Source organism: Xyrauchen texanus, chromosome 25 (genome assembly GCF_025860055.1).
Source record: "Xyrauchen texanus isolate HMW12.3.18 chromosome 25, RBS_HiC_50CHRs, whole genome shotgun sequence".
NCBI classification, from domain to species: domain Eukaryota; kingdom Metazoa; phylum Chordata; class Actinopteri; order Cypriniformes; family Catostomidae; genus Xyrauchen; species Xyrauchen texanus.
Window position 1 is genome coordinate 32,485,755 of NC_068300.1, and position 66,883 is coordinate 32,552,637.

At 38.7% G+C, this 66,883-nt stretch overlaps 1 protein-coding gene across 1 annotated transcript; it reads left to right on the forward strand.

Moving 5' to 3' along the window:
* Positions 1–14,789: 14,789 nt before the first annotated feature.
* On the forward strand, positions 14,790–59,317 carry LOC127618830 (voltage-dependent L-type calcium channel subunit beta-3-like). The gene is made up of 14 exons (XM_052091472.1): positions 14,790–14,870; positions 17,228–17,320; positions 38,768–38,887; positions 39,326–39,448; positions 39,802–39,920; positions 41,643–41,719; positions 43,291–43,310; positions 44,891–44,971; positions 45,066–45,124; positions 45,205–45,305; positions 45,406–45,557; positions 47,137–47,232; positions 48,929–49,099; positions 58,789–59,317. Exons 1-14 carry the CDS (start codon positions 14,790–14,792, stop codon positions 59,155–59,157), a joined length of 1,662 nt encoding a protein of 553 aa, XP_051947432.1. The 3' UTR covers positions 59,158–59,317.
* Positions 59,318–66,883: the final 7,566 nt, after the last annotated feature.

The following is a 66,883-nucleotide window of genomic DNA, read 5'->3' on the forward strand; positions in this document are numbered from 1 at the left end:
TAAGAACAGCACTTCAATGGTGATATGAGTCATAAGCATATAAATGTTCTAAAGATGCCAGATTAATTACTTGCAAGTTAAAGCACACATGATATTTATTTTATTTTATTTCAGACTCAAAAAAAAGGTCCATAAGAAACACACAAAGAAGACAGACAAGATAATTGAATGATTTGACATGTAAATCGTGGATTCACATTGATTCACACAGTGAATCACGTACAGTGATAACAGCATTTATTTGCATGCAATGTCTGTGTTGTTTTAGCACTTCAGGAATCAGGCAAATCAGGTAACAGTGCAAAGACACAAAAAATGAATGCAGTTATTTGTACAGCACAATTCTTGATCTTGTGTGTTGGTTTTGAGTGCTACAGTAGGCCTATAGGTTGAGGAGGATGCAGCAGACTACTGCGGACTGGCATACTTTACTGGGACTGTACAGCATCACCCCACCACTGCAATGACCGGTTATAACACTCTTCTTCTTTTTCTTTTCTCCCCTTATCTCCCCAATTTGAAATGCCCAATTCCCAATGTGCGCTAAGTCCTCGTGGCGGCATAGTGACTCGCCTCAATCCTGTGGCGGAGGACGAATCTCAGAATCTCACGTGCATCTTATGACATGGCTTGTTGAGCGCGTTACCGCAGAGGCCTAGCGTGTGTGGAGGCATCACCCTATTCTCCACGGCATCCATGCACAACTCACCACGTGCCCCACCGAGAGCGAGAACCACATAATGAGCAGGTTAACCCAACGTGACTCTTCCCACCCAAGCAATTGGTTACTTAGGAAGCCTGGCTGGAGTCACTCAGCACGCTCTGGATATGAACTTGCGACTCCAGATGTGGTAGTCAGCATCTTTACTTGCTGAGCTACCCATACCCCTGGTTATAACACTCTTTAACATCTTTTGCTAATGATTTGATAAATTACTGCTGCCATGATCAATATAAATTCCATTTATTACCTGCTTTCTGTGGACAATCTGTGGGCAAAAGCCTGTTTCACTACTGATGACCATTCAAAAGTACATATTCTTTTTTAAAGCAACATATAAATCGCAGATATTTTATCACATCATAGTTGATTTTGGGATCATGTCATTTTCCTGTGACTCCAGAGGGATGAATTACATAGCAATTATGGCTCACGTGATTGGCTCAAAAATATTGTGTCCGGAAAAGGGGCGAGGCCAGAAATCTCCAAATGAGCGGACCTCTACTCTGTGTCTAATATCATCGTGAATATAATGAAGCGTGCCCCTTTCCTCAGCCGTTACGAGTAAATATTCACTCATTTACACTTAGCTTAATACTTAGAGTTGTATAATTACAGTACAGGTACATAACATGAATTATTTGTTTGTTTAAATTATTAATTAGTTTGTTTAAATAAGTTTATTATTGGTAATTTATCTTAATAGGCCATAATGATACAATGAAAAATTAATGGCCATAGAAATAAATACAATAAATTAAAAGTCCTCCTGCTTTGCACAGGTTTTGGCTATTTCCCCAAAGAGCGAATCTTTAATTAAGCTGACAACTCTCGTTAAGCTGTAGCATAATATTTTTTTTTATTAGTAGTCTATGTAAAATAAGAGGTCTGGTGAATGCGAGTGTATCAGATGTTCTAATTAACAGCTCTCCTATAGAGTTATTGAATGTTACATTCAAATGGAGGCTAAAGAGTAGACAAGCACAGAAGAGAAACTTCTTGTTCAAGAACCATTTCTGAGGTTGTTGCAGCTACTGAATTATGAAACATATGACAGTTCACCTGTCATCCCAATGTTGTTGCATCCTGAGATGGTCTGAGATCATATTCAGCATTCTCATAGACGACACTATTCCTGCAAATTGTTCCCAGATTACGGACAGAGAAGAAATAGTGAGAACTCATCATATGTGCGTGTTTCGCGAGACACAGCGCAAGCGCCAATAAACCTCTGAACACACAGCGAATCAGAGATGTGCATCAAAGGCTTGTCTTTTGTCTGTTTTTCAAAATATAAACAAGTGTGCTTCTTCAAACGCGAGTATTTGTGTCTAATGGTGTTTCTTGTCATTTGTCACTCTGAGACGTCTTACAGGTCACCTGCTACAGTTGCGGGTAGATGACGAGCAAAATTACCCCGCTAATTTCATACCCTGCCATGTCATCCACACTCCCATGAAAAATAATAAATTATAGTAAAAAAATGAAGTTAGACAAAGCATGGATAAATGATCTTGGTGCTTGGTGCACAGTGCAAAGAACATGAGGGACTCTGTTAGAATATTCCTGCAGTTTTGATTGGGTGGACCAGCCGTCAATCTGGGTGACAGAACTAAGTGCCCTTGAGCAAAGATGGCATTATACAGGTTGCGTGCTTCTGGGAGTGCATGCGCCAGCTGAGCCACTACCATTGATGAATGGGAATTCTAACATGTAACTGTCTCTGGTTATTATAGACTTCATTAAATAGAATTACAGCTGTCAATCATTTTTTTTTATTGAATTAATTACATTATATGCTGATGAATTAATTGCATATATAAGTATTTTCTAAGAAGGCCCTCTAATAGCAGTGATTCAATATTATAATGATTTAATTATTATAAAGAGATACATTTAAATTAGTATAAATTTAATATATAATTATTATAATTCATGTCATTTCCCCCCCTCCCCTTTTCTCCCCAAATTGGAATGCCCAATTCCCAATGTGCTCGAAGTCTTCATGGTGGTGTAGTGACTCGCCTCAATCCGGGTGTTGGAGGACAAATTTCAGTTGTCTCCGCATCTGAGACCGTCAACCCATGCATCTTATCATGTGGCTTGTTGAGTGGCATCCTTGCACAACTCACCACTTGCCCCACCGAGAGCGAGAACCACATTATAGTGACCACAAGGAGGTTACCCCATGTGACTCTACCTTCGATAGCAACTGGGCCAATTTGAATGCTTAGGAGACCTGGATGGATTCACTCAGCATGCCCTGGATTTGAACTTGCGGCTCAGTGTCACTGTCTTTACTTGCTGAGCTACCCAGGCCCCCCAATAATTCATATAATTTAAATACATTACATTATTGTGGCAGATGGAAAAGCATTGATAAGACAATACAAACACTGTCTTTAGCTGGCAGTATATTTTTTATTTCCAATTTTTTGAACATACTGTAAGCCTATCATTGGGCTGGAGGGGCGGTTCAAGAGTCTGTGTATATTAGGGGCTTAACCCAGACATCTGTTGATTCTTTGATGAAATATCAGAATCTAGTAATGTATTATACTATAATAATAATATAATTAAAATATTACTGAAACTACTAAACTAAACTAAAATGTCCCGCTAATTTTTGTCTGATACTTACTGTCTCTGTTACGGATGTAACCCGATCTCTCAAACGGGTGAATATTCGCAAAGCTGCGGGTCCAGGTGGCATTCCGGGCTGCAGGGGCAGAGCCAGGAGTTTTTCAAAGGGGTGGCCAGGCAGGGGCATGCGATCAGTCTGTGGTAGCACAGAAATGTTCGGGCAGCATTTTTATATGGGGGTGGAGACAATGACACCCGGGACGGAGAGGTTTGGTGACCTTGGTGTGCGCCCATGTTAAGTTTGCCACAAAATTACTAAAAAATTACTAAAACAGCAATTGTGAGTGGGGTCCATGGTGGTCACCCCTAGCTCCGCCACTGTCGGGCTGCACTCTCAGAGCATGCGTGGATCAACTAGCATGTATTTTAATGGACATTTTCAATCTCTCCCTCTCCCTGTGGTTCCTATATGCTTTAAGACATCCACCATTGTATCCATACCAAAACAGTCAAAGATAACTTGTCTAAATGACTGGCGTCCTGTTGCATCACTGCCTGGTACGGCAACAGCACCGCCCTCATCCGCAAAGCCCTGCAAAGGGTGATGTGAACTGCCAGACACATCATTGGAGGTAAGCTTCTCTCCCTCCAGGACATCTATATCAGGTGGTGTGTGAAAAAAGCTTGGAGGATCATCAGAGACTCCAGCCACCCGAGCCATGGGCTGTTCTCAATGCTACCATCAGGCAGGCGGTATCGCAGCATCAGGACCCGCACCAGCTGACTTCATGACAGCTTCTTCCCGCAAGCAATCAGACTTTTGAACTCTTGATCTCTCACGATACATATATCAGCACTGCACTTTATTAACATCAGACTGGACTCACATTTTAAACTTCTCTTAATAACACACTGGCAGCTGACTATCAACCGACAGCTTGAATGTCAGTACAACACTATACAACCTTACTGGACATTTATATTATATCATATTGTATGTATTGTATACTGTACATTGTATATTAATATTTGTATATTTTGTTCAGCAATTATGTGTATATTAGTTTTGTATATTGTGTTGTGTAAATCTGGTGTTTATTGTAAATTGGTATATGCCTCATCATTGTCATGACTGCTATGTTGCTTGGAACTGTACCCAAGACTTTCACCCACTGTTGCACTTGTGTATATGGTTGAGTGACAATAAAGGGATTTTATTTGATTTTGAAGATACGTTCAAATATCAGAAATTGCATGCTTTTAACACTATATACTTTAAAACGTGATTTAAAAAAAAAAACACTATATTGTTCCTATCGGCTTTCCATATTTTACACATAATGTTTGCAATTTACCATTTTACATTTATTTATTTAGTTTAGAAGTTTATATAACAGTCAAAGACTACTGCAGAATTAGCTAGAGCTAAATTTAATCTGTAGTCCCTGGGCAGAAAAAATAAATTCTAAAAGCATAATTAAAACAGTAGTCATTAGACAGCAGACAAAAATATTACACCCAAAGTAAAAATACAGTTCTAACAACAATAATAATTAACATTACATGATTAAATACATAAAATACTATATTAAAAACTGTTCAAGATTATGATTACAGATTACCAGATTACAAATAATTCAATGTTCGCAAATTTGGCTTGTCTTTAACCATATTTTCAGGTGTAACTTGAATTGTAGGACATTGTCTTATGCTGGTTTGTAACTTATTCCAAATATTGACTGCTTTTATTGAGAAAGCTGAACGAAAAAAGTCTGAGGCTCTGTATTGCACTTCACCATCTCCTCTTAAGGAGCAAGGTTGTTCATAATTTTGTACGTTAGACAACAAATATTAAAATTAACAAAGTTATCAAAATTAAAATATATCCATCCATCCATCCATCCATCTTCAACCGCTTATCCGAAGTCGGGTCGCGGGGGCAGCTGCTCCAGCAGGGGGCCCCAAACTTCCCTATCCTGAGCCACATTAACCAGCTCTGACTGGGCGACCCCGAGGCGTTCCCAGGCCAGTGTGGAGATGTAATCTCTCCACCTAGTCCTGGGTCTTCCCCGAGGCCTAGGGAGGCGGCCAGGGGGCATCCTTACCAGATGCCCAAACCACCTCAACTGACTCCTTTCAACGCAAAGGAGCAGCGGCTCTACTCCGAGCTCCTCACGGATGACTGAGCTCCTCACCCTATCTCTAAGGGAGAAGCCCGCCACCCTTCTGAGGAAGCCCATTTCGGCCGCTTGTACTCGCGACCTAGTTCTTTCGGTCATGACCCAACCTTCATGACCATAGGTGAGGGTAGGAACAAAAATTGACCGGTAGATCGAGAGCTTTGCCTTTCGGCTCAGCTCTCTTTTACGTGACTAACGGTGCGATAGAGCGAGTGCAATACCGCCTCTACTGCCCCGACTCTCCGGCCAACCTCCCACTCCATTGTCCCTCACTCGTGAACAAGACCCCGAGGTACTTGAACTCCTTCACTTGGGGCAAAACCTCATTCCCTACCTGGAGTACACACTCCATCGGTTTCCTGCTGAGAACCATGGCCTCAGATTTAGAGGTGCTAATCCTCATCCCAGCTGCTTCACACTTCGACTGCCAAGCTGATCCAGTGAGAGCTGAAGGTCACGGACCGATGATGACATGAAGACAACATCATCTGCAAAAAGCAGCGATGAGATCCCCAGCCCACCGAACCGCACACCTTCCCCACCCGACTACGCCTCGATATCCTGTCCATGAATATCACAAACAGGATTGGTGACAAAGCGCAGCCTTGGCGGAGACCAACCCCACATGGAATGAACTCGACTTTGTGCCGAGGACCCGGACACAGCCCTCGCTTTGGGCGTACAGGGATTGGATCACCCTAAGAAGGGACCCCCCACCCCGTACTCCCGCAGCACCTCCCACAGTCTCTCCGGGGGACCCGGTCATACGCCTTCTCCAGATCCACAAAACACATGTAGACCGGATGGGCATACTCCCAGGCCCCCTCCAGGATCCTTGTGAGAGTAAAGATCTGGTCCGTCGTTCCACGGCCAGGGCGAAACCGCATTGTTCCTCTTCAATCTGAGGTTCGACAATCGGCCGAACCCTCCTCTCCAGCACCTTGGAGTAAACTGTACCAGGGAGGCTGAGAAGTGTGATACCCCTGTAGTTGGCACACACTCTCTGATCCCCTTTTTGAAGAGGGAACCACCACCCCGTTCTGCCACTCCTTAGGCACTGTCCCAGATTTCCACGCAATGTTGAAGAGGCGTGTCATCCATGACACCCCTCCACATCCAGAGCTTTCAGCATTTCTGGTCGGATCTCATCAATCCCGGGGCTTTGCCACTGCGGAGTTGTTTGACTACCTCAGTGACCTCCCCAGGGAAATAGAATCTGATCCCCATCATCCTCCGGCTCTGCCTCTACCATAGAGGGCGTGTTGGGATTTAGGAGTTCTTCAAAGTGTTCCATCCACGCCCAATAACCTCCTCGGTTGAGGTCAACAGCGTCCCATCTTTGCTGTATACAGCTTGAATGGTTCCCGTTTCCCCTCCTAAGGTGGCGGACGGTTTTCCAGAAGCACTTTGGTGCGGACCGAAAGTCCTTCTCCATGGCTTCTCCGAACTTTTCCCCCACCCACTGCTTTGCCTCCCTCACGGCCGGGAGGGAGTTTGTATACTCCCTCAAGTATATAAAAATATATATACTTTGTAATTATATGACAATTATGATATGTTTTAGTTTTTTTATCAAATATTTTTAGTGCCCATTTGTATAAACTGTGTAAAGGTCTAAGGGTTTTTTTCCTGCTTGTGAACACGATGTGATACAGTAAGAGAAATGAGAAAAAAATAATTGAATGTGAAAATAGCAGCATCTATTGAAAGTTGATTTTCTTATATTAAATGTACACTAACCATTTTTTGGAATATGATTTGAGTATGAGTCTAAATGAGTCAAATCTGAGTCTAAAATAATTCCAAGGTATTTAAAATCTGATACAATTTATAATTTTTCACTATTAACTAAAATATTGTGTTGGACTTCTACCTTTTTTTCTTAGTAAAAAACATACATGCTGTTTTCTCAATATTTAAAAAGGAGTGTTTTAAAGATGCACTCAGTAATTTTTTCCTCATTAATTAAGTTTAACTCCTAAAGACATGACATTGCAATATATGTAGGAAATCATGAGCACTCACATTAAAATGAAGACTCCAGTCATATCAGTAACCTTATAAAAGCTGTTTTATTCTACATGGAGAGGGTCCACACATGGGGGCTGCCATGTTAGAATCATATTTTAGCCGAATACTACTCACTTAATCTCAGTAACCGTCCTGTTATTTGACACTTTCACTCACTGATTAAAGTAATCATGACTGACTGTGAATACTAGATTTCTATAAATGATATCTGAAACTGAAAACGTCAAGGTTACGTATGTAACCTCCGTTCCCCGATGGAGGGAACGAGACGTTGTGTCAGAGAAGCGACACTAGGGGTCTCTCTTGAGCACCGATATTCACCTCTGGACTATGAAAAAAGGCCAATGAGAGTTGGCAACCAGTATTTGCATATCCCGCCCCCGGACATACGGGTATTTAAGCGGCGCAAATACAGGAGTTCATTCAGGATTTTTCTGAGGAGCCGGAAATGGTTCGGCCACAACAGTGGCTCGGCTCAGCGACGTGGCAGGGGAGACACAACGTCTCGTTCCCTCCATCGGGGAATGGAGGTTCATACGTAACCTAGACGTTCCCCTTCTGTCGCTCTCTCCACGTTGTGTCAGAGAAGCGACACTAGGGGTCCACTTATAAAAGTGCCATGCGCTGAGCCGTGTACGTGAACTGCTGATACAGGAGCGAGCAGGTATTCTTACGTGCAGACCGACCAACTGTATCAGGCTGCACGTACGCTTCCCCAATGCCCCATTTAAGCCATCAGGATTCCTTATCGTTACCCTGGAGGGGGAACAAGGTGCTGGCCGCCAACCTGGGAACGGGCCAAGCCTGGCCGGGCCTCTTTTCTCTCTATGTTTCTCGCATAGAGCAACTAAGGCCGGGGCCCTTACACGCATTGAGGGAAGGGGGTCTTAGCCCTTATTCAGGGTGGAGAAGACCCTGCGGAGGCCACGCCTACCCGAGAGGGGAGGCAAATTTAAGTGGCAAAATCATCAGAGGCCTGCTTAGGGCCTATGTGGAAAAGTCGGTGCAGTGGTGGATCCAGCCTCATAGAGGGGGGAACATACAGCACGGCAACCGAGGCAGCCATGACTGCCTAAGGAAAACACGGGAGTCAGCTCGCCAGAGGGGACAGAACCATGGTGTTACACACGGGGAGTCCGAAGGAGGCCTTACCTGTGGAGCACCTATACCAGTACAGGGTAGCTTGCGGTACCCACAGTGGCTTGAGTCAGTGAGTTCCTCCGCTGATCTGCGACCCACGAGGGCTAGGGAGGAATCCCCTGGTTAGGGGGAAGGGCGCTAGGTGCAAGCGATTCACCTGGTCAGATCGTGGGCGTGCCACCGAGTTCTACGGGCTCGGTACCTGAGAAAACACGGGACGATACTGACTCAACTCGGAGATTGTAGAATCTCGCAAAAGTGTTAGGTGTTGCCCAGCCCGCTGCTCTACAAATGTCTGCTAGGGCAGTGCCCCTAGCCAGTGCCCATGAGGACGCAACACTACTGGTGGAGTGAGCTCGGACCCGCAAGGGGGGGCACGGCCTGGGTGTGATAAGCCAGGGAAATGGCGTTGACAACCCAGTGGGCGAGTCTCTGCTTGGAGACAGCGTTCCCTTTCTGCTGTCCCCCAAAACAGACAAAGTGCTGCTCAGAGCGTCTGGTGCTCTGTGTGCGGTCCAGATAAATACGTAAAGCACGTACTGGACACAGCAGTGAAAGGGCTGGGTCTGCCTCCTCCTGGGGCAGCGCTTGCAGGTTCACCACCTGATCCCTGAAGGGCATGGTAGGAACCTTGGGCACATAGCCCGGTCGTGGTCTTAGGATCACGAAAGTATCTGCCGGACCGAACTCCAGGCAAGCGTCGCTAACAGAGAACGCATGCAGGTCCCCGACCCTCTTGATGGAAGCAAGCGCGATCATCAGGGCAGTCTTGAGAGAGAGCACCCTGAGTCCAGCTGAGTCAAGCGGCTCGAAGGGGGGTCTCTGGAGTCCTGTAAGGACGACCGAGAGATCCCAGGAGGGGAACAGGTTAGGCCAGGAGGGAGTTATCCTCCAGGCACCTTTTAGGAACCTGACGATTAAGTCGTGCTTACCAAAAGACTTGCCGTCTACCGTGTCGTGGTGGGCCGCGATAGCGGCAACATACACCTTGAGGGTGGAGGGGGACAGCCTCCTCTCCAGCCTCTCCTGAAGAAACACGAGCACTGACCTAACTGCGCACTTCTGCGGGTTCGCGAACACCAGTCCGCGAACAGACGTCACTTTAGAGCGTAGAGATGCCTGGTAGAGGGGGCTCTGGCTTGATTGATTGTATCTATGACGGTCGGTGGTAGGCCGGCTAGATCTTCCGCATCCCTTCCAAGGGCCAGACGTGGGGGTTCCAGAGGTCTGGGTGCGGGTGCCAGAGCGTGCCCTGTCCCTGAGAAAGAAGGTCCTTCCTCAGGGGAATTCGCCAGGGAGGGGCTGTCGTGAGGAGCGTGAGGTCCGAAAACCAAGTCCGGGTGGGCCAGTAAGGGGCTACCAGAATGGCTTGCTCCTCGTCCTCCCTGACCTTGCATAGCACCTGTGCAAGAAGGCTCACTGGGGGAAATGCGTACTTGCGCAGCCCCGCCGGCCAGCTGTGTGCCAACGCGTCTGCCCCGAGGGGAGCCTCTGTCCGGGCATACCAGAGTGGGCAGTGGGAGGTTTCTTGGGAGGCAAACAGGTCTACCTGAGCCTTGCCGAACCGGTCCCAAATCAGCTGGACCGACTGGGGGTGGAGCCTCCACTCTCTGCCAGGCAAGCTTTGTCTTGACAGCACGTCCGCTATCACATTGAGGTTGCCGGGGATGTGAATGGCGCGCAGTGACTCCAGTCACTGCTGACTCCAAAGGAGGAGACGACGGGCGAGCTGTGACATGTGGAGGGAGCGTACTCCGCCTTGGCGGTTTATGTAGGCTACGACCGTGGTGCTGTCTGTCCTGACTAGGACGTGTTTGTTCCGAATTAACGGAATAAACTTCTGCAGGGCCAGAAAAAACAGCCAGCAGCTCTAGGCAGTTGATGTGCCAGCGCAGCGGGCCTCGGTTCCACCGGCCTGCGGCTGCGCGCCCGTTGCACACTGTGCCCCAACCCAGTTTGGAGGCGTCGGTTGTGACCAGAACGCGTCGGGACACCTGCTGCAAGGGTACTCCTGCCCTTAGAAAGCAGAGGTCTGTCCAGGTTTGAAGGTTTGGCGGCAGGCAGAAGTAACTTTTATGTTGTGCGTGCAGCGCCATGCTTGTCTCGACTCGAGTCGAGCCAATGCTGAAGTGGTCTCATATGCATCAACCCCAGCGCACGGCCGCCGTGGAGGATGCCATATGCCCCAGGAGCTGTTGGAAACGTTTTAGCGGAACCACGCTGCCTGGCTTGAAGGAAGCGAGGCATTTCAGCACTGACTGAGCACGCCGTTGGAGAGACGTGCTGTCATTTGGACTGAGTCTAACTCCAGACCGAGAAAAGAGATGCTCTGGACCGGGGAGAGCTTGCTCTTTTCCCAGTTGACCTGAAGCCCCAAACGGCTGAGGTGGCTGAGCACCTGGTCTCTGTGTGCGCATAGTAACTCTCGGGAGTGCGCCAGTATGAGCCAGTCGTCGAGGTAATTGAGTATGCGTATGCCGGCTTCTCGGAGCGGGGCAAGAGCTGCCTCTGTGACTTTCATGAAGACGCGAGGGGACAGAGACAGGCCAAAGGGGAGGACTTTGTACTGATACACCTGGCCGTCAAATGCAAACCTTAGGAAGGGTCGATGTCGAGGGCGAATTGAGACGTGGAAGTACGCGTCCTTCAGGTCTACCGCTGCGAACCAATCTAGATGCCGGATGCCAGATAGAATTTATTTCTGGGTGAGCATTTTGAACGGGAGTTTGGACAAGGTCCGATTGAAAACTCGCAGGTCCAAGATCGGTCGTAAGCCGCCGCCGCCTTTCTTGGGTACAACGAAGTAAGGGCTGTAGAAACCCTTCTTCATTTCGGTTGGAGGGACAGGCTCTATCGCGTCCTTTAATAGAAGGGAGGCAATTTCTTAACGCAGGGAATGGGCATGTTGGCCGTGTACTGCGGAAAAATGTACGCCCACGAAGGGGGGTGGAGACCTGGCAAACTGAATTGCGTAACCGAGTCGAATGGTCCGGTGCAGCCAGCGTGGACGGGTTGGGCAGTGAAAGCCACGCCTCTAAACTCCGTGCTAGGGGCACCAAGGGGACGAAGTTTTTGGGCGTATCCAGCGGGCTTCGCGAGCGGTGCGGAACAGGTAACGTGGCGTCGGGAGGCAACGTGGCGTCCCGAGGCTCTGGTGCTGAGAATAAACTCAAAGCACTTACCTTGCTCCGCACATCCGGCAGGGGGCGGGTTCGTGACTGAGGAGGAGGTCTGATGTTGGCGTCCTCTGGACTCGTCTGAACCGGCCGGCCGGGGAACAGTCGTGGGGCTGAAGGCGGGGACACCGCGTCCATGGAGCCGGGACTGTTGAGGCCTGAAAGCAGAGTGCCGTGAGAACGGCATTTGCGGGCCAGGTGACCCCAGAGCCAACAAGGAAATAGCTCTATAGAGTCAAGAACAGGACCACCCAAGTGCAGATTTGAAGTGCCCTGGCCCGGTGGACTTGCAGGAGGGGGCCATGGCATGCAGGGGGGAGCGGTCTGGGACCGTTCTACCACCGAGGGTAGCGAAGCGGAGGAGCGAGGAAGCTGGGCTTGCTCAGCTCGTCATGCACATCCGGGAAGGAATCCGGGGGGGGAGGCACATGCCCGCGGAACCAATTAATCCCAGGGAAGCATAGCGGACCTTCTTGCGTCAGGCTCAGACTGGGCAGAGACCCGAAGGTGGCGGCCCAGACGAGTTATCTGCATTCGGCGCCGCTGTTACGCTCTCCGATGCAGCGGTGATGTCATCATCCAATGCCGGGGAGCTTGAGGGACCGGACGGTAGGCTGTTAAGCGGACTGCACTAATCCCAAGCTCGGGGGAAACAGGCAAGCGTGCCGGGGAGGCAGGAGGTTTTCGAGGGGATTTACCCGGCGAAAGCGTCCCGTTATTCTCCCCAGATCGTTCTCCATCGCCACGGCGCCTGCCTCAATCCCGTAGGAAGGAGGCGAGGCCGGGGCGGCTGAAATGGCTCTCTCTCACTACAAGAGAAAGCAGAGATCGCAACGCTGCCGCGGTTATGTTCTCACACTGAAAACATAACCCATTGTAGAGAATGCTCATCCCGAGCTCGGATGGAAACAAGCAAGCGTGCCGGGAGGCGGGGGTTTCGAGGGGTTCACCCGGTGAAACGGAGCCCGTCACTGTCCCCAGATCGTTTTCATCGCCCGCGGCGCCTGCCTCAATCCCGTAGGAAGGAGGCGAGGCGTGGGGGGCGGCTGAAATGGCTCTCTCTCACTACAAGAGAAAGCAGAGATCGCTAGCGCTGCCGCGGTTATGTTCTCACACTGAAAACATAACCCATTGGAGAGAATGCTCATCCCGAGCTCGGACGGAAACAAGCAAGCGTGCCGGGAGGCGGGGGGTTTCGAGGGGTTCACCCGGCGAAACGGAGCCCGTCACTGTCCCCAGATCGTTTTCATCGCCACGGCGCCTGCCTCAATCCCGTAGGAAGGAGGCGAGCGCGGGGCGGCTGAAGCGGCTTTTTCTCACTACAAGAAAAAGCCTACGACACGCAATGCTGTCATGGCTATGTTCTCGTACTGAAAACATAGACCATTCATAAAAACGCTGCCTGCGTGTGATCGCAACCCAGGAATGCAAGGCAGTTTTTATGGCCGTCAGAGGTGGGGAGAATCAACGCATCCAGAAACTACACAGAGGCGGAAAATCGTCTTTAAAAAGACGCGTCCTGAGGAGGACGTTCAACGCCGCTGTGTTTTGCTCTTTTAGAGCGAAATTCACTCTTTTAGAATAACTCTTTCGAGTTGTCTGCGGTGTCGAAGCGCCCAGGGGCAAGAATGCACAGCCGTGCACAAATGAGAAAGCCGCTGTTGTGCGCCGTCAGATCCAACAGCATGCAGAGCGTCAGAGGATTAAACAGGAACTTGGTGTGTAACTGCATGCACGACCATCGGCTCCGAAGAACTTTTCTGAATGAACTCCTGTATTTGCGCCGCTTAAATACCCGTATGTCTGGGGACGGGACATGCAAATACTGGTTGCCAACTCTCATTGGCCTTTTTTCATAGTCCAGAGGTGAATATCGGCACTCAAGAGAGACCCCTAGTGTCGCTTCTCTGACACAACGTGGAGAGAGCGACAGAAGGGGAACTATTGATTTTAAATGATGCTGCAGCCAAACCACTAGGTGTCAGTGTAAGTCCAAGATGACACAAAGACAAAAGTGACTTAAAGTTTTCAAATAGCAGATCGAGCACATCTGTATATATTACTCTTTGTTTTCAGGGTTATATATCTTTATATTTGGTACTTTCTGCATTCGGACGGACCAACTTAACACAGTTTCTCACCAAGAAAATAATGTTGACCAGACACAAAAAGAGCCGCAATCGCATCGCGACGAGCGCTCTTCTTGCAACACGTGCACAAATATAGACAGACATGATTTAGGTGTTATCGATACAATAGAAATACAGGTATTATTATTATTTATATATTGTGACAACCCCTGCTACAATGTATTACTTACAATATTAAAATATATTAAATATTGTTAAAATATTATATGTTTTATTATCGACTTTTTACCAACGCACTGGTACTTCTGACATCACTACAAGATGATACAAACTTTTGGGGCTTTACTGAAAACATTGTGGCTTAAGCCCCAGTAAAATAAAAAAAAATAAAAATAAAATAAAAAAAAAAATATATATATATATATATATATATATATATATATATATATATATATATATATATATATATATATATATATATATATATATATATGTATTAAAAAAGTATTATTTAAATAGGTAAAATGTATTGAAACTAATGATGTTTTGGGTGGTAAAATTGTATAGCTGGAAGACTATGGACAAAGCCATTGCACTGGAAATTGAGAGAGAGAGAGAGAGAGAGAGAGAGAGAGAGAGAGAGAGAGAGAGAGAGAGAGAGAGAGAGAGAGGAAAACAGACGTTGCATTTGGACACCTGTATTTACTATCTGGATTTATGATTCTCCGCGCGTCGGAATAGATCTAATGATCTTGACGTCTACAGCTCAAACAGACATGCTTCAGTGTTCGATCGTGATCCCCTCCTCTTCCTCGGCAGGCATATGTATTTCACATCCGTGCACCCGCCTCTCTGCGCTCTCTAATAGATGGTGCAAGTAAAGATGTCCAAATCTTCCGCAGACCCTCTGTCTGGTGTCGAAAGCGCTTCTCAGACGCACTATTTTCAGGTAAGACTTGGTTGGGATTTGTATATCATCTCGGAAATGGTTTATGTCTTGCTACTTGTTGTTGGAGCAGTCGTGTGTTAAAGCAGAGCGTTACAGCTACACAATCTGGTTTTGTAATATTGCCTTAATCGCGCTTGTGATCGGCCACGCGCAGTTGCTTTGCTAATGAGTCGAGATGATGATAAGATGTTATGTTCTTCCACCATCCGTGAAACTCCTGATTCCTGTTTCCCCCTCCGCCCTGAGAATTCCCACCGCATCCAAGGCCTCAAGGCATCTATAGGCTTAGTGTACATTTAACAGTAGAAATAATGACTTTCTCTCAGTTTATAATTAGTGGATTGGATCAACTGGGCTAAAATCTCTCATAATTCCCTCATGGTGAAGCATCAATCACGGGCGCTTATTGGAATCACCTGTAGCCAACCAAAGTGCCGTGGTCACCAGCCTTATGCATGCATATTGTAGGTCTAATACCACAAATAAAAGATTTGCCTCTAAACAAGAAAAGTAGCCTGTATGTGGATGTTTTCAAGACAAAACAAATAAATTATTTTGTATGTGGGTACATCAAAATATAGGCTAAATTTGGGCATTAGAACAGTTAGGACACTACACACAGTCCATATTCTTAAAGGAACAGTTCACCCAAAAATTAAATTCTCTCATCATTTACTCACCCTCATGCCATCCCAGATGTGAATGACTTTCTTTCTTCTTTTGGGTAGGGATGCACCAGCTGTGTGTGAGGTCTCCCTTAAGTTAGGACGTAAAGTTCACACTAAGGGCTAAGTAACTACTAGTTAGTCTGTGCTTAATTTGGTTGCATCACCTGTATTAAGGCAAAACTTGACTAGTATGTCGTAAGCTCTTCGTTAAGTAATGCATTGAAATACGATATGTAATAAAACAAGATTTCATTAATGATATATTTAGCAAAGTAAATTACAATATTCAATAACTGTATCTAAAATGAATAAGGGGCAATAAATAAATAATTACTTTGGGTAAAATAGACGTTTATTAATTTTAATATCTTAAATATATCGTTACGTCCTACCTAAGTTAAATGGTGCAACGCTCAAATATTTAGTAGTCTGTAAATTGTGACTTAGTGCCCATTTCGCCACAACTAGGCTTAGTTGTAACTTAGGTGTAGTTGGTGCAACCAGTCCCTGAACACAAACAAAGAGTTTTAGAAGAATATCTCAGCTCTGTAGGTCCATACAATGTAAGTGAATGGTGGCCAGAACTTTGAAAGTCCAAAAAGCACATAAAGGCAGCATAAAAGTCTCCAGTGGATAAATCATGTCTTCAGAAGCAATGTGATAGATGTGGGAGAGAAACATATCAACTCCAGGTGTGGTAGTCAGCGTCTTTACTCGCTGAGCTACCCAGGCCCCCATATTTAAGTCCTTTTTACTATAAATTCTCCTTCATGCCAAGTAGGTGGCGATATGCAAAAAGATTGTGAATCGCCCAAAGCAAAAGAAGAAGAATGTTAAATGTGAAAGTTGAAGTAAAGGGGTGCTTCTCAATACTCATTCTTTTGAAACTCTGTCTTGCCTAACTACCTTGAAAGAGTGAACTCTGAAGACATGAGGACGTAAAGCGCATCCATGCGTGTTTTGAGATGTGATGCGATATGTAGATTCAACAACCTCTTAACTATTTTCTTTTTTTTGGAGGTGGGTGATGACGTCAAAAAAGTCCACAAGAATCTAAGAATGCAAAACGAACAGAGATTGAGAAACAGCCGAGATGTAGAGTGAAAAAAGCAAAAAATATTGATATGTTTCCCACCCACACCTAATTACTTTTATGCTGCCTTTATGTGCTTTTTGGAGCTTCAAAGTTCTGGCCACCGTTTAATTGTATTGTATGAATCTACAGGGCTGAAATAGTCTTCTAAAAATCTTATTTTGCGTTCAGCAGAAGAAAGAAAGTCATACATATCTGGAATGGCATGAGGGTGAGTAAATGATAAGAGAAATTACATTTTTGGGTAAACTATCCAAGTCAGGTTTTATCCTAAATTGGAGGAAACATTTCATATTTCCATGTTGCACGGCATGACACTTCTACCATAAGTACTAGTACTAGACTTACTAGAGATTACCAGCACTCTCATCTAGTCAGAGAGCTTCCCCTATACTATAATATGAACACTATTTCTGCAGCTCCAGAAATGGTTACATATGGTACCATAGCCTAGTTTTCCAATCTAAGGCAACAATACCTGTTTTTTTAAGTGCAGTCTGCAACAAAAAGCATCCTATTCTTAAGGCAACTTGTGTTTGTTGCAATGCAACTGTAACCAGGTGACTGTTTGTTTTGATTTGGACATCTCCATCTAGTTACCACGAAAGTTGCCGAAGCGCAAGGGTCGTTTTAAACGCTCAGATGGCAGCACCTCCTCTGACACCACCTCCAGCTTCATCAAACGACAGGTAAGCCTCAATAGCCATATGTCTTATAATTATATATTGTTTCTGTAACTATGATTTGTGTATTCAGATGTTTGGAGTGGTCACTTGATGTCCATCATTTCTTCAATAGTTACTTAGAGGTTAGAGGTTGTTGTGTAGTTTGACCAGGTTAGGTGACTCGCTAAAAACTGAAATGGCCAGGTGTCTTTTTCTCTACTCATGGGTCTTATTTTGTATTGATTTACAGCAAATGTCATATCACTTTTGCAATTTATTATTCTCCAGCAAATAATACTTTAATTGGACATCACTTGCAAATGGTGTGTTTATATAAAACTCATTTATCCTAAGTTCGTGTTTCTAATCTAATGAACTTCAGATGTATTTATGGGTTTGTTTTAAACATTTAAAAATGACAGATTACTGAAATAACAATTGTATTAAATACATGCTGTCGATTCAGTATTGTTAAGCAAGATTATGCTTTATTGTACCGTACTATACATTTTTCAAATACTTTTTAGAGTGTGTAAGTGTGTTTGCATATTCTGTGGGGTAAATGTGGTGTATTTCATAGGTTTCATAAAATCTGTGATTTTTATCAAAATCAGAATTCATGAATAGTGCAAGTATATTGAATTTACAGGAATTTGACTTGCTCCAAATGGCATGGTAAACATGCCATACCTTGCCAAACCTATGATGTAACATCATAAAAAATGTACTTTTATTTATATTTTATTTTTAATAAAAGACAACCTTAGTTATTCTGATATTATGAAAGGTTGTTGCCAGGTTACAACACTAATATGCCACTTATCTTATTCATGCTGCAATTCAAGATATGGCCTCTAGATGGAAGCAGTTGCCTAACTTCACTGCAGCATCTGCATGCGTGAAAATCCCCACTTCTTTTATTTTTTTCTTTTTTTTAATTAATGTTTTCAGGTCAGTCAAGCCAGGAGTAGGAGGGAGATTTGGTGTTATTTAACAAAATCTTTTGAACTGGTGACAAAAACACCAAAATGGAAAAAATAGGTTATGACAAGCACTCTTGAAGCTGTATTTCTCCATGGCACGGTACATCATCTATTTCAACCTCGTAACATCAATTAATTTCCTCTGTAATGAGTGACCCAAATTCTTCAGTTTGTTCTGCTCATACCATATATGCTCATTTGTCCTTATATTCAGCCTGTGAAATGTGATACCCTTAGATACTCTAAATTATTTGAATGTATCAGGAAACTAGCAAAGACATGTTCACATACAAGCACACTGAAGTTTAAAGGGCATTAAAGGGACAGTTCACCTAAAAATAAAAAACTCACCCTAATGTTGTTTCAAGCATGTATGACCTTTTCTTCCATGGAACACAAAAGGAGATGTTAGGCAGAATGACAGCCTCAGTCACCATTCACTTTCAATGTATGGAAAAAGATTGAATGAAAGTGAATGGTGACTGAGGCTGTCATTCTGCCTAACATCTCCTTTTGTGTTCCATGGAAGAAAGAAAGTCACTAGGTAAGGAACAACATCTGGTTGAGTTCATAATGACTGAATTTTCCTTTTTGGGTGAACTATGCCTTTTATGGAACCACTAAATGTCTGACATGCAGGTAGAGTTTTATTTGCTAACCCTATAATGAGATAGAGAGAGAGAGAGAGTGTGTGTGTGTGTGTGTGTGTGTGTGTGTGTGTGTGTGTGTGTGTGTGTGTGTGTGTGTGTGTGTGTGTGTGTGTGTGTGTTGAAAGAACAGATGACAATGAGTGGGTCATGGAAGTTTCAATTTTCTCCCAGAATATAACAGTTCCTAAAATATTAATAGAGCTCATTTGGTGTGGAGCTTGCTAATGGATGTTAAATCCTCTCACTCTCTGTTTGTTCATAATATTTCACCTGTGCCATGAGGGTGGACCTGTACTTTAGCATCTGTCATGTACATTATGGAATCTTTACATTTATGTAGGCTATAGAGGCATTTTATAAATAAGTGCGCCACTAGTGTCGCCAAATGGAATTGCAAAAATGATTGTTTTCAGAACAGTTTTTTGGTTGCAAATGGTCGACAAACAGATAGTCCGGACACAAACTCATTGCTTGAGTCATTGTTACTGTGTCGGGCTGGTTGGGACGCTCAAACAAACAGAGCAATGTTTTGAAAGTGCCACAGTGTTACACTTTTCAGGGGACTCAACCTATGGATAGGTCACTTGTAGTCGTCTGTGCATTAGAGCTGGGTGAGAGGATGATGTAATCAGATATTAATGATATCTGATACCATTTTTAGATGCTGATTGATGATCAACTATATCTGGAAAAAACAAACCATGGAGCTGGGAAGTCACAAAATATATATAAAATAGTAGCCAAATAGTGACCAAGCACTTACGTTTTTAGATACTAATGAAAAATATGAAATGGAATAAAACAGTTGGTTGTGTCCATTTTTACTGGGAACATGCTATCTGAATAGCATTAAACATTTTCCACTTATAACCTATACTCTAGATTCAGACATGGCTTGTAAAAAATACACTATGACTGAGCAACTAGATAAAAACAGTACGTATATTTGATATTTCATTATTAAGAAAATACTGTCGGGAAAAGGCATTATTATGAAACAGTATTAAAGCGAAAATAATTGAGAGTAACTTCAAAAGCTTTTCAAAACACATTCTGCTATTCATCATGCACTCCGTAAAGAAATGTTTTTAATTTGCAGGCCATGGAATTAAAGTTTTCTTTAAGTAAAATGATGGCGTGCGCATTCCCCATTAAACAACTTTACAATCTGCTTAGTGAAAAGGCAGTTTAAGAAACAAAGATTATTATAAGTGATTCAATCATAAAATAATACAAAGCAAATGCAAAACAAACCCAAATCCAATAAGGACACTGTGGAAATATTAGGCAGCATTAATTGTGGAACATAAGGGAATTTATTAGGCTTTCACCTAATAGGACAACTGGTGTTTCCTGTTAATTTAAGCACAGACTAAATGAAGTAAACAAATAGTTTATTATTGTCTTTTGATCTTAATTTGAATTGTTAATTTTCCACATGTTGACATAGATGGAAGATAGCTTGAATTATTTGGATGTACATGAATGTCTTTTACGATTTTATTACCCACTTCATTATTTTAATTGCTTATTTGGTTCGTTTGAAATGCAAAATTAATTTAGAAAAATCTTTGATTTACTTTTTTTGGTGTTTTAATAAATTGTTTACATTTTTAAAGTAAAAACGACTGGTGGAAGTGAAATTCGTGCAAAAATATGTAACGATCCATCGGCGGTGTGGGCAGGGCATTGACGAAGTAATCATATAATTGCAATTAATTTATTTTATAACAATATAGTGATCCCTAAAAATACACTCAGCCCTACTGTGATTATTAAAAGCACACTAAGTGATTTCTTTGCGTATGTTGCACTGACTGATATGGCAGTCATGTGTTAGTCAACTGATACTGACACCTAGTGCGCATGTGTATGCAACACCAAGTAAAAGTGTGCATTTACAGATAACCCCCAGATAAAGGAATGTACTGTACTTCTAACTTAACATACAAAATTAAAATCAGAATTTCAAATATTCAACGAATTTCAAATGAAAATGTGCATGTTAAGCATTGACTCATCTTCAATAGTGCCCAAGACATGATGACATTGCTGATGTGGTTATTTTTAAATGTTTCGATTGGCCTATCCAGTTCAACCCTCTAGAGGTGGCGTGGTTGGGTTGTTCATTCGAAACATGGCAGAAAAGAGCAGCACATTGCAGAGAAGATTTTATTCACATCTAAACATCTTAAAAGTGTAGTGTGATGCATCTTCAGTTTCTGAAGTGTCAGAGATTAAATTGTTGACAAAACCAAAGTGGTTTGTAAGTTGTGTCATAAACAGCTTTTATATCATTCCACAACATCTAACTTAAGACACACATGCAGTGTTCTTATCAAGAAGAGTTTTCTCAAGAATACAAAGACAAGGGGCCAGCATTAATACAGTCCCAGATAACTTTTTTACACAACTTTTACACCACTACTACAACACAGCCGCTTCCTGCTGCAAAACATGAAGAAATCACCTAAAAGCTGAGCAATTTTATCCGCAAAGATGTGCACCCGATAAGTATCATGGATGGAGAGGGCTTTCAAAACTTTGTTAAAAACTCAACCCTCGATATTATATCCGTATGCAGGGTACAGTGAGCAATCTGCTACGATATATGATATCACCGCCAAGAGCACGAAATTGTGACCTTGCCAACTGACGGCTGGACTTCTCCAGCCACTGATGCACATTTCACAGTCACTGCACATGAAAAACTACGTGCTGAATACAGAAGAGCTGAGAGAAAATCATATTGCCATAAATATGAGTGAAAGCATTGTGCAGATACTAAGGGGATTTTATGTCAAAATTGGAGACCGTGATATGGGTGGCTACGGATAACTCAGGGAACAACACGAAGACAGTTGAGATCCTCCGTGTTTAGTGCATACACTAAATCATATATCAGCATAAACAATGTATTTAAGGGGCTTCATTTTCAAGGCATCGGAATGGCAAATAGCAGACTAAAGCAGACCATTGCCCATTTCGGCTAGTCAGCTATCGACATCTATCTACTAGAGAAGAAACAAAAACTATTGGGGCTGAAAACGGTCAAGCTTATTAATGACTGCCCGGCCCGATGGAACAGCAAGCACCTGTGGACGCTGTGATCTTTGACAAGAAGCTATCTCATCTAAAGTTGGGTTCTGATGGAATTGGTAAGAGTGAACATCCCATGGTTGTAGCTAAACATTCTTATAGCTCCAAAGAACTGAAGAACTGCTAATGAGCCAGTTTACATGCACAGCAATATGCTGATAACTCCCAAAAATCAGTTGATTTAAAAAATCAGACAAAGCAAGAAATTGCATTTACATGAGATTTGAAATAATTAAGTTATTCTCTGCTTTTGACGTCAAACCACGAAGAGACATGCGCACAACTCTTGCAACATTGGATAAGCAAGTGAGAACACTTGTAAATGTGTTTACATGCAACATGATATCGGGGTAATGGGCAAAAATCTGCCTGTGTCGATTGTTTTATCCTTAAGCTGTTTTGGACGGTTTAATGCGTTTACATGACCACACACATTGTTGGCATACTGCACAACTGGCCAACACATGAGCTGAGCTGATGTGATTTTATATAATAAGATTTGATATAATAAGAACTGACCTAATAGCCCCCAAGTTAATCTTTTGACTTTATAATTGCATCATTTATTTTAAAACGGAATGCATTTTTTCAGTCAGATGTGCTCTTTTTCATTAAACAATTAAAAAATTATGCTGTTTTATGCAATTGATTAAATTATAAATTTTTATGCACTTAAGTTGAAAACATATTGCACTTTTGCTTGGTTTGGTTTAAATTTGCTCATTGCACCCTCTTGTGGGCTTAGAAGACAAGCCTTTAGCTTTTTTCCCTTACTGAAGTAATAATGTCTTTAAAATGTGAATATAATTCGAATTTAGGTCATATTTAAGTAAAAAAGGGGTACTTTTGACAGTCAAGCGCAGTTCTATGGCAATGATATGTGAAAATTGTAGAAATAATATCCACTGGCAAAGTCACATGGCAAAGAATATTTTAAACTATTCTAATACGTAGTATAATAGTATAATTATAAGAGTATTTATAGTAATAATAATAATAGTATATAATAGTCATTGACAAATGTAAATCTAACCTTTAGAGATCATCGCAAACTTTATCCTTTTTATGCAAGCTCAGTATTTTGGGCCAGCTGAACTTTTAAATGAAGGGGGTGTGGTGCTCTGTGTCCTTTGACTAGAGCTGCTCTAAAAGTAGTTTCACACTGTTTGGGTTGCTGTCGTCTTGCTTTTGTTTCCTTGCATTAACTTCGAGAAATCTTGCTTGACTGGGGTAGGGTTGCTTTGCTGGATTGTGACTCATCTCTGCGGGAGATACAGTGGCATTTACCTGCTGCTGTTGAGTGGATCTATTTCAAGACTCAACAGATACCATTTGTTTTCGCATTGTAAGAAAACATACCCGACATGAAGCTTCTCTTTTATGTGGACTCCAGCAACTTCAAGAGGCTTTATTTTATTTACATGGAAATGAATACTGATAAAAGTGTGGATGGCCTGACAGAACTTTGGATCTCTCACTCTCTCTCTTTCCAAGCCTCTCAGTCTTTTGCTATTTCTCACTTTCAGAGCTAATTAAAAAGCATAAAAATGTACCATGGTAGTACTATGGTATTCTTAGTTAATTCCATGGTGCATACAGAAACATGTTTATCATGCAGTAATATTAATAGACCAATTTATTGCCCAGGCTGATTAATTGGCTGACATTAAGCTATATTTTGTGGTTAACTGTGCCTATTTAGCCAATTAATAGAAGTGTTTATGTTGCCTAGTGTCCACAATAGTATAACTGTTGTATTCATTCAGTACTATTTATACACCGATATATCGGCCAGGTTGATTAATCTGCCAATATTTGGCGAGATTTCAAAATGATTGGAATTGGACGATAACTGTTCCTTCTTAGGCGATTTATAGAAGTGGTCACTCACCCTAGTATCCACAAAGTTACATAACTATAGTATTCATTCATTATTAGTGATAAACCGATATATCGGCCAGGTTGATTGATCTGCCAATATTTGGTGAAATTTAAAAATGATCAGCATTGGACGATAACTGTGTCAACTTGGTCGATTAATAGATGTGGTCACTCCCCCTAGTGTCCACAATGGTACATAACTGTAGTATTTATTCAATATTAGTGATATACTGATATATCGGCCAGTATTAACCTGGTGCTACCAGGTAACGGTACATGTAAAAAATAGAATCATGGTAATGCATGGTACTTTTTTATGTTTTATTCGTGTAGACTACTAGTGCTTTGATACTGTTTTGGTTGAAAGATGTATTTACCTGCAGTAGTCATTCACAAGCCGCACACATGTTGAACCTAATAAAGACCTTCTTCATCATTGGCTTTTGTCAAAGCTACACTGCTACCTAATCAAAAATATAGCTTCGCTACTGAAAAGCTACTTGATTTAAAAACTAACAAAGCTACCACCTCACTACTCAGAGATGTAGTTAAGCTGATAGCTTTGCTATTTGTAGCAAAGCTACTGTCCATCGCTGTTGATAAGGTGGTTGCTTACTGTCATAAGTAAAAAAGAACCCAGCCTGATTTTTCTCGGATATTCTGGTCCCCAGCTATGACTCTGGTATAGTACCTACTAGAATGTAGTCTATGGGAATTATTTGCTGTTTTATCGTCAACCAGACAAAAAACTAATGTCTGATTGGTTAGGAAAGTACTCTCTCCAGTAAGCCAGATGATTTGAGGAATCATTTATGCCCATAGCACACACAGTGCAGGGTTTTACTGTACATGCAGAAGTTTAATACTTAGGGTTAGGGTTTTAAAGAAGCGAAAGTGTAAAACCCCCCTTTTTTTTTACTGGGACTGTGAGATTATAGTAAGATAACATCATAATAGCTTATAATGGAAAACAATAAAATCTTTATAATGACAGAGCATTCATATATATTTTTGTAATCAAAGTTATATGAATATAATGTAATGATGATTGAGAGCTATCCCTCAAAAGCCTGTTGTTTCATATTTGATACATGCAATTAGTATAATTAAGTACAAAATGTTATGCAAGGAAGCAAGTTGCTTATATTTAGCAAATACTAATTTTTATAAATCAGTAACAGTACTCACATTATTGTTATTTTTACTTAATCAAAGATTTCAAAGCAGTAATACATATACATGCACAATATAAAGCAAGCCATATTGATTATTATATTACAAATTCATTCACTTCCAGAAGAGCACGGAAATGTTCACCAGGAGTCAGTAGACATTTAGTACATTGCATACAGCATGCTTTTCAGCAAAGTATTGATCATGTTGATGATGAAGAGGCTTTAGAAAATCATGTATCAAATATGTTACTGCATTATAGGGTGAAATTACATGGATCATTTTTTTTTTAAGCATTCACAGTCATAAAAATAAAGGCATCAAATCCTAAATGTTCCAAAAAACAGGATTAATGCAAAATATATAATTTCTTACTTAGGGCCAAAATATCACCAGGCATGGCATTATATTAGATTCACCCAATAAGCAAAAGGGAACATTACATTTAGACTGAAGAATCATCTTATATCTGACAAACACACATTCTTATATGCCTTCTCACTTTTGAGAGAAATACTGAAACGTATCAGTGTTTTCCACATCGAATCAGAGAGCGAAGCATCGTGAAATGGGAAGGCAGGCTTAGAAATCAGTGCAGGGTGTGTAGCCTGAGAGCGATGTTGAAATCTATCGCATTATTAATGGATGGGAAATGGCCGCTCTGACAGTCCACAAACGGCCATAACATCATTAAGGATCACTTAGCTGGAGCCCTTTTCCCGCTTGTGCTGCTCACAGACCAGACACACAGGGAGGGCTACTGTGTAGAAATCTGGATGCTTGAATGCTGGGTGACTTTCATTCCACTGTATTTGTGTATTTGTTATTTTGGCAGTATGTATGCTTGGTCCAAGAAAGCTCAACAGACTTTTTGTCATCTCATGTTTTTGCTGTTGCTGTAGCTTGGCATCCAGCATCCATCTAAGACTAGTTTGGCATCTCTAACCAAAATTCATAATGTTTTCCTGCATTCCAACTTATCTCTCTCTCTCTCTCTCTCTCTCTCTCTCTCTCTCTCTCTCTCTCTCTCCAATAATGGGCTTTATTGGCATGATAAATAACTCTTCATTTGTATTGCCAAAGCATACAAAGAAAAACAGTGTACATTATGAACATACATTTAAGGAAAATAACAAGAGACAAAATCATATAAATATAACTCACACAAAACAATTATTACAAATAATAAAAAAAAAAAATACAAAAATTCAATAAAATGACAAATCATATTTTTATATAAATTAGATATAGATAATATTTATAATAAATACTAAAGCATTATTAATGACTACATTTAGCTATAAAATAACTGTTGAATAAGTCACAACTTCTATGGTGTAAAAAATGTAATAATACAAAAATGAAAAAACTAATAAGATTTATTATATTCATATAAATAATATTTCTCAAATAAATAAATAAAAATATAGATATTTTTATTTTGTGAAGAAAATGTGGTCTCCACCATGATGCTATGGTGTAAAAAATGTAATAATAAAATAAAATAATTTATACAAATAAGATTAGTTATATAAGTATAAATACAAAATATTTTGGTCTTTGCTCATGCAAAAGTCGATACCATGATGCTATGGTGTTTCATGTTGTTGGAAGTGTATTGCTATGTGGTTGCCAGGCTGTTCTGGGTGTTTGTTGCTTATTGGACCATGTCCAAAATCTCAATGATAATCTGGTCCCTCAATGTAAGTCTATGGGATTGTTTTGCGTGTTTTGTTGTCCACCAGCCAGAAAAGCTAGAAAAGTAATAGCACACCTCTCATATAATTTCAGGCAGCATTAATATCCGCATTACATTTTTACCCTTTTACCCATCATTATTATACTCATCTGCTACCATTATGACATCATCATTGTTTTTGAAAAGAATGGAACTTCATTCATTCCCCAACAAGGGCTCACTTGAGAGTCACATTCACATCCGCTTTTTCCTCCTTCATCCAATGCTCCAACTTATATATGCGCTGATGTTTATTCCTGCCCCTTTTCTTAGCAATCCTCTGGTGGCTGATGAAGCTTGGTTCACACCCACACCTGCTTCACTGCAACACCAAATATAGCACAACCCCCCCCCTCCCCCTCCCCCTCCACCCCCTGCTTCTCCTTTCCCCTTACATCACATAGATCATCTCCATCTCCTTGTGTAATCTCCATAGATTTACTGCATCACAGATATCATTTATCCATCAGACAATTTTATATTTTAACATGGAGATATGCCCAATGTTATCAAACAATACTACAACCTTGTCACGAGGCAGGGGGAAATAATGAGTAGATAAGGCGTAATATAGTAAGAAAAGCAGATGTCTTGTGCCGTGTGTAAAACCACATTGCCATGGGCGGGATGAAAAAGGTGGTTACTGTCAGCACGGGATATGATGAATCTGCCACTATAAATATTGAGAAAAACAGAGCAAAAATGGTTGACTCTGTACTTCCCTGATTTGTGCACTGGAAGAAAAGGAAATCTTAAGTATTATTTTTTGTCTTATATTCCAGTAAAAACATCTAAACATCCTTAAAGCAAGATATATTTACTTGAAATGAAATGAAAATAAAATAATATATAGAACATTTCTACATAATACAAATTGTTTTCAAGAGACTATATCTTGAATTAGTTGTGTTTCTTACCCCATTGAATTATTGTTTATTTTTAGTCAAATTTGTAGTAAAGTTATAGGAATATAATGTAATGATGATTTATGCTTAAAGCAAGAAAAAAGCTATTTGCCATCCAATAGGCAAAAATAATAAGAAGCATTAACATAATTAAAAAACATATATTTTAAGGATATTTAGATATTTTTACCAAAAATATATAGGAAAATTCACAAACATATATATATATATATATATTTATGTGCACGAGAGAGGAACATGTAAAAAGATGAGAGAGAGAAGGGAATCTTTTGTGGAAATTATATTGTTGAAGGAAGAAATGGAGGAGATAATGAGGGGACGTTCTGGGCTGGTAGAAGAGATGTCTTCTGGTTGGTGAGGCCACAGCGATACTTCCTCCTATATTTGAAACTCAGTCCTGATTCTGTCAGCTCTAAATAACACTGCCTCAAACAAAGCCAGCGGTACACATGGGAGAGGTATAGGGAAAGAGAGAGAGAGAGAGAGAGAGAGAGAGAGAGAGAGGGACCTTTGCGAACAAGAATCCTATTATGCTCCACAATGCAGCAAGAAGAAAGCAAGTGTCTTAATTGTGCACAAACCAAACAACTTTGGACTTTCCTTTGACTTCTATTGGTGTAATACAGAGTCAGTTTTCTTTATCCTCTACACTTAATATCTACACTTAATCCTCACACAAACCTTGCTTTTTTACACTTTCATTAAAACAGTATTTAGTATGTTTATTAAGCATTTTCCTCATGGTTAGCTGGTCCCCACGGTGTATGCAAAACCTGCCTTATAGAGTTTGTCTTTTATTAGTGGTGTTTTGTAGTAAGCATTACTGTTATTATTGGTCATATTTTGAGTGAGGGAATTGCCCTAGCAACCACACAGATATCAATGCACAAATAATAATAAAAAAAAAAATCAAAACTCCTTAGCAACCTTGCAGAGCACCCTAGCATCCGCATAGCAACACACCAACATATTAAGATGCGTTTCGGGTGATATGATCACATGTGGTCAGCCTTAAATACAGGTCTTGTGATCGGATCACAAAAAGCACATATGAATGTGGTCAAAAAGCATGCGTCCTCATTGCATTTGAGGTGTAAACAGTAATCCGTCCTGTAGGCGTCCCAGCAGCAATGAAGTGCCACCCCTCACCTGTCAATCAACTGCTGCGCTAAAGAGAGTTTAAAAGAGTTTAAACAGCGGCTTTAAAAGGAAATAACCATCTGATTTTTCAAATTAATAAGCAGATAATTACACAATCATGAGAGCTTCACAGATCTTTTTTAGTGTGTCTGATATCAACACAGATTATAAGCACGAACACCTGAAGCTCCTTGAATACAGATGACATGTTGCATTTGTGCTGAGATTAAATTTCAACTGCATCTGGGCAGAAATTTATTTTCTAGCACAAAGAGTTTTCAAAAAACTGTATGTCCACCGATGTGGACAGCGGGTCTAAGTTGTGAAATTTTAAATAATACCAAGCTATAAAAGTCAGATTTATTTTCATCAAATTGTATATTATGTTTCCAGGATTGTTGGTTATTCAAGTTTTTGAGATGTTACAGATGATTTTCTGTAAAGCTATATATTTAATTGTGATTCAAAGTAATGGTCAGCATCATCCAATCAATGGCAATCATGTTAAAATAAAATGTAGCATTATAAATTCTGAATCTATGTACTGATAATTATTGTCCCATGCCAAACATGTTGAATGGTTCAAACATCATCTACATTTACATTTATGCATTTGGCAGTTGCTTTTATCCAAAGCGACTTACAGAAGTCTTACCTTATTAAAGGGGCAATCCCCCTGGAGCAACCTGGAGTTAAGTGCCTTGCTCAAGGACACAATGGTGGTGGCTGTGGGGCTCGAACCAGCGTCCTTCAGATTACCAGATTACCAGTTATGTGTTTAGACCACTACACCACCACCTACTCCATCATCTGCAGCCTGAAACTCCTTTGCAACCACCCAGAGCACCCTAGCAACCATATAGCAACACTCTAAAAAACACTCAGAACTCCTTTACTGCCGCATAGCAACGCACTAGAAACATTTAGAACTCCTTTGCAACAGTATAGAAAGGCCCTAGCAACCACATAGCAATGCACTAAAAACACTCAGTACTCCTTGCAACTGCATATTAATGCCTTAGCAACCACCCACAACACCCTAGCAACCACATATCGACACAATAAAAACCATACTTTATGGCCCCAGTTTTTGTATCCTCACAGACTTGTGTAAATCTGTGCATGTCATCTGCGAATGTGTTTTTGGAGTTGACTGTACTAGAGTGTCACAAAACAGTCGTAGCGTTGAAGCCATATGGGCTCAAGGTGAATAGTGTATATTTTGAAAGTTAAGAACAGCAATGCTCAAGACATAACGGCATGCGAAAAAGCGGAGCGTACTGTACCTTAGCCTTTAGAACAGAATAGCAATGCCCTGGCAGCCACCCACAACCTAGAATCATGGTGGCAGCTTTTGCGTGAGCACATATAATTTCTCACGAAAATATTATTTATACACATTTTAGATTAAGTGTAGTTGTAGTTTAATTTATTAACACTGTACATGTATGCCTCCCTACATATTTCCTTCCTGTGTTTTCTGTGAGCTAGCTAATATGTCTACATCAAATCAATATCCTTGACAAAACAGACAACAGCACAATAGTTCACGTAACGCTCAATTAAATTGTTGTTTTGAAGGAGATTAATTACTAATGTTCGATGAACGCTACTCGGAGACAGCTGCGATGACGCACAGCTCACTATGAAAGAGCTGAATCGGCAAAAACATGCCGTCTGTTCAGAGCCGGAGAGAATTAAATATGCTAATGTCTGCACTTTTTTGCCGCTTGCTTTCTTCTCTCGGCTGTTGGTATAATGAATAAGAGTGTGTATGTGTGTGCTTTACCTCATGCCCTGTCAATGTGGTAGTGTTCAAACATGAAAGCTACAGTGCTGGAACACTGTGTTATATTGGCACTGACTTTCACAGGCATGATTTATGGAGCACTGCATTGATGGAGACTTCCATGTATGGGCCTTGTTTACATCTGGTATTAACATCTGTCTTGGGTATCTGATCACAAGTTGTCAGACAGGAAAGATTAAAAGACTGTTTACACTAGAAGTGGGTATCTTTAGGTACCTCACCATTTCGATTATTGGGTCACAATCCAATTCCAAAAATAGTGTAAACGATTTAACGAGTTAACACATGCAATTATTTAAAAAAGTTTAACGCGCTAATTTTTCTAAATTGCGATTAACGCAGTTTAGGTAAAACAGCATAAACCATGCATAAACACTTGTTGGGAGGGTGGAACCATTGTAATGTGTCCGTTACAGTCATTACACTGATGCACACTTCACAACACACAACAGCGCTTCCCTGTGAGTGATCAAATGACAGAGAAAGGACCTCTTAATACTATTTGATGTACAAAACAAGCACAGCTGGGATTTGTGATAGAAATCAAGTATTTTCAGCCTATGTAAGGAGCATTTTAATTACCATTTTAATAAGCATGCCAAGTCTTAACTATCACCAAAACAAAGAATGAGACGTTTTTGTTTGCAAATGCTTTTCATGTGGAGTTCAAAGCGCAGCTTGACGCTCTGATGCGAATCACGAACGCAACTTCACGATTGCTGTAACAAAGCGGATAGCCACAGACTACTGTCGGGTTAATATTGTGGAGGATGACAGTTTAAAATATTTAATGCCCATTGCAATGAATTTGCAACCTATGTGGAGACTATTTCTTTCAATAAGTCAAACTCCCACTTAGACTTTGGGAAACGTTTAATGTTACTTGAATAGGTGCTATTTTAGTGCATTTCTATCTTTATACTGTGGAAGACTTTGTTTGGAAAATATGAATAAAGCATTATATTATTACATATTAGTGTTATCAAAAATATCGATATTTCGATAAATATCGATACTGAAATATCTGAACGGTACCAATACTAATTTCCCTAAGTATCGATACTAGCCGAGCTGTCACTTTCACTTCTCTCCAAAGGCGTTGACAAACACCACACACACTCGCACTCCTCTCATTCAGCTCTGGTTAAATAGCAAAAGTGAAGTGAATGTAAAGATGGCGAGTGCATGCGGCGCTCCAGCGACCAGTTTTGTTTGATAAAGAACACAGCAGGAGTGCTATCTGGAAATATTTTTGATATGAAGCCAGACATCCCAAGACTCCCGGAAGTTCCGGAGTCTCCCGTATATTGATAGCTTCTCCCTGATGCCCGCAATTTAGTTCAAATCTCCGGAATCTATAGCGCACATCGCGAGACAGAACATACTGCACGCATAACATAGATAGCGCGCACACAACATACATAAGCGTGCAGCGGCAGAGAGGGAGAGAGCGAGACCTTATGAACGCTAGTCAACCCCCCTTGACGTTTAAGTATCTTTTGTTGACATTGAGATTGGATTTGATTTGACTTGGAAATACAAAAGATTGCACTTTTTATTTACTTGCACTTTATTGGTTTTTGAATGTATGGCAATCTGAGAGGCTTTTGAACAAGTGCAATACCTCAGGACATTTTGTTCATGTAAAATATACCTCATTGTCATGTTCTAGACAGTTCTACCCTCTTAATATTGTGGCAGTTTTTTTCTCTGTGGTATCGAAAATGGTATCGAATATCGATATTTTTCAAGGTATCGTATCGAAGTTAGAAATTCTAGTATCGTGACAACACTATTACATATTGTTTTGTTTTCTTTCCTAAGATGGAAATAAATGCAATTTGACGAGAAAAGTATTATATATGGTGTGAAATTACAGCATTTTCAAAATCTGCAATTAATCGCGATTAACAAAAAAAAGAATTATGCGCTTAATCGCGATTAAAAAATGTAATCGACTGACAGCACTAATAATATTTAATATAGCTTATTACAAATTGTAATCAATAGTTTTATATTTGTCCATAGTTTTTAATTAATTTGCAGTGCTTCGTGGTATTGTAGTTCATGGCCTCGTTAAGTCTTTTTGCTCGATTTTCAAATACTTTTTTGCTTGAATGTTGTTATTTACCTCGGAGCTTGTTGGCTTGATTTCATGTCTTAGAACGTTGTTATGAAGATTTTATGAAATACCGTGGGCAGGTACTGTTCCACTCTAAGTAAACATAGATAGACAGCGTCATTAAACATTCCACCGCGTCTTGCTGTTTTTTCAGTGTCTCTTGCCATGAGTGCCACATTAAGACAGGTTGACAGAACACAAACTTTTAAAAGTTGTATCAACTGTCTCAAGACACCTGCATTTTGTTCCATTCATTGCGTCTAGCTTTTTTCAGAACAAACAATAACGTGTTTTGTCTGAATGGCCCCTAAGATGATTCCATTTCCTATGGTGATAGGATTGAGATGGGAAAAGAAAAAGCTGACTCGGAGTCTGAGTTTAGTGATGGACACCATGAGCAGCATAATTTGAAATCAAAAAAGGAAGTTGTTAATGTGTTAAAAAACCCTCAGAATTAGGGCTGCACGATATTGGAAAAAACTGACATTGCGATATTTTGTTTTTCTGCGATATATATTGCGATATGAAAAAATGCAGGATGACTTTGCCAGATGACTTAAATAGCTCTATTTGAGAAGAATTAATTATTCTAGAATGATTGGGGTCATTTTGTAGGGAACTGAATCTTCATGGAAAATTTTAATTAAAAAAAGAAACTGAAAATTACTTTTTACTTTTTGACTTATTTTGGGTAGTTTATTTTACTATAATAATTAATACACTGTTTAATTCACCATGGTTCCATTGTATTCATGTAATACTCCTCTATCAATTCACACTAGTGAAGTCAATGATCTAACATGTTATGATATTAATAATGCATGTTGCTTACCCTAAAATAAAGGGGCTCATTTGTGAATGAAGTGTGGTGTCTAGAAGGGATCCAGGAGATTATAGGAGGCTTTATCTCTGTACTCCAACCAGGTTAAAACAGAGCATTACTGTCATGTTCACTGTTGTCTTTTGTTTTTGTGCTGTTATTTTGAAGTTTAGTTTAGTTCCTGTTTCCTGTTTTGGTTTTTGTAGTCCTTTGTAGGTTATTTTATTCTGTCATGTTCACTGTTTGTCTTTTGTTTTGTGCTGTTATTTTGAAGTTTAGTTTAGTTCCTGTTTCCTGTTTGGTTGTTGTAGTCCTCTGTAGTTTCTTTTTATTATTGGTGTTCCCCTGATTGGTTCTCCTTCCCTGATTGTTTCCTCCAGGTGTCCCTCATTCCCTTGTTTGTTCCTTCCTGTATTTAAACCTGGTTCTTTGTTCAGTCATTGTCGATCGTTGTTGAATGTTGATGTTTCGTTGCATGTTCTTCATATTCTCGGTGTTCATTCGAGGTTTCCCTGTCTTTTATGGATGTTTCCCCAACCTGTTTAGCCCCTTTATGTTTTCCCTCATTTAGTTTATTTTTTCCCATTGTGGACTTTTCATTTGTTCCTGAGTTCGTTTTATGTTTGTATGCTTGCCCAATAAAGCTGCATTTGGATCCGCACCTCCCGTCTGCCTTCTCCTGACTTCACAGTCGTGACAATTACACTAAGGAAGTTTCATTATCACAATAGGGCATTAATGTGAATGACAAAATAAGTCATTTAACATTTATATTACAAATTAGATTACAAACCTCTTTTTTTATACACCAACCCTGAGTGGTTTAGAAAAATACAACATAAAATAAAATGTTTATAAAGGAAATAACTTAAAAAATAGTTATATGATTGTATTACATACCGCTTGTCAAGCGACCGGATCATGTTTTTAAAACCCTCTTTGGTAAACGTGTTAATTGGTACCATGTCTTTCACAAGGTGAAATGTTACTGAATCTGTTTTTTTTTTTCTGCCGTTTGGAAACTTTCTCGTATGGTGTAACACTGGCAAAGGCATTTGAAATAGTTTTTTGCTTTGGATGGCATTTAGATCTGGCTTTGCACTCGACATACAAAGATTTGTGGTGCTGACTTAAATGATCAAACAAATTGGTCGTGTTTCCTCGTGTTGTGGCAACAATTGCAAGACAATCTCGACAAAGTACCTGTTTTTGGTCAACATCATCCTGTCTGTGGACAACATTTTTCCATATAACTGACAATGCATTTACATTTATGCATTTGGCAGACGCTTTTATCCAAAGCGACTTACAGTGCACTTATTACAGGGACAATCCCCCCGGAGCAACCTGGAGTTAAGTGCCTTGCTCAAGGGCACAATGGTGGTGGCCGTGGGGTTCGAACCAACAACCGTCTGATTAACAGCCCTGATTAACAGCCCTGTGCTTTAGCCACTACGCCACCACCACTCACATTGGTTGCATTTCATTTTGCAACCAAATCCTCAATTTCTTTTTGCCTGTTCCTCGCTGATCATTTCATCAAGCGCAAGCAGAGCCTGCATGTCAACAATGTGCAGCAATGAACGTATAATTTTTTTTTATAATAAACTGTGTATCTATGAACCCATAAATCGGAGTAAATTACGTAATATCAGACAGATATAATGCTACTTTTCCTATTGGGAAAAAATATTGTAGACTTGACTATATGTTTATCTTACTACATCACACGTTCTGCGATGTGACTATTGCGGATGAGCACATCACGATGTCGATGCTGAAACGATATATCGTGCAACCCTACTCAGAACTCATTGCAACCATTCAGAACATCTGATGAACTGCATAGCAATGCACAAAAATACACTCAGAACTCCTTTGGAACTGCACAGCAATACCTTAGCAACCACACAAAGCACCCTAGCAACTGCATAGCAATTGAACTCCCTGCAACCACAACGCAATGGCCTAGCAACCACTCAGAGCATCCTTGCAACCACACAGCACAAAAAGTGGACGGTCACTGCTGCAATCTTTTTTCTACGTAAACACGTGCTAGACGACGTCTATGACCATTGCGCCACATATCGATGTTTTTGGGAGAAGGGTCTGACTGCATCCTGCAAGATTACTACCAAGGCACACCCACAACAAAATACGTCCACTTCAAATGGATGTCACATTCATACACTATGTCTGTTTATTTGGAGTCCTGCAGAAACCCTACACCTAGCCTACTCCTAAACCTAACCCTTACCACAAAGTATAACAAATTTAAGTTTGTAAAATGATTAAATATAAAGCAACTTTAAAGTTCTATTGAATACAATCATACCGCTGTATCATTAGGTGGCGACAATCAGGAGAAACATGATGAAAATAAAGAGGAGAAGAAGCTAGCGGTATGCTAAGCTAATAGGCTAACCGGTTCGATTTTGAGCTTATTTAAAGCACAAAATTAAAAGAACATAGCAGAGAAATTTTTTATTTCACCATTTATATCTTTGGTTTAATAATATGATATGTGACATACAAGTTAAAAGTTATTCTTTGTCATATTTATATAGATGAGAGTCATAGTTGTAATCCACAAAGGGGGTGTTACTTGAAGTGGGCATGTCGTGTAAATGCTGAGATGCACTTGGTTTTTTCAGCACCTCATGCCATGAGTGCCATGTTAAGAAAAAAAGAACTTCAGCCTGATGATGGAATTGTGGTGGGAAGAAAAAATGCTGACCCTGAGTCTGTTATATGGACACAGCATTTGATATCAAACACGTAAGTTGTTAATGGTGATGATGCCAATGCAGGGTTTTTAAGCTGCCATATACTACAGTAGTTCACACTGACATACAGTTGTGTTTTTCCCCTGAAAGCATTCTGTTACTGCAGCCCGGCTAGTCCTGAGGTGCTTGTTCCCCCCCCCCCCCCTCCACTTTTTCCCCTTGTAACAGCTTGTACCGCCTGCCTGCATTTTCATTTGTCTCTAGTGTTCCATACTCTCTCTCTCTCTCTCTCTCTCTCTGTGTGTCTCTCTCTCTGTCTCTCTCTTCCAACCTCCCTGCAGTGTGAGATTCTGAGGACAGAATTGCTCTGTTTTACTCTGATCCCTGTGTGGTTTAGCGGTGGCATTGAGCCCCGGCTGATGGTTTTTGCTCATCCGAATGGATCAGAAAAGGGCCACCAACCACAGGACGATGCTTTGAGAGAAGACCGGGGACTCATTCTGTCTCTTAAGCTCAGATAGAATGGGATTGTGTTAAACAAACTCCACTAACCATTGTCCTGAGGAAGGTAGGAGGATTTTATGTTGTGATTTTTGCAAAGAGATGCAGTGCTGATGCTTTGATGATAAGTTTATTTTTCTTACCCTTTTGGCAAATAGTTTTTTCTTGTTTTAAGCATACATCTAACAAAATGTAGGGTATTGGTCTGAATGCAGTATTGTTAGAGGTTCATTTTACATTGTTATCAACATTGTTATAGATAGACGTTAGTATAGCTTTGATTTGCAAAAGCACATGCTGGTTTTATTGGGGTTTTTGCTTGTTTTTGTTTCATTATTCATTGGGGAATCATTGTTCTGTGCTTTATATGCTGCCTCAGGCTCACCGCTTCAGTGCTCTAGTAATCTGTCACTTTCTGGAGAGGCTGTACAGATAAATATCTTATAGTATGAGGATCACTAGGTCACAGCGGACAGTTTTATGTATTGATTTTATCGAATTTCCAACACAGAACTTGTGTACAGGTTCTGTTTTATCTTTAAGTCATCTGAATTGTTTGAAGTTAGCTGTGGCTATTTGATGTGGCCATTAGGATTGTACAATCCATTGGAAAAAACATCTGATGACTCATTGACCATCAACATTTCAGCTCTTTTGTTGCTTCTCTGGTTGGTTTTACAGGAAGTATAACATGGAGTTTTAAATGGTATTTGTGACATCCCAGAATAAGAAAATAAAATAGCCTCACACACAAAAATACTAACAATGTACAGACATCTGTTTTCCAGACCAGCACATTCAGTTGAAGTGCAGTGACACTAACAAAAACGTATCAGAAAGTGTCATGGTACTACCTTGTTTTTTTTTTTGGACATGTAGAACCATGGTATTCTTTGAGGTACCTTGGAGTACCATGCAAATACCATGATGCACGAATATGCTAATCAGTCATTACTATGGTATAAATCAAAGTACCATGCCATTACCATCTGATACCAACACTGTACCACGGTACTGTACTTTTTGTAAGGGAAAGATCCATTTGTCCATTTTCATATAAACATTATTTGTCATAGATTATGACATTCACACAGTTTTAAAATGTACATTTCACATGTACATGTCTAGTATACTTTATACATTATCATTCTTTTACAAAGGTTTATTTTATTATTATTGTGGACATATGCTGTGCATTGTCGTAAAGTAATGAAATACTCCTCTAACCTGAGGATATCCACAATTTGATTTTTTATGTGCAAAAAATGTAACACATAATGTAGATAGCAGGGATTTTAAGACATAAGCTTTAAAGTAGATTTAAAGTAGAACTAACTTACTATATACGTATGACTTTTATGTAGTTCAAAGTCACCTCACACGTTTAAGTGTTTTAGGAAAGATGGCCCTTTCCATTATGTAAATTAGCCTATATTGTAAATTGGTCTGTTTACATTTCTGTGTCTTGTGTCATTACATAATTGAAGTCTATTGGCTATTATGTTTTTTTTTTTTTTTAAAGGTGCACTCAGTCATTTTTTCCTCATTAAAAAAGTTTAACTCCTAAAGACATGAATTGTAATTTTGCAATATATGTAAGAAATCATGACCACATATATTAAAATGAATTCAGTAACATCAGTTATATCAGTAACCTTATAAAAGCTGTTTTATTGTACATGGAGAGGGTCCACACATGGGGGCTGCCATGTTAGAATCACATGATCAGCTGAATACTACTCACTTAATCTCAGTAACCGACCTGTTATTTGACACTTCACTCATTCAGTGTCATGACTGACTGTGAATATAAATTTCTACAATGATATCTGAAACTAAAAACTATTGATTTTAAATGATGCTGCTAAACGTTCTTGGCTTCCCATGTTCTCTGTTCTGCAGGGTTCAGCCGATTCGTACACGAGCAGACCTTCGGATTCCGAGCTGTCAGCGGAGGAGGACCGCGAGGCGTATCGGCGTGAAGCCGAACGCCAGGCCCAACTGCAGCTTGAGAGAGCCAAGGTTTGTCAAGCTCTTCTCAAATGAGCATTAGACTTTTTTTTGCACCAAGGGCAATACTAAAGTGTCCATCTACACACACACACACACAGAGTGCATGTAACTTTAGAAAGGTGTTAGGATAGTTATAGGATAAGTGTTTATGTTGTAGTATTACTTGCTTTGGATGAACGTGTTGCTGAATTAAAAAATGCAGATGTAAATGTTAAGGTATTAAAGGGTGTCCACAGAGAAGATAGATAGTTGTGTTATAGTTTATATACTGCATATGTGGTAAATATAATCTAATATTATGTACTGTAGAAATTATTTAATAAACACAAATTTAGCACAAATGGCAGCTTTAGAGTTAATGTGATTTGCTGAAACACACACACACACACACACACAAACACACACACACACTGTGTGATTGTTAAAATGTGCTTTCTTTTCTGGCAGTCCAAACCTGTAGCATTCGCAGTGAAGACAAATGTAAATTATTGTGGGGCTCTCGATGAGGACTGTCCTGTTCAGGGTGCTGCCATAAACTTTGAAGCCAAAGACTTTCTGCACATAAAAGAGGTAAGCTACACAAGCTTTGCAGAACTTCTCATAGGAATGAATGAGAGATTGCAGTGAACAGCATGTTTTTTGGCTATATATTCTCATAAATTGAATTGATAATAGAATCAAGTAAATTAATTAAGTTATTAGCTTTAATTAATATTGGAGTAAATGTATGTAGGTGTCCTTGGTGATGTTATACATATTCATTTGGAAATGAGGGCTGACATAGTTTAATCCATAGCATGCTCTTCTCGAGATTATTTAAAAGAAATTTCACTGGTATTGGTATTGCCCATTGAATATTGGTATTGTGACAACCCTTAGCCCAAGTATGAATAAGTTTGTATTTGTTCTTGTGGGTGTTGCAGAAGTACAATAATGACTGGTGGATTGGAAGGCTGGTGAAAGAGGGGGCAGACATCAGCTTCATTCCTAGCCCCCTACGACTGGAGGCCATGAGACTCAAACAGGAGCAAAAACAACAGAGGTCTCTCTCTGACACATGCTCATAACATCTTACGCACAAAACTTCCCTCTGCCTGAATCATAGGTTTAACATGTGGCTGTTTATATTGCTGTGGCTAGTCTAAACCCATAAACCAATCACAGACCATCCAATACACACCAAACTAAAATGGCAAGAGCTTTAGAAAATAGTAAGTTCCAATTTGATTGATTACATGCTGCAGGATGTCTGTGAGTCAGGGTGCACAGGCTTTTTTAGTCCATAGTGTAGTGTACAAGTTACCAGACAGCTACATTGAGCACCTCTGAACAAAAACAAGTCCATGAAAGTTTGGTAGAGTCATGGCAATCAAATGTTTCATTAATAGTAGCATGCTAACAAGGTATTTCTTCAAGCACATCTGATTTGTTTTCAGAGTTGTATTTGTGAAATGGAAAGACCTTAAAGCAAAAAGTAATGGTTCTGTGTGAAAAGTTGACAAATTCAATTCTGTCTTTATTTGCTTATCACTGTGTTGATCCAAACCCATCTGACATTTTTTTGTTTGTGGCACTCAAAAGGTGAATTTTAAAAGGTCTTCACAGGTTTTATTACCCATAATGACAGTGAATAATGACTCAGGTTTGTCAAGATTGAAAAAAAAAAAAAACATTAAATCACAGTAAAAGTAATCGAACATAAAACCTCATTGGTTCTTATCGCATCTCCTGACCAAACGTCATGACATCATGTCGTAAATTTGGTCACGAGATGCGATGAGAACCAATGAGGTTTTATGTTATTGACGTAGCAGCCATATTTGATTTCAGTGCTTTTTTAATTTGAGATTTGATTTGAGACTGAATAACAACTTCATCACACAAAGGGATTGTATGGATTCAGAAGACTAAAGGGATAATTCACCAAAAAATGAAATTTCTCTCATCATTTACTTACCCTCATGCCATCCCAGATGTGTATGACTTTCTTTCTTCTGCTGAACACAAACAAATATATTTCATCACTATTATCACTATTTAAGTATTTGTTTTTACTATTAATTCTCCTCCTGCCCAGTAGGTGATGATGTGCATGAAGAATTTGAATCGCCAAAAGAAGTAGAAGTGGAGATTTATATAAAAAAAAGGACATAAATATTGATCTTTTTCTCACCCAAACCTATCATATCACTTCTGAATATATAGATTTAAACCACTGAAGTCTTATGGATTGTTTTATGCTGCCTTTATGTGCTTTTTGGAGCTTCAACGTTCTGGCCAACATTCATTCGCATTGTATGGACCTACAGAGCTGAGATATTCTTCTAAAAGTCTTCGTTTGTGTTCAGCGGAAGAAAGAGTTAACATCTGGAATTGCATGAGGGTGAGGTAATGATGAGAGAATTTTTGGGTGAACTGTCTATCCCTTTAATTCTCAATGACTACTTTTAATGTAGTTTCTTGTGTTTTTTTTTTTTTTTTTGGGGTCCTTTTTTGAGCTTGCAAACTTTTTGATGTTGCGTCACTATTCATTTTCATTATATGCCAAATTAACCTTGTAAAAACTTAAGCTTTTGTGTTCCACAGCAACATTAGGGTGAGTAAATAATGGTAGAATTAAAATTTTTGGGTTAACTATACTTTTATAACACATTTTCTACTAATTTCTACACTCCATTCTGTGTTCAGATAACTTTGTGAAGCTCTGTGAGGGAATGTTGTATTTACTGCTCTGTGATTGTGACAATGTTGTTTCTGTCTGCAGGAAAAGTGGCAACTCCTCGAGTCTGGGTGACATGGTATCAGGAGGTTGGAAATCCACGTCACCATCTACAGGTGAGAGTGAGTATGACAGTGCCTGAGCGGCATGCTGCTTTGGAGGGGATGTGTGTGGCTGGGAATGCTGCCCCAAATGAGAATAAATTCAGTAGAACTGAAGTTGATCAGTGAGTTTATTCTCCCCTTAATTTTGTTGTTATTCTTTTCTCCTCTTTTAAACATGCATTAGGCATTCTTCATAGGTTAAAGGAATAGTTCACTCAAAAATTAAAATGATGTCATTTTTTGCTCAGCTTCATGTCATTCCATACAAACCCATATGTGGTTATTTTATTTATTTTTTTTTTTAGAGTCTTTCCAACACTCAAGGGGATATTTTGAAAAATCTTTACACAGCCCTTTTCAAAAATGTATTTTATTTTAAGTCTGTCAAGCTCTAAAATGGATGAAACAAAAACACACCATTAACGCGTCTTAAAAGGAATTCATAAGACTTGTGCATTGTAGTCCTTGTAAGTCTTCAAAAAACAACAAAATCTTTGTGTGAGGAAAAAAGCGAAAGTTAAAGGGATAGTTCACCAAAAAAATGAAAATTCTGTCATCATTTACTCACCCTCATGCCATCCCAGATGTGTATGACTTTCTTTCTTTTGCAGAACACAAACAAAGATTTTTAGAAGAATATTTCAACTCTGTAGCTCCATACAATGCAAGTAAATGGTGGCCAGAACTTTGAAGGTCCAAAAATCTAATTAAGGCAGCATAAAGTAATTCATACAACTCCAGTAATTAATATATGTCTTCTGAAGTGATTCAATCACTTTAGGTGAGAAACAGATAAATATTTCAGTCCTTTTTAGTATAAATCTCCACTGTCACTTTTACTTTCAGAATGTAAGAATGTGAAAGTGGAGATTTATAGTAAAAAAAAGGACTTAAATATTGATCTGTTTCTCACCCACACCTATCCTATCACTTCTGAAGACATGGATTAACCACTGGAGTCATATTTTTTACGTTTATGCTGCCTTTATATGCTTTTTGGAGCTTGAAAGGTCTGGTCACCATTCACTTGCATTGTATGGACCTACAGAGCTGAGATATTCTTCTAAAAATCTTAATTTGTGTTCAGCAGAAGAAAGAAAGTCATACATATCTGGGACGACATGAGAGTGAGTAAATAATGAGAGAATTTTAAATTTTGGGTGAGCTATCCCTTTAAATAGTTATTTACTAATAAGCTTGCCCTCAACAGAAACTCATTCTAAATGTCATGTGTATTCTTGTTTAGATTGAAAATCAATGGCACATCAATATGTTACAGGAGGTTTGACGTCATTGATGGCAAACAGCATTGATTCTTGCGTGATTCAAATGAATGTTGCACGTGAAATCGAGTATGCTGGATTGGCTACTTTTGTTTGATAGTCGTGGTCATTATGGAAAAGAAATGCATAAATATTCTTCCATTTCATTTTGTGTTCCCCTAAAAATATTGTAACATAAGGGTTTGAAACGACATGAGAGTGAGTACAGAATTTACATTTTTGGATGAACTATGCCTATAAGATTCAATTGTTAAATCCAAGCAACCACCCATGTCATTTTAATTTGTGTTCTCTTATTTTCAAAAGCCAAACAGAAGCTAAAGCAGGTAGGTGTGTTGACACAGCCATTATTTATGTGTTATACAGCTGAAGAGAATCATACACATCTGTTCTAATTTCATCTTTTACTTTCCTTGCAACTGGTAAGACAGGTGAAACTCATAGCAAGTACAAAGGGACACTTTGGGTTTTTTATTGTGGTTTTATGCCGGCCAAAATACTTTGATTTTTTTATGCCAAATGGGGTTACATTTTTTAACTGCTTGGTCTTTGGATGTGTGCTTGACTAATAGAGTTAAATTCATCTTTAAGGAATATTCCAAGTTTAATCCAAGAGTTTCAGACTGTTGATTATCACAAAAATACATTTCGACTCACCCTCAGCAAAATTCTGGTTTACAGTGAGGCACTTACAATGGAAGTGAATGGGCCCAAACATTAAAATAATCACTGTTTTAAAAGTATAGCCACAAGATGAAAACAATATGTGTGAACATGATTTTAATGTGATAAAAATCACTTACCAACCTTTTCTGTGTTAAGTTATAGCCAATTTTACAACTTTGTTGCCATGGCAACGTACCACCGTAACCATAAAACACTAAAATGGCCATAAAAAATGAAATATGTGAATGTAAGTGCTTTTATAAAATTATAAGCTTCACAATTTTGCCTTTAAACCCTCCAAAAATGATTTAGTCTCAGTAACAGTAATTACAGTAATCTTCTTATAATATAATGTAAGTCTATGGGACAAGTCACTGCACCAGAATAAAGGTTCAAATACACACTGTTTTGAAGGTACAGACAAAAGACTTAAACTTTATATGTCTCAAAATGAGACTATTTCAAGTTTGCAACTCATGTCATGACCATGTAAAGCCGATGGATAGTCATTTCTGCTTTACATCTGCAAAGATACCAGAAAGGGACTGTTGACAGAGAAAAGGCCATCCACAAAAATAATGTCAGCTGTGTAAGTTCATCTGTCTAGAGAAGTATCATTTTGACAACTTTACTGTGCAAATAACAAATTTGTTTTATGTGCATAAAATAAAATTGTAAAATGCAAGCTGCACACTTGTTTTTAAACCCTCCAGAATGCCTTGCCCCATAGACTTCCATTGTAAAAGCATTATTGTAAGTGCGATTTTTGCAAACTGAAAGTTGAGTCAAAATAATTTAGTTTACATTGATTTTGCCAGGCTCTGCCAGTTTGCATTTTTTTGTTTTATATATAGTCTGTTTCATGTATGGTTCATTTGTTTAAATGGTTTATCTGTATTTTATTTTTATAATGTGATGCAAGATGGATATAGAATCTTATCCTACTACACCAATGGGTAAAGCTAAAGGGAAACATTTTAAAACATTCATTAAATGTTGATCCCAAAAAATTTACAGGATTTCTCAGATGCTATCGCTTGATCTTGACTTGCATTGAACCCGTAGAATTCCTTTAATTGATATGCTTGACAAGACAGTATGCGCAGTGATTGTAAGTTACCACTCAGTGTTTTTACACTTTTTACTGATACTATTGAAATTCCAGTTTGGTGTACTTGCTGCTTTAGCTCTGTGTGACTATATCATCTGTCACAGTGCTGCTCTTCTCTTTCTGAATTAGACTGAACACATTCCTCCTTACGATGTGGTGCCGTCCATGAGACCTTTGGTTCTGGTTGGACCTTCACTGAAGGGCTATGAGGTGAGTGCTAGACATCAAGCAGCCCTCTGAATGCCACACTATTACAAGTATTTCTCTTTCACATGTGTCTTCACATGTGTATGTCTGTTGACAGGTGACAGACATGATGCAGAAAGCCCTGTTTGACTTTGTCAAACATCGCTTTGATGGAAGGTGAGTTTGAAAAGACATATAACCTCGTCATGTTTCACATCTTGATGTTAAAAACATGGATATTGTTGTTATTTTGACAGGATTTCTATAACCCGGGTTACCGCTGATCTTTCTCTGGCCAAAAGATCCGTTCTCAACAAGAGGCCCATCATGGAAAGATCCAACACTCGAACCAGTCTGGGTGAGAGCATCACACACTAAAGACATACTTTGAAGTCTGGCCCATGTTCTTCCTCTGTTTTCTCTAGCCTCATGTATTGTTTATCTGTTTGTGCTGTCAGCGGAGGTCCAGAGTGAGATTGAGAGGATTTTTGAACTGGCTAAAACCCTTCAGCTGGTGGTTTTGGATGCAGATACCATTAATCATCCTGCACAGCTCGCTAAAACATCACTAGCTCCCATCATAGTGTACGTCAAGGTCTCATCGCCAAAGGTATGCCCCATAAACGCATGTGTGCTCTGTTTATCCCTGTTAAACCACCCTCAGTGAATGTCACAAGCGTATTTTGTGTTTTGAGATGCTGGTATGTTTGTGTCCCTACCAAGCCTTCTTAACTACAGTGGAAAGAAAAAGTATGTGAACCCTTTGGCTTTACCTGCATTTATGTATAAATTTGTCTTAAAATCTGGTTTGATCTTCATCAAAGATCTTCAAGTTACAATAATGAAAAAATACAATCTGTTTTAACTAATAACACACAAATAATTGTATTGTTGTTGTACATACTGAATACATCATTCAAACATTCACAGTGTATTTTGGAAAAAGTATGTGAACCCCTAGGCTAATAATGTAAAAAAAAGCTAATTAGAATCAGGAGATGGCAAACCTGACATGCAATTAATGAAATGAGATTGGAGGTGTGGGTTTGAGCTACTTTGACTTATAAAAAGCACTAGAAGCATCTGCTGACATGGACCATGCCTTGCAAAACAGAGATTTCAGAAGACCTATGATCAAGAATTGTTGCCTTGCATAAATCTGGAAAGGGTTACAAAGTTATTTTAAAGAGCTTATATATTCATCTGTCCACAGTTAGACAAATTGTCTATAAATGCAGATGATTTATTACTGTGGCTACTCTCCGTAGAAGTGGCCATCCAGCCAAGATGACACAACACACAATGGGCACACCACAGAAAGCTCAATGATGTATAAAGAACCCAAGAGTGACAGCTAAATACTTGAAGGAATCATTGGAACTGGTTAACATCTCTGTTCATGGAGTCTACTATATGGAAAACATTAAACAGGCATGATGTCCATGGCAGGACATCATGAAGGAAGCCGCTGCTTTCCAATAAAAACATAGCGGCATTCCTGAAGTTTGCCAAAGACCACATTGACATTCCAGAACGCTACTGGGAAAATGTTTTGTGGACTGATGAAACTAAGGTTGAATTGTTTGGGAAGAACACACAGCACTACATATGGGGTAAAAAAGGGCACCGCATAACAACATGAAAACATAATTCCAACAGTGTAGCACAGTGGAGGGAGCATCGTAATTAGGGGCTGCTTTGCTGCTTCTGGGCCTGGACCGCTTGTCATCATTGAGGGGGAAAATCGATTCCCAAGTTTATCAAGATTTCCTACAGAATAATGTCAGGGTGGCTGCTCGTCAGCTGAAGCTCAGAAGTAGTTGGGAATGGTCCAAAATTCCTTCAGAACATTTAGGATATCTTGTCATGTCAAGTCATTTTTATTTGTATAGTGCTTTTCACAACACACAGCTTTACAGAAAATTAAGCTTTAACAGAAAAATTATCTGTACAATTTGTAATGTCTTAAAGTCATAATTTTGTGATTTGATAAAAAAAAAATTTTAAAACATGATTGCAAATTGTGCCTTAATCAATAATTAAATAACTAAATAATATTTGTATTTAGACCCCCAGTGAGGAGGCTCAAGGCGACTGTGGCAAGAAACAGAAAACTCCATAAGATGTTTGTCAATAATTTGTGTAGTCCAAGATAACCCAGTTTCTTATTGTTTTTTTTTTCTCGGCAGGTCCTGCAGCGGTTGATAAAGTCGAGGGGTAAATCACAGAGCAAACATCTGAATGTCCAGATGATGGCAGCAGATAAACTGTCTCAGTGTCCTCCTGTGAGTTCATCAAGTTTAACACACACACACACACACACACACACACACACACACAGGTGTGTTGGTGCGGCTATTCTTATGACTCTCCATAGACATAATGATTTTTATACTGTACAAACTAATATAAAAATCTGGTTTAGGTTTTTTTTTCTTATGGGGGTTGGGGGGGTTGATGTCTTGTTATATTTGTATGTTAAGAAAATTCAATAAACATAATTATAAAAAAAAATAAAAAAAAGATTCTATCCCCTAAACCTAAACGTATCCATCAAAAAAAAACTTTTTAAAATGCATTTTTATATTGAAAAAAAAACATTGTTTAGTATGTTTTTTTTAAGTGATTTTAATTATGGAGACACTAGACATGTCCTCATAAACCACATTTATAGCATAATACCCTTGTAATTACCAGTTTGTAACCTAAAAAATGTCCTTGTAAACCACCCAATCCTGCCAACACACACACACAAACAATCCCCTTACACAATTACAGTTGTGTTCAGACACATTTTTTAGTCTTTCAAATACACCACAAGTGTGCAGTATGGTAATGTTGTTAGTATACATTTAAAAAGATAAATGTATACCACCTTATTTGATATCCATTCTGCTTTTAGGTAAATATGTGCATGAGTAATCAATTAACAAGTACTCGTTCAGCTTTAAATATTCAACTAGTATAAACACTACTTGAATATTGCAATTTGATTTTCCCTTGTTCCTTTGCTTGCCGTGGGCAACATTAAAACTGCTTCTCACCTACATTTTGACATTAGTTCTCCCATTATTTAAAATGTTTCTATTGTTTCAGAAGTCTTGGAAAGTTTCAGAAGTCTTGTGCAAATTTCAAATAAGTGATTACTCGATTTTTTTTTTTTTTTGTTCTAAATTACTCTAAATGCCCATCCCTACTTTTAGGCTTTTTACTGTAATTCACTGTCCGGAATAAGGCTCTTAAAAAAGGTATATCCTGAAAACTAAAAAAAAGCACATCAATCTATTACAACTTTTGGAGAGGTTTAGGAGCCATTACACCTTGGGCAGGGACCTGGTTCTTTCACAGCACTTTTTATAGCACAATTAAAAGGCACAATTTGTTCTTTAAAGTCAACATCAACATAGATCCTCTTTTCTTTCTTAATGCTCATTCCTGGTCTTATTGTGCACGATTCATCACGCACATTATATAAACGTTTTGAATATCCACTTTCACTTGGGAATTCATCAGATTACAGAAGTAAAATGAATTGCAAAGTTTGCAATACAATAGTCGTTTCACATTGACTTTAAAGCACAGTGTATAAAAACACCCTATTACCCACCAGTCTCAAAACCCAAACAAAGTGAATAGATGTGTTTCCTACATCAGTGGCTGTATCAGGAAGAAAGAAAGGAAGAAAGAAATGCTTCCCACTTGATTGATAGAACTTCAACTATTTAAGGAAGCCCTTTAGCTTAATTCTTAACCAAATCTGTTGATACTGGTCTTGCTATAGTTATAGTGATGTAGTCACTTGCTTTTCCAAACCACATTCTGACGAAAGCCATGTTTCATGTTGTTCCATAGAGCCATTATCCTACCTGTCGCTCAATGCCATATCCCACCACCTGACCACCATCACAAGATATTTGAAATAATATCTTCTAATTCCATCCCCCGCATGTCATCTTCTCCTCCACCCTGTCTTCCCATCAGGAGATGTTTGACATCATTTTGGATGAGAACCAATTGGAGGACGCCTGTGAGCACCTCGCCGAATATCTGGAGGTTTACTGGCGAGCCACTCATCTGCCAGGCACTGCCCCTCTCAACCCTTTAATGGAGCAAAATCTGATGACCCCTGCCTCAGCAATCTCCAGCCTACAGGTGAGGTGGTCTGTGTGGATGGGTGACCGCTGGCAGTGTGAACACCCCTTGAGTCTTGCAGTTATATATGCATTGACCTAGATAGACCAGAGGCCACCAGACCTAGTATGGGAACTTATTGATCAGCCAGGTAGTCAAGAACTGTGTTTTTGTACCAGGACTGTGCTAAAAATACACATAATCGTCCAGAATGGAGTGTCCTGCTGTGCTTTAGATAGTTTGTTGTCAACTTGATAGATGGCAGATGAACCACAAACTTTAAAAAATATGCACCTGATTTCTGTGCTAAAATGTTCTAGTCCATGTCTGCTTCAAGATATTTCAAAGTCAAATTTAATGTCAAGTGATCTCATTTTAATGATACATCTGTCATTCCCAAAAGGTCAAAATTGCACAAAAATGCTGCATCCAAATTTGCATAGTATTCATCCTAAATAGTATTCATGATATTAATTGGCATGTCCCAAATCAAAGTACGTTGAAAATACACTGCAAAAGAAATCATTGTAATCGAAGTATTTTTGTCCTGTTTTTCTGTAAAAATATCTAAGCATCCTGTAAATAGAACACATTTACTTATTAAGTCTTGTTTTTCAGTTATCACATAAACGTGCGCTACCCAGACGGATTTCGTGGTTACGCGCTATATCCATGTTTGTATCTGCATCTCCCTCTGAATGCAGTTAGATTCGTTATACAATATGGAATAGCCTTTCTGTGGACCCTCTTTCTACTCCAGGCCCCCCTCGGGACAAAAGGTCCAGTTGCACCCCCTTATCGGCAGCCCTGGCTATACATTTTAGCTAGATGCTAACACTCATATGCAAATGCAAACTGTATGCGGCAAGCGAGTCTGTGGTATTTAGAGAAAATGACAATTACAGGAGTTTGCCTGCCCATATAATCTTTGAGTGATAAAGGGTAAACGTATTTGGCTTGCTGCAACGGAGAGGCTCAATGACGAGGCTCGACTCGAGTTCTGATTTAACCCCCTAAGGGACTTTTTAATATATGGAGGAAGCTGTAGGACAGGAACTCAGATTAAGTTTGATTGGAGAGGAGGTGGAGGGATGCCTCAAAGACTGCCACTAAAGTAAGCATTGTCTTATATATTCCTCCCAATCCTTTGTGTAAGAACTCCATTTAATGGTAGTATTTCCCAATACTAGCACACTAGCTCACTTACACACTCACTGTCTTACTAAACACTGAAAAATATGTACTTTCGCATCACCCAACCGAGTACATACTTTTAGTGCATAGTATAAGTATGCGAATTAGGATGCAGCCAATGTTTCACAGAAAAGGGTTTTAGTACACATGTAACATACGGGTATGTAATGCCTCATCTGAAACCAGGAGAATGATGCCTTTGGAGGCTGTTTACAGAGGTAGGAAGGGATGAAGGCGTGTCCAATTTTATTTTGTTTCTAGGGAAGGTACCTATGTATGCAAACGGTGTCTTTTAAGACATTGACTAATAGGTCACCGAGGCAACAAGGCAGCTACCTTAGGATTCAGACCCAGACAAAATATAGCATGTAAAACATGTTTTTATTTAAACATGAACCTTGTAAACCAGCAAATTGTATTTCACAGAGATTTACTGTCTACATATAATGATCCATGTACACAGTCCATGTATTCGTGAATTAGCTTGGCCATTGTTACATACACCTTGTCTTGTTTCTCTGTTGCCCTTTAACTGCCATTTTTGTCACCTTTGTATTCCTTAGTTTTCACTTTTGTCCCTTGTGTAGCTCCTTAGTCTCTTTGTTAGCTTTCTTGTTCACTTGTCATTGTTTAAGAACTACACTTCCCAGCATCCACCTGCCATCATCACTGCCATTTTGTTCATTGTTCTCACCTGTGTCTTATTCAGTCATCACTCACTGTGTATTTAAGCCCTGTTTTTTGTTCACTCCTTGTCGTTCGTTGTTTGTTGTTAGCCTGGTTTGTGTTCCCTGCCCGAGTTCTCTGTCTTGTTCCTTCGTGTTTAGTTTTCAGTTTTCAGTTTTCAGTTCTATTTTCCCCATTGAGGGTTGTTCCTTTGTGTTTTTCTTGCTTGTTTATTTAATAAAGTGAAACTGCATTTAGATCCGCATCTCCTCATCTGCCTTGCTGCTCAAGCGTTACACCCATGCATTTATTCAGAACTCAAAGCCAAATCTCCAGTGACAATTCCTTTCTGCTTTAATCAGTTTATGTTCACAATTAACAATAAGGCCACAAATGGCAAGTCATGTATATTTGGGTATGACAGAGCAAGTATTTCTCTTTTTTGACAACAGAAAAGTTATAAAGTAAGCATTTGTCAGTTCTATTCATTCCTGCACTCCATTTTCTCTGTTGTCTGTTGTCTTGGGTCCAAAGAAGCATTTAATAATGACATTTTGTAAGTCTGAATCTGTCTGTTCTGTGTCTCATTCATGCCTGACATCTTTGCAGTTCTCTGAAACACAGGAATTAATTGAATGAACGCTTACAAACCTACGGTGAGTAGGTGGGATGGTCAATGTGACTTTTCCCACACAGACTGTAATAAAAAAACACACCCCGATTCGTCTTTACATCCTCCAGTTTCTTTAACCCCTCCAAATGGAAATGGCCATGTGACAAAGCACTGGGAAAAAATCATATATGCAAATATATGATTTTTATACTCTGTTGTGTTTAAACAAACATTTTGTCCTGATTTTTGTGTAATTTTGGAGACATGTAGCTCACTTGTTATTTTTATTTTGATGTATTAACTCATTTGTCAAAATTTTGTTATGTAAAACCTTATTTTTTACTTCATAAAAATTATTAAAGGCTTTAAATGACTCAAAATGTTCAAGCAGGTAACAAACCTTAACTTTCTCTAAAAATCACATTAAAATATCCTTTGAATATGACTGAATGAGTATAAGCTATCAATCGCTATTTTACTGACCATTCTTTTGGCATTAATGTGAGGTCAGTGTTTCTAAAAGGGGCGCACACTGTTAGGTGTAATTGCTCATAAAAGTGTAGACAGCATTTCAGTCTCTGGTGGTTTAGAGGTGTAGTGTTTTTAAAGATGGAGGGAATGTTTCTCAAATTATTTTGTTGCACTTCTGTAGATCATGCTTGTAAAGGTGTAGGTCATGCTTGTAAAGCTGTTTAGATCATGTTTGTAATGTGTTGGTCATGTTTGTAAAGGTGTTGGTCATGTTTGTGAAAGTGTAGGTCATGTATAAAAGTATAGGTCATGTTTGTAAAGGGGTAGGTCATGTTTATACAAGTGTAGATGATACTTACAAAGGTAATATGATTGCAAAAGTGTGCATCGTGTCTGTTAAGGTGTAGATATTGTTTGTACGGGTGTAGGTCATGTTTGTTAAAGTGTAGGTCATGTTTGTAAAGGTGTAGGCCATGTTTATGAAGGTTTAGATCATGTTTGTAAAGGTGTAGGTCATGTTTATAAAGGTTTACGTCATGTTTATGAAGGTTTAGGTCATGTTTGTAAAGGTGTAGATCATGTTTGTAAAGGTTTAGGTCATGTTTGGTAAGGTGTAGGTCATGTTTATAAAGGTTTAGGTCATGTTTGTTAAGGTGTAGGTCATGTATGTAAAGGTGTTGGTCATGTTTGTAAAGGTGTAGGTCATGTTTATAAAAGTGTAGTTCATATTTGCAAAAGTGTAGGTTATGTTTATAAAGGTGTAGATCATGTTTGTAAAAGTGCAGGGCGTGTTTCTTAAGGTGTATGTCATGTTTGTAAAGGTGTAGGTCATGTTTGTAAAGGTGTAGATCATGTTTATAAAGGTTTAGGTCATGTTTGTAAAGGTGTAGATCATGTTTGTAAAGGTTTAGGTCATGTTTGTAAAGGTGTAGGTCATGTTTATAAAGGTTTAGGTCATGTTTGTTAAGGTGTAGGTCATGTTTATAAAGGTTTAGGTCATGTTTGTAAAGGTGTAGGTCATGTTTATAAAGATTTAGGTCATGTTTGTAAAGGTGTAGATCATGTTTGTAAAGGTTTAGGTCATGTTTGTAAAGGTGTAGGTCATGTTTGTAAAGGTGTAGGTCATGTTTATAAAGGTTTAGGTCATGTTTGTAAAGGTGTAGATCATGTTTGTAAAGGTTTAGGTCATGTTTGTAAAGGTGTAGGTCATGTTTATAAAGGTTTAGGTTATGTTTATAAAGGTTTAGGTCATGTTTGTTAAGGTGTAGGTCATGTTTATAAAGGTTTAGGTCATGTTTGTTAAGGTGTAGGTCATGTTTATAAAGGTGTAGATCATGTTTGTATAAGTGCAGGGCGTGTTTCTTAAGGTGTAGGTCATGTTTATAAAGGTGTATGGCGTGTTTGTAAAGGTGTAGGGCGTGTTTGTAATAGTGTAGATGATGTTTACAAAGATAATATGATTGTAAAAGTGTACATCATGCCTGTTAAGGTGTAGATAATGTTTATAAAGGTGTAGGTTATGTTTATAAAGGTTTAGGTCATGTTTGTTAAGGTGTAGGTCATGTTTATAAAGGTTTAGGTCATGTTTGTAAAGGTGTAGGTCGTGTTTATAAAGGTTTAGGTCATGTTTGTTAAGGTTTAGGTCATGTTTATAAAGGTTTAGGTCATGTTTGTAAAGGTGTAGGTCATGTATGTAAAGGTGTTGGTCATGTTTGTAAAGGTGCAGGTCATGTTTATAAAGGTGTAGATCATGTTTGTATAAGTGCAGGGCGTGTTTCTTAAGGTGTAGGTCATGTTTATAAAGGTGTATGGCGTGTTTGTAAAGGTGTAGGGCGTGTTTGTAATAGTGTAGATGATGTTTACAAAGATAATATGATTGTAAAAGTGTACATCATGCCTGTTAAGGTGTAGATAATGTTTATAAAGGTGTAGGTTATGTTTATAAAGGTTTAGGTCATGTTTGTTAAGGTGTAGGTCATGTTTATAAAGGTTTAGGTCATGTTTGTAAAGGTGTAGGTCATGTATGTAAAGGTGTTGGTCATGTTTGTAAAGGTGCAGGTCATGTTTATAAAAGTGTAGTTCATATTTGCAAAAGTGTAGGTCATGTTTATAAAGGTGTAGATCAAGTTTGTATAAGTGCAGGGCGTGTTTCTTAAGGTGTAGGTCATGTTTATAAAGGTGTATGGCGTGTTTGTAAAGGTGTAGGGCGTGTTTGTAATAGTGTAGATGATGTTTACAAAGATAATATGATTGTAAAAGTGTACATCATGCCTGTTAAGGTGTAGATAATGTTTATAAAGGTGTAGGTTATGTTTATAAAGGTTTAGGTCATGTTTGTTAAGGTGTAGGTCATGTTTATAAAGGTTTAGGTCATGTTTGTAAAGGTGTAGGTCATGTATGTAAAGGTGTTGGTCATGTTTGTAAAGGTGCAGGTCATGTTTATAAAAGTGTAGTTCATATTTGCAAAAGTGTAGGTCATGTTTATAAAGGTGTAGATCAAGTTTGTATAAGTGCAGGGCGTGTTTCTTAAGGTGTAGGTCATGTTTATAAAGGTGTATGGCGTGTTTGTAAAGGTGTAGATGATGTTTACAAAGTTAATATGATTGTAAAAGTGTACATCATGCCTGTTAAGGTGTAGATAGTGTTTATAAAGGTGTAGGTCATTTTTATAATTATATCGGGGTTATATCTTTACAAGAATGCCCTGGTATTTTTAATGACCACAGAGACTCAGGACCTCAGTTTAACTTGTCATTGAAAAGACAGTACTTTTTTACAGTATTGTGTCCCTTCCACTATACTGTGGCATTAGGGCCCACGCAGACTACTGGGTGAGCACCCCCTGCTGGCCTCCCTAATACTTCTTCCTGCAGCAAACTTAGTTTTCCCCAGGAGGTCTCCAATCCAGGTATTGGCCTGGCTCCCCCCTGCTTAGCTTTAGTGGGCAATCAGGTGAGAGCTGTAGGGTGATATGGCTGCTGGCTTAATGATTGTAAAGGTGTAGGTCATGTTTGTATAGCTGTAGGTCATGTTTCTAAAGGTATAGATCATGTTTGTAAAGGTGTAGGTCGTGTTTATAAAGGTTTAGTTAGTGTTTGTAAAGGTATAGGTCATGTTTCTAAAGGTATAGTTTGTGTTTCTAAAGGTTTAGTTCGTGTTTGTAAAGGTATAGGTCATGTTTTAAAGGTATTGGTCATGTTTGTAAAGGTATAGGTCATGTTTCTAAAGGTATAGTTTGTGTTTCTAAAGGTTTAGGTCATGTTTTAAAGGTATAGGTCATGTTTTAAAGGTATAGGTTGTGTTTATAAAGGTTTAGTTCATGTTTATAAAGGTATAGGTCATGCTTATAAAGGTATAGGTCATGTTTGTAAAGGTATAGGTCATGTTTTAAAGGTATAGGTCATGTTTGTAAAGGTATAGGTCATGTTTGTAAAGGTATAGGTCATGTTTGTAAAGGTATAGGTCATGTTTTAAAGGTATAGGTCATGTTTGTAAAGGTATAGGTCATGTTTGTAAAGGTATATGTCATGCTTATAAAGGTATAGGTCATGTTTTAAAGGTATAGGTCATGTTTTAAAGGTATAGGTCATGTTTGTAAAGGTATAGGTCATGTTTGTAAAGGTATAGGTCAGGTTTGTAAAGGTATAGGTCATGTTTTAAAGGTATATGTCATGTTTCTAAAGGTTTAGTTCGGTTTAAAGGTATAGGTCATGTTTGTAAAGGTATAGGTCATGTTTGTAAAGGTATAGGTCATGTTTGTAAAGGTATAGGTCATGTTTTAAAGGTATATGTCATGTTTCTAAAGGTTTAGTTCGGTTTAAAGGTATAGGTCATGTTTCTAAAGGTTTAGTTCATGTTTATAAAGGTATAGGTCATGCTTATAAAGGTATAGATCATGTTTGTAAAGGTGTAGGTCATGTTTATAAAGGTTTATGTCATGTTTTTAAAGCCATAGTTCATGTTTATAAAGGTATAAGTCATGCTTATAAAGGTGTAGGCCATGTAAACGTGTAGGTTGTGTTTCTGAAAGTGTAGGTCATGTTTGTAAAGGTGTAGGTTGTGTATTTACAGTTGTAGATCTTGTTTTCAAAGGTATAGGTCATGTTTATAAAGGTATAAGTTGTGTTTCTAATGGTTTAGTTCGTGTTTATAAAGGTATAAGTCATGCTTATAAAGGTATAGGTCATGATTGTAAAGGTGTAGACCATGTAAACATGTAGTTTGTGTTTCTGAAAGTGTAGGCCATATTTGTAAAGGCGTAGGTCCTGTTTGTAAAGGTGTAGATCATGTTTATAAAGGCATAGGTCCTGTTTGTAGAGGTGTAGGTCATGTTTATAAAGGTGTAGGTCATGTTTATAAAGGCTTAGGTCATGTTTGTAAAGGTTTAGGACATGTAAATATTTTGGTCGTGTTTCTAAAGGTGTAGGTCATATATTTACAAGTGTAGGTCATGTATTTACAGGTGTACATCTTGTTTTCAAAGGTATAGGTCATGTTTATAAAGGTGTAGGTCAAGTTTGTAAAGATGTAAAGGTATGCTTAAATCAGGGCTCAACAATTAGGATTTTTTTCTGCTGGCCCGTTCAGGCCTGTAGTTCAGATTTTTATTTGCCCTGCCTACATTTTCATTTGCCTCACCACAACTCTGATACATATTATTTTATCAATTAATTTTAATGTGCCAGAAAATATATGTATACAATGGTTTACAATGTATATTATACATTACATTTCAGAAAAGAAAAAACAACCTTCCAAAATTGGTGGAAATTATAAAATTGGTATATAATTATATAATGTTACTCTTAATGTAATGACAAGCATTCATAAACACACTTTTGCTGGACAGTCAAGTTAAGTTTTATTTATAGAGAACATTTATGACATGTGATGCAAAACAGAATGACATGTGATGCAAACCTTTATTGATTGGTTTATAATTTTAAAACTTTCTTACTAATGCTTCAAAATCTGTCACAAGTAATTCTCGCAATTTTGGCAAAACCTTATCTATGTCAGCCAGATAGATAATGTTACCTTGGTGACAAGTTTAAAGGGGTCATGAAATGCTCTTTTTTATAGTTTTATTTTATTCCATGAGGTCCACTGATAATGTTAGTAAATGTTAAAAACATTATGAATTAAAAGAAACTGTTTACTCATGGTTTCTGCGATCACGTCCAAGTGATTTAACTGCCCCATCCTTCAATAACAGTTCCTTTGCAAAGCTTGAATTGTATTATGACTAGTATGATATGAGCCGAACATATAATCGACTCTAAAATACGTTAAAGACACATCCACATCCAGTTTCCAGTATCAGTCCATCATGTTTTCATACTCCAACAACTAAAAATAACGCAGATCGGCGAAAGAACACGAGGCAGCTAAATGACAGAGAGCTTCTCCTCTTCAGAGTTGTAACTTGACACGGCATCTTTTAAAAGCAGATCGAGATATGTATCATGCGGTCAAAGACGTCTGTCTATGAATGTTTATATAGAAAAACATTTAAACCCAGATAGGCACATAAAAGTTTCCTGTGTAAGTCCAGTTTGGATGATTCTCCCATGACAAGCCCTATCTCTCTTCTCTTCAACTGTGTGATTGACTGAGCATAGGCGTTGCATATGCAGATGTATTTGGTCATTGTGACGTCACAAGTTCCATGAATTCCAAATGAGACGTTTTTTCAGCTTGGTTTAAATAAATGCTCTTTTTCTATTAAGGAGGAAGTTATATGTCTCTTATATGTCAAAAGATCAAGGAAAATTTGATTCCCCATGTCATGACCCCTTTAAACAACAGTGTTTAATGCCTCAGAGAAACCAAACGTTAAAGTTTGCAGGGATTGACCGTTCAAACAAACAGACATTCTTCTTGTTGAGCCCTATGCAATGCACCTCTTTTGAGATTAATTAAATTCATGATAAAAATTCATCAAAATATATAGTTTAAAAACATGTTGGAAATACTGTTTAAATCACAGAGGTTAGAACTGAACTTAATATGTAATTGCTTTATCTGTCCATTTCAGTCAAATGATTTGAACTCTCATATGGCAGTGTAAACTTTCCATTTGAAAAGGCCTTTTCAAATTCTATCATTTCTATCCCATTACACTACACCTTTTTCTGACCCTGTACACCTTTTTAGTTTGCATTTTTTTCTTTTTCCAAAACAAGCTGCACATTCTGTCATCTCAAAATCCTCTTATTATGCACCTTGCTGATGTTAGCACTGTACAACCTCATGACTTCCATATGGTAATTTCACAAAGCAGATACCACTGCCTGTTTTCCTGCATTTTCAAGTAATCTGTCATTTGTAAAGCCTTGGCTCTGGAAAAGGGGTGGTATCTGACCACACAGACTGATGCTTTGTGAATGTGACAACCCCTCTTAACTTCCCTTTAAATGCAACCTCTTTGTTTCTAAAACTTACAGAATCTTTTTGCTCCAGAGGAAAATGTGTAACAAAGTGTAATGCATAACAAGTTTGATATAAATCACCAATCGGATTTGTGTACAAACCATAGAAACCAGGCACTTTAAATTTCCTAATGTCCTCGTTGAGGCATAACTGTCTCTAAAAACTCCTATTCTCCGCTCCCATTATGTGTTTTATATATGTGTGTTTACTGTGTGTATATGGGTCTTGCTGTCTTCTAAATGACTCATTTTTCTTTGGAGTGAAAACAAACAAACAGAGGAAACGTGTGACCTCAATATGGTTTAGAGTTGTTATCTCTCTCTTTCTATCTCAGAACCAGCAGCTGTTGCCTGCCGGGGGTGGAGGGGTGGTTGAGGAGGAGGAGCAGGGTGAGCAGGACAGCCTCATGCCCTCCGACGAGGCCAGTGACTCCCGCTCTCTCTGCCGAGGGGGCTCTAGCTCCCTACAACCCCCCGAGGACGAGGAAGAAGAGGAGGAAGAGGAGGATGAATACGAACCCCACAGCCACTCCCATACGTACCGGGACATGTACCCGCCCAACCGTAACCACCCCGCAAGCATCCACAGCGCTAATGGGCACGAGTCAGAGGACCGACTCCTTCAACAGCGAGAATCACAAGATGGACACAACCAGCGCAACAATCAACAGCGTACACGCGCCTGGCCGAGAGACAACTACTGAGCACCCTCCTGTACGAGTTAGGAGAAGAGGGTTGGGTCGTGAATTGGAATAATTGGGTGATGGGATTGGTGAGGAACTAGGAACCACACAGTGTGTGGATGAAACTAACCATGGTTGAAGAATAGATTATTTTGTTTTATAAGCTTATGTGGTTATTATTGTTGAGAGATTGTACTACATTTGCCTTTAAAAAGCAGGGTAGCTTTTCTCCTTAAAGCCCAAATGTAGGTTTATATCGAAACAACATTTGAGCTTCCTCTGGAGAAAAACCCTTACCGGAGTCAAATATTATTTTGCGTATCACGCCCTGCTGGGGGAAAAAAACAGCTTAAAGTGGTTTTCTGATTTTAGCTGGTCTGTTTGCTGGTTTTAGGAGGGTTTTGGGCACTTCTGAGCTTGTCAGACTTGGAGACCTGCGTAAACCAGCTAAGACTAGCAAACCAGCTTAGAATAGTTTAAGCTTTTTTTCAGCAGGGAGAAGCTTGATTTTACCCTCTCCTTGAACCTAATGAGCACAGAAGGTATTATGGGATAAGGAAAAGCACTTTTACAGCATGAAATGGTAGTCATAATGAAAGATATTGTAGCATTTTGTTGCATCTTAAAGACTTAAAGACTTATTTTTTGCTAGCGTGCTTTCAAATGTGAATATATAATTTTTTTGGCTCAAGCCTGACAGCAGTTCTTGTGTATTTGTATCATAATGATTTGCTCATTGGATGTCCTCTGGACAACTGTAATAATTCAGGCAACTGACATGAGCAGTCACTTTTTTGTCACATCCAGATGTAGCACACATTTCCACTTGCAGAAGCACCACATATTTAGAAAGGGAATTCAGGGCACACAGGTTTATGCTCTGCTTTTGTGGAGTGCAACTGCTTATTCGGTCTGTAGTCTGGATTTGCACTTAAGATACATTCCAGTTTTAAAAAGAAAAGAAGCTGTTGATCATCCTTTCACATCTTAGCATGTACTTTTGTAATGCTAATAGCAAGTGATGGAAAAACAGACCATAGAGAGGAAGATTGAATAGGACAGTGTTTCTTTCTGAAACATCTTGCTAAAACCACCTTATGGGTGGTAGCTGTGTTTTGGAACATGATGACCGCTGATATTTGGTCCATGATTATGCAAGCTGGTGGCGACCTCACTGAGATGACCTTGACCTCCTTGCAGGTCCTAGCTTACGGTGGTCAAGCTGTTTTTTGGAACCTGGTAGCTGTTTTTTTTTCCTGGTTCAAGATGGTTAACCATCTAAACCAGCTTGGATCTGCTAATGACGTGCTAGAAATCAGCAGTGTTGGGGAGTAACGGAATACATATAATGGGAATACGTATTTAAAATATGAAAAATGAGTAACTGTATTCCATTACCGTTTCAATTTAAATAGTTGGTTATCAGTATACAGTTACATTCAAAAATTATTTGGATTACTGAAGAGGCACGATTATATTTTTTCTATCAAGAAAATCCATGTTTGATCACATTTATTCATTTATTTATTTTTGTATTTTTTTCCTGTAAAATATAAAAAAATCCTTGAAACACGATAAATGTATTTTATCTTGTTTTAGGAGCAACACTGCATAAGATATTTAGGCTTTTTGTAGAGAATGTATTATAAAGTTTAGTGTAATTATTATTACTCTACTGCCATTTTTTTCACTTGTTTATTGTCAAAATGAGTGAAAAAAAAAAATCAGTGCTGAAAAGGTAATCCTAAGTATTTAGATTTCATTACTGACCTTGAGTAATCTAATGATATATGTTAAAAATTACATTTTCATCATGTATTCTGTAAACTGTGGTGGAACACATTTTAGAAGTAACCCTCCAAACCAGCTGCCATGTTCCAAAAGCTACAACCTTTACGCCCTTTTTCAGCGGGATTATCTGTTTCTATTGCTGAGATATTCAAATAAGAGAAAACTAAAGATATTTTATAACATATAAGTGTCCATATATACAGTGTAGGCTTTTTAATGCTTGTAGCACACCAGGTGTTTGGTGTCCATTTTGGGAAATGGGATGGTCCAGTTGTTAGAGATTCTTGAATTTAGGACTTGACCGAATGATTCAGGTAGATCTGTTTATGGATATGCTTGGAAAGTTGGTCAAGGTTCATCCGTTTTACACACTTCCAAGTAATCTGTTGGTTGACCTGTGCCAGAGACAGATTTAGGAGGTGGAGACTTACCACATGTAGAAAAATGAATAGGAGAAATTGCAATGCTTACCAATGCCAGCTGTATAATCGCCTCATTGGCTAAGGCATCGCACAGTCATTTTGCTCTGGAACGCGCATGCACATTACCTGACCAAGCTAAAATATACAGGTTTGTTCCGCCTGATTTGAGCTACTTGATACCAATGTTGTTGTTTTGATTTTTTTTGCTGATTTGTACGTTTGGGAAACAGTTTTGGCGACTTTGGTCTTTCTCTATTCAAGTAGATAGGAGCTGTACTTGCGTGTCTAGAAATTAGCTGACGGGGGGCATTACCAAGATGACCGCCGTGTGAACCAATTTGCCTCAAAAGTACCTCGTCTTTGTCGAGAAGAATGTGTCTTAAAGAAATCTTCCTTCTTCCTCCCTTTCCCACCACTCCTCTCTCTCTGAGGATGTCTAAAGGGGTGTCTATCGTGGGCTACATAAAAACACATAGCGTCACACCTTGCTTTGGCAACACATTCAACACTGGCTAGTTTAATTACCTGCTTGGTGATTACATTAGCATATGTCAACAAGGTTGCGTTCTGACCAAATCCAAGACAATGTTTCTCCGTTTAGTCGTTACCATGACTTCTAGACTTGGACGTTACCTTTAGCAGCTTAGGCTAAGGTTTATCCAGTGTAGAACAATTCAAACTGGCCTTAATATTTACATGTATATCTTTACCACTGCATGTCTCGAATACAGTTATTTAGGACTATTTGCACATTAGATTTGGTACAGGACCTTTTGAAAACTTTTAAGTATATTAAGGTTGAAAAATCTACTCTTATCTTTTTGTTTAAAGTTTTAAATCTGCAACAGGATAATAGTAACACATCTAAGAATAATAAGTGTGTATAAATTGAATGGAAATTGACCAGATCCTGGATATAATTCTTTAGAAAGTTAATTTACCTTGTAATTACAGATCTGTATCTTGTTTTTAAGACATGTTGCTATGTTGTCAAAGTCAAGATTGCTCTCACTCAGAGTTTGATGATGTGAGACGCATTGAAATATATGTAATGTCAGTTGTTGTATGGTTATGTAGTCACATAAAGTTGCAGTACACTTTCATGTAGCGCTGTAGTTCTTGATTTGGATCCTCTAACTAATTAACTTTTAAATCATTTGTTGTTATGGCCTCTAGATTTCAGTACATTGGTCAGTTGCCATCCAACAAGTGAAATACTTATTTTTCTTAAGAACTAATCTTTTCGATTTAATGCAATGTTTATACGTAGGACATGTACTCATATCATATAGACTACACAGTTCCTTGAAAACATGCACAGAGACATGAGTGAATGTATAGTTGCATGCCTTAACACAATCGGAGGTATTGTGCCATATTGACGGTCCCTCAATTGATTGTGTAGCATTTTTTGTATTGGATCTATACACTCCCAGAATGCACTTTTAGAAACATCATCCTTAATATTAGATTGTTAAGGCTTTTCTTATAGACCAAAATCTGAAGAATGAGTCATCAGTGTGACCAGTGTTGTATTAGGACAACATAGCACAGCTGTAGTGTTTATGTTACTTAATGCTGGAGAGATATTTATGTGAATACCTTTACATAAACTGAAATCAAACCTGGAGAAACAGCACCTACTAGTGGCCACTACATTACATTGCATTCATTTAATGTAAAAATTACCGGAATTACAAGATTCCAACTTGTAAAAAGTGTTCATGTCTCCATAGAACAAATTGTAAACTCAGAATTCTGTGATAACTCCGACTTGACAGTCGGCCGATGTTGGATTTTGCCGATATAATAACTAAGGTGGTGGGAAAGGCCGATAACTGATTAATCGGCCGATAATTTTTCAAATTGATTTATAGAATGTAATCTTAATTCTTAAATCTAAAATTAATATTCTTTCTTTATTATGGTGGGCAAAGACAAAGAGTCGAAAATGAATAAAATCCCAGATATTTGTTAAACCAAAATATCCCAATAATTACCAGAAAAAAATTAAGAAATGTTACATAACGAGGGACTTTCTGTATAAACAAGCCAGAAACACACTGAGGACTCTTATTTTGAAATTACTAAATGATTGATTGATTGAAGTTTATTTCGAGCAAAATAAAATAAATAATATATAAATATATATTAACACACACACACAAATAAAAAAATAAAAATAATATAGCACAGCTTATCTCCCATATACATAGATATAAATATATACACATATATACACATATTATTTACACTTATAATAATAGTTGCTCGAAAGGGAGTGGAAAGAAGTATAACTTATTTACTCCCACCCCCAATTCCTTCCCATATATTACCCCACATATCCGCTGCCATTAACAGTTAAATAAATTATAATTTATGATGAAAAAACAATTGGTGACTATCGACAGATTTTTGCCGATAACTGATAGCTCCAAAAAGTAACTATCGCCACCAATTAATCGGTAAAACAGATATATCGGTCTACCTCTGGCAAAAAGAACCAATATGGCAGTGGCCTCAATAGTTAATGTTAGTGAACACATATTTCAGTTTGATATTCCATTTTACTATGCCTTTGTCACCTGGAGCGATTTCTTTGTTTTTTTTTTAAAAACATTTTCCAAGAACATATTGAGTGTTTTGAGTGTTGTCATAATTCCAAAATGACGTAAATGCAGCATAAGGCCCAAAACATATTCTACACAAATATGTGAATGCCAACACATCTTGCTTCAAAAACTTGATTTTGTGCATCATAGCGTTACGAAATGTGTCACTATGTTATTCATAATGCAACACTTTTGCATTCTCAGCATTGCTGCAAGGGACGATATGGCAGGCATTAGCGTAAATTCCTCTTCTATGGCCACTACTGTCATGTGGGTTGCCACTTTGAAGTTGTAAAATAAGGGACAATTTAATGGGGGGATGATGGCCCCTAACCACCTCCACAGTTTTAGCAAAAAATGCGGTGAGTTAATATGCATTATTAATAAAAAAAATTATATCCTTTCTTAAATGCTAAAATGAGAACTTTCCTGACCCATGACTTGAAAAAAAATCTTTTATATGATAGAAATATATTTATTGCTATTTTTTCAGTTATTTGTCTTTATCTTATTTATATGTATTTATATATATATATATTTTTTTTTTACTTTATTTGTTTATTTTTTTCCTTCATCTGTACTTGTCTTTATGACTCAGTGATTTGTATTCATAGACTGATTTATCTTATTGGACATTTATATAGAACAAATCCATAGTTTTAGTACCATTTGTGGACTTTTGTGGACGGTCCCTTACACACCATAGGCAGATTTTCCAACTTATGTCAATGTTAAATGAGTATCTAGAACAATTTCACCATGATGCCATCTGACCAGCTTAAATATGGGAAAAATCACATCCTGTATTGATTCGATATGGGACACGTCATCTTTAAATAAGAGACGATCCCGTATTTTATGGGATGAGTGGCAACCCTAGTCATGTTGGAGTAACAATTTTAACAGAATCTGGCTGATTAAATTTAAACTGTTGACTGTAAACACATGTTTATAGCTAGCTAGCTACTTGAATTTGAAGACATGCATTTTAATGTCACAAACATTTTAAGGTAACTAGCAACCTTTATGGATTGTTACCGCCATAGCAACGTGTGTTCAGCGAGACCTTGCAATTGCAATGTGTTGGTAAAGCATTCAGCTGAGGCCAGAAACGTACTCTACGCAAGTACACAAACACAGACATGGATGCTTGACCAACACATTGCCGGTGCAGTCCGGTTGCACATACTTGATGTGTGTTCTTGCGTTAATATTGCATTAACGAACCTCAAGGTGGCGATAGAGGCCACATCCACACTAATAGGTTTTCATTTAAAAATGCATTGATTTTGCTACGTTTATATTTTCATCTACACTAGAACGGCATTTTTCTCCATCGAAAATTGAGTGTTTTGAAAACACACTAAATTACCACGTACTTTGGACCAGATATGTTATTATTCAGGTAGCTAGCTATAAACATGTTGACTGTTTTGCAAGGTTCTCTTTGAACTGTTGCTATGCCATTCCAGCAACTGTAGAAGAAGAGTTTATGTTAATACCTGCCTTTAGCACCCCTTGTGGCAACATTAAGAATGCTTGTGAAAACACTTGAGTTGCATAATGAATTGCGTTCTTACTACAATGACATATGTAATTGAGCTTGCATAGCTAGAGTTTGAGTCCATATCCAATCAAAGAAATCACGCGATTGCCTGTTAACGTCCCAGGTCATTAGACAAGTGACTGTATCTTCCCAGCTCTTGCCTTTCACACACAAGTATAAATTGATGTAGATTGTGTGTCGTAAAATTGGACATTGTGTTAAGAGCATTGATTTTAAAGCAAAGCTAGCCATTTAGAGCATAAAGAGAAATTGACATGTTCTGGGGTGTGGAAGTAATGTGAAAAAATTCCTTGACTTGTCCTCTCTTTTAGTGTACTGCATCTTTATTTGCTATCAACATGTCTCACTTTAATCTATTGTTCTATATTTAAAAACAAAAAAGACTAAGAAAATCAAAGCATGACTGAAAAAAAATCTATGCAAGTGTTGCATGATCTGATTGTTTCTTTCGATTGTTTCTGATATACTTTAGTATTGCATTGATTCTTCTTGTTGTTTGTAGGTATTATTCTAGTTAGTAAGACTATTCACCCTCTTTTATACCGAGGACAGACAAGGGGCTCCTGTCGAACAAATTATTTTCTTTGAAAAGCTCCTTTTACAAACTCATGGGCTTCACTGTTCTGTTTTTATTCTGGACATAGCCTCTACTTCATCAATGCATTAAATATCATTTATCAGGACCAGCAATTATATAACTATGATTTAAAAATATGACTTCTCACCAAAAAGAGTGAAAGTGCACTATACAAGCTACTTGTACTGTTAAGCCCTATCCACAACAACAAACAAAACATGCATTGACAATGCTGCACCTATAATAGCAACCTTGCTCCATAGACTTCTATTGTAAATACATTTCTGTCCACACATTTGTTGTTTTGTTTTTACAAACTGAGGTATGACTCAAAATGATTTTCTGTAGTAAGTGACAGCATACCTCAGGTGCAATGGATAGAGCTTAACTTGTGTTTAACCTAGAATATTTTTTTGAGATCAAATTTAGAAAAGAGATGATATGTAAAATGCACAATGTAAAATGTAAAAAAGGTATTGACAATATGCTAAATTAGGTCCTGTTAAAGCACAAACTAAAAAACGTTTTGCATATCTTAATACATGCCAATGTAAATGCTATGTTTTTTTTTCTGTTATGGCATCACATTGTTTGTTTTTTTAGCAGACCAATACAGCTACCATAAACTTGTTTCTTGCTTTCTGAGGTATAAGAAGCACAGTTTTTACAATGGGTATATTTTGAGTCCTTTGTCTTCTATTCTGTATGCAATACAAACATGGAAAGAAAACGCCTTAGAACATTAACACTTCTGGGTAAGTAGAGAAAAAGATATTGC

Coding starts and splice junctions, on each gene's coding strand:
- LOC127618830 (XM_052091472.1), top strand. CDS start 14,790: ATGGTGCAAGTAAAGATGTCCAAATCTTCCGCAGACCCTCTGTCTGGT. Junction 14,871..17,227: donor CTCAGACGCACTATTTTCAG/GTAAGACTTGGT, acceptor ATCTCCATCTAG/TTACCACGAAAGTTGCCGAA. Junction 41,720..43,290: donor GTCACCATCTACAGGTGAGA/GTGAGTATGACA, acceptor TATTTTCAAAAG/CCAAACAGAAGCTAAAGCAG.